Genomic DNA, 72,089 nt, shown 5'->3' with positions numbered 1-72,089 from the left:
AGGTCAAATTGATAAGATTAATAGGTTGGTAGGTTTCCAAGGCACTGAAAGCCACAACAATACCTAGGAGTCGGATAAATGATGATTGATTTGGGATGTTTGATATGTTTTGGGTTGATTAGGACTAAATCTGAGTGATTTTAGGTTAATTTGGGGTGATTCTGAGTTGATTTGATATGGTTTTGAGTTGATTTGATATGATTCTGAGTTGACATGAAATTGATGTGAAAGGGGATAGAAATGACAAAATATGGTCAATCTGGCCAAAAGATCTGAGTTAGTAAAATGAGAAAATGGGAAAAATTAGTATGAAGAAGTGATGAAACCATAGATGTGAACCATTTTTGAGCATCTACATTTTTCCCCTCTTTGATACAATGTGATTTAGAGCATTGTATCAAAGAATAACTGATGAGAAAGCCACAACATGCCCTAGTAGGGATGATATATATGGGTGCCCCCTTGAGAAATTGATTAAGATAAGAAAATGATAAGTCAATTTGTCGACAAAAAGAAGAAAAAACCATAGTAATTGATGGATTACAAATCAGAGCTAAGATGTGAAAGTTATGAGGTCTAGAGTGCAAAATAGGGTCAATCAGGAGCCCAAGAGTAATTTCATGGGTTACCACTCAAGAATAACACAAAAGGATGAAAATGATATTTCATGTTGTCCAAAATGAAGATAAAAATCCAACACAACTGACAGATTGCAAATCCAAGTTAAAATGCAAAAGTTATGGGCTCCGGAGTGCAACATAGGGGCTCTGGGACCAGTTCTAGGTATCCTAGGTCCCCAACTACACCCAAAACTCAACCAAGTGCATCATTGACGCACTTGGTAAGCCCAAGTGCATCATTGATGAACTTGGTAAGCCCAAGTGTGTCATGACAGTACCAAGTGCATCAATGACACACTTGGGAAGCCCAAGTGGTCTCAAAAAGTGTAAAATGTGCTCGAGAAGGCTCCAGGGGCCAAAATCAACATGATAAGGGACAAACAAGAGGCCAAGAGTAATCTCAAGGATTACCACTCCATATAGTGACAAAATAATGAAAATGATAGCTCATTTTTTTCACAAGAAAGATATGAGTCCAACACAACTGACGGTTTGTAAATTGGAGTTGAAACACAAAAGTTATGGCTTCCAGAGTGCAACCTAGGGGTTTCGAGAGCAGTTCTGGATAACCTAGGTCCCCAAGTGTGCCCAAACTCTACCAAGTGCATCAATGAAATAGTTGGAATTACCAAGTGCATCAATGACATAGGTGGGAGCCCCAACTACACCCAAATAGTGCAGATTGCGCCCTAAAAGGCTCCGAGGCCCAGAATCAGCCCGATTGGACTCAGAATGCCCCAAAACTTTGCATACATGCCCAAAATGATGGAAAGATGTCAAATCATGAGTGAATTCATCAAAAATGGTCACATTTGGTCAAATATGGTGAGACAAATGTTAGAATGAGGTTGAACCAGATGGAAAGCTTCAGAAAGTTGATTGACAGTGCAAGATGATGTAGGAATGCATGAATGCGAGATAAAGATGATTTGGTGAATTAGAAGTCATGATCATGGTGATGGAGAATGAGATGAAGAATAAAGATGAGATGAGGAGATGTTAGTATTATGGAAAGATTTTTTCTTCTAGAAAGTGCACTATATGTCAAATGGAGCTTTATTTTGATATGGCAAATGGAATGCAATGCATCATGGCATAAAGGGCCAGAGCGCAAATGCAAGCCTTTTGCATAAATAAGAACAATGCAGATAGAGAATGACCTTGTCCTTCCTAAGGCATATGTACATAGCCTAGACTCTCAAAGGTACATTGTAATAGAGAGAAATGGAAAAAGATGACCATGAACCATCTCGACTACTCTCATAGATCAATTTATATCACCGAGTAGCATAGGGACATGATAAAAAACCAAAGAAAAAATAAATCACTCAGTAAACAACATGAGCCAACAACTATTCTTGTCCATTATTACATTCTTTTTAATTTTTTAGGTGTGTAGATAGTGTTTGACATGTTGATGATGTGGTAGCTCTGTTCATGGATTCGGTTGATAGGTTGATAGTGATATGTTGGATTGATTGTTGGTTCACGTTGGTCAGATAGTGATATTGTCTTGAAAGTGTAGAGCTTTGAGTTTTAGGCTGCAAACTGCAAGTTTTTACACAAAAGGGATGGTTATCCACAGTGAATATGTACAAGGTTTATTGCAAAATTTTGACAGATTTTGTGATTTTTAGGTTTTTGAGGATATTTGATGTTTTTGCGTGACTAGTTTCTTTAGGACATTTTATGATTTTTAGGGTTTTTTTAGGACATTTTATGATTTTTAGCAATTTTTTCAAGATCGTATTTGAATTTTTAAGGTTTTTTTTAGGACATTATGCAATTTTTAGTGATTTTTTTCAAGATCGTATTTGAATGTTTAGGATTTTTCCAGGACATTATGTGATTTTTAGTGATTTTTTCAAGACATTTTATGATTTTTAGGAATTTTTTAGGATCGTATAAGCATATACAAGTGTTAGCTCCAATCCGTTATGCGATAGGTCTAATGGATAGAAAGCACTTAGGGATATGCCGCTAGGTCAAATTCAAACTCATGCACCATGTAGGTAATATGCCCCCAGAAAAGACGCAAATTATGTACAAAGGCCAATGACAGAGTGTGTGTGTAGACTAGTGATGCTTAGGCAAGGTAACAAAGGATATTAACCAGTTCGTGAGCCATGATAAGGGACCAAGGATGTCTTGCAATATGAAGGATATGATCGAGGAATGATGGAGGGGGAAAAGGCTAGATGGAATCCTGATAGATGGAGGAGCAACACTGATTACACATGGCACCTGTTTGCCAGGTTTTCACCATGGTACTTGCCCAAAGCGCCTGTTTGCCAAGTTTTCACTTTTGGACAGAGTTTTTCTCTTGACTAAAATTTTCGTGCCAAGATGCCTATTTGCTAGGTTTTCATCAAAGCATCCATTTTTTTGATGACTTTTTTCACTTTTTTCTTTTCTTTTTTTCATGACTTTTTACTATTTTTTTGATTTTTTTCAGGACTTTTAGATGAAATCAAGAATGTCACTGATAAATGCTGAGAATATATCTATTGTTGGTGCTACTAGCTGATGAGCTCTAGATCCATGACTGCCCATAACTATGGAGGATTTTTTTCGAGTCTATAACTAAAATGAAACCACTAGAAAGGCCTCAAGAGATACTATCATGTACCGTATGTAAGACAATGTCTATTTGTTGCGAATCAAGGCATCTACGGATAATTGGGTCAATATAAATGTCATGTGGGATGTCACTGATGATGACATATGCAAAGGCTTGTTGGATAAAGGACTGATTTTGGTTATAGGACAAATTAGGTAGCTGGATTGGGGGATAAACAAAGGGATATAAGGAAAGGTTGGGAGGGTTGAGACCAATGACCTTCCACATGAATGCTGATTGAGAGAGCTCCAAAAGAATTTGTGGCATGTTGAACACTAGAACACTGATATTCATGGCATCATATTTTTCATTTTGTATCATTGGGAGCTACTTAGCTTTTGATTTTTTATGGTCTAATAATGCCTTTCGATTTTCACCAAGAGACCTATGCTTGTTATTTCTTTCTCTTTTTTCTTTGTAACTAGAAGGTGGAGTGGACTTTCCAAAATATGCCAATGTGTTCTCTTTAGGAGAAACTGCTTCTTTATGATCTTCAGTCATAATGCCTTCAAATTCTATTATAAGAGTGTCATTGTCGAATCGATCAAAAACTGGTGGTCCACGTTGGTCCCAATCCAAAGGTTTAGGATAACTTGAGGAGATGTCATCATCAGTGTGGAATGGGCTTTAGTTAAAGCTATAGATATGGGCATTAGATTCTATTGTATCATTTGGGTTATGCTTAAAAGCTAGAGGATTGTTGGTTTTAGGTGGGATATCCTCAGATGCCTTTTCATCATTCAAAACATCCATAGTCTTACACGTAGGTACCATAGTACTAGGAGGACCTATTCATAATGGTTTAAATCCAAGCGCCAAACTAGGAGGTTGTCCTTCTATAGTGATAGGTTCAATAATTCCTTGTTTCTGAGATCCAAGACCACCATAGCCATCATAGCCTTGTTTCTACATGATGGTAAACTGAGGTCCATACTTGCTAGGAGATATCAAAGTGGGTTCTCGTTTTGCTTTTGCTTTCTCAATACATACGGATGTATTCTCATTGATAGAAGTATAATTCTTTGTACTTATGGGAGAAAGTGGTGACTCCCTAATGTGAGAGATGGGTGAACCCACAATAGTGGGTTACACTTTTTCAGAGGAAGAAATTCCTCCAAAAAAATTTGGACTCAAAAAATTATCCCTACAATTTCAATCGAAACTTATCATGAAAGTTTCGATCGAAATTTCTCACTTTCTATTGAAAGTAACTTGCAATCAAAAGTATGCACCAGTCAAAGTTTCGATCGAAACTTAAGTCAAGTTTTGATCGAAACAATGAAAGTAGGTTTGCCCGTAGGTTTCAAAGTTTTGATTGAAACTTGAATCAAGTTTCGATTGAAATGCTAAGCCACTAATATATATATGGGCGAAGCCGGTTCTCTCCTCATTATTTCGATCGAAAGTTTGAGAGAGACCAGCATCAACCTTATCGACCATCAAAAAGGGTATGAAATATGTTAGAATTCTTTAGAATAACTGAGAGGGGGGGTGAATCAGTTATTCAAGGTCCAAATGCCCTATTAATACCTTTTTACTACTTTTAATGAATCCATACACTTTTCATCCATCAAAACTTAAATCAATATGCAAAGATAAAACATGCAAGATAAACACATGACACAATGATTTACGTGGAAACCCAATTTGGGAAAAACCACTAGTAACATGCTACTTGATTCTCACTCTTCTGAAGTGATACCTTGTTAAAGGCCTGCCCTGTTAAAGGCTTACAACACACTGTTAAATGTGACCTTGTTAGAGGATTTCACCAAACTGTTAGGAATGGGCCTAGTTAAAGGTCTTTAGAAAATTCACTTGGAATGTCGCCCTGTTAAAGGATTTATCTTATGGCTATTAAACCAACCTAAGTCCATAGAATTTAAACTTACTATTACAATTGCTAGAAAGTAATGATAATGGTCTTTTGATCTGATATAACTTACAACATACTTTGCAGATTTCAGATCACACTTTCTATTCAATCCTTATGCTTGGCTTCAATCACTTTAGCTCTGACTGCTTGTCTTCCTCTCAAGCTTTGTCTCCTTGAGTCTTCTTACTCATTCTCCAATGCAATCATCCTTGTGGTCGTCTATCCAAACTAAGTTCCCGTGCTTTCTTCTCCTTAACACTTTCTTTAGTACTTCATGCTTTTATGCTTGACCACCTCTCTCTCTTCTTTTTTTATTAACTTATGTCTTCTTAAATAGAGATTTGATTTACCTTTGCCACTCAATTCTCCCTCTCAAATTTTAGGGTTTCAAAATGGATTAGGTAGCATACAATGTATCTACCCCATATCTTGTTCTCTTCTAGAAACTTTGCCAGTTGTATCCTTCAAAACATTCTACATGGTGTTCTGTGCCACCAGCTCATCATTCTTATCTTCCTTTTAATTTAAAAATTTCTAGATAACAACCTTGTTAGCTTAGATCTGGAGAATCTTTGATTTCCAAAATAATGCAGTAACTCGGCATTATTGAGTTACTTGGCACCTATACCTGCTCAGCACTTGGTTCTGCTTGGCACTTGATAAACTTTGTACCACTCGGCATCTAAACTTGCTTGGCATCTGAAGTTTACTCGGCATCTGAAGTGTACTCGGCATCTAAAGTTTACTCGACATCTGAAGTGTACTCGACATCTGAAGTTTACTCAGCATCTAAAGTTTACTTGACATCTGAAGTGTACTTGGCATTAACTAAGAATTTTCTCAGCTCTTACTAGCTTGCTCAGCTCCTTCCCTCTAATGAACTTAGTTGAGCTTTACAAAAGACTTAGCTAAAACCTTAAATCTTTGATATGTTTCAGTGTGCCCATTCTTTGTATTTTATAGTATGTCATCAAATACACTTTTTCATCAATGGCTTAGCTGATCCTTATACTTCATTACAACATCATAACTTCAACCTTTCTCTAGGTGTTCTAGTTACATCTTATTGATTTCCTCCTCCTTGACAATCAACTGATTGATAGTATTTGGATCACTAAAGCAATTGCCATTCCTGCAAGTAGCAAGTTTGACATCAATGACAAAACAATGATTGAGGACATTCTTTACCAGTTCCATATATTATTCCAACAACTTTTCTTATGATCATTTCAATCATTTCCAATAGAAATATTTTTTTTTTCCTTTTTCTATTTTTTTAGTTAAAATTTATATGTTTTTAGTATTTAAATATTTTGTTTTTTGTATATTTTATTTTATTGTTCATGCTTAAGCCTCTAATGTCATTGTGAATCTCTAAATACACAAATAAGATAATTTTTCATCCATATTAGATCTAAATATATAATATTATCTTTTAATTTATAGTTTATTTATGTTTATTTAGATATTTTGAAATGTGTTTAATTTATGTATTTATTACAATGTTGAATGATTAGATTAAATGTAAATTCATTGTTTAAACATGTAATTTTACAAATAAATATAACTTTGACCTAGAACCATATAACCTCGACCTAAATTCATTATTTAAAGTATAATCTCAACCTAACCATATAGTTATGTACAATAAAACTCTAAACATATATAACTAAGTACTTAATCACATAACAACTCGCCAAGGGATCCAAACAAAAAACTTCTATTATTTAAAGTGATTTTACTTAAATTGTATTGTACTTTGTTTCATGGATTGAAAATAGATGATGTAAACTATTTTATAAATGTATATTCTTTCAGCCTTTCATACCCTCTGACATGTACAATGGATGATTGTGCATTCCAAATTAATTTGCCAAGTGGCATTCAGAACAAATGTATATAAATTATTTAAATGGATTGAACTGAAGTAGTTAATATTCTTTCATGTGGATGAGTGATTTATTTTACTTTTAATTTTTATAATCATTTAAAAATGAAATGTAAATGTGCTCATTAAGGAATGCAATAACTTATGTTTTTTATAAATGTAAATTAAATTGTATGTATGTAATTGCTTGCTTAGTAAAACTTTTGATTAGTTCTTTGGATCCCTTGGCTGAGCATCATTTAGGATAAACTATAATGTCAATTTGTATTGAATTTAACTCTAATTATAACCCTTACTATCATCTTAACCTTAATCTTAATTTGCTAAAACCTACACCAGGTAATATATAAATAATTAAATAACTTTCATATCTTACCTTGAGTACTAATTTTATAAATTTCAAACCCTAAAATTGTAACCTTATTTATGATTTAAACTAAATTATCCTAGAGGAGCATCATATCTACATCTACATGTCATGTACATGTGAATCTAAAAACATTTGTACATATCTAATTACATCATTTATTACATAGGAAGGATTTAAAATTTTCATTATATATATATATATATATATATATATATATATATATATCAAAAGAATCATATAGAAATGTCATTTACGACATGTTCATCATATCAAAAAATGAGTGATATCAAAGCATTATATCTTAATATTTAACACTAAAATAAACTAACTCCTGGGTTAACCCTAATACAAATTGAATATATCAAACTAGATCGAAAGGTAACCCTGGCCCTTAACTAATTAATATTATACTTATAAACCAAATTGAATTAAACCATGATCATAAACCTAATTATATATCCCAACTTAATAGTAGAAACCTTGAATTTAATCTGAAATTCTTTCCCCAACCATTAACCAAATTGAACCGTTACCCTAAGATTTAACCAAGCTAAACGTTGACCTTAAGACTAAACCAAATCACCTAGGTAAACTAGAACTCAATAATATATTCAACACTTTATTAAAACAAAATTCAAACCTAACTTTTTTGAATTAACCTAAAAGCTCTAACTATAATTCTATATCTAAAACCAAATTTAGCACTTTAAAACTTAATTCAATTTATTAACTCTTGTCCTAATTGAAACCTAAGCATGTAAACCTAATCAAACAGTACAAACCAAATTGAAACCTAATCCTAAAACTAATTAAACATTGATATCAAGGTCTCAAAATGCTATAGTGTGCATTATATATATATATATATATATATATATATATATATATATATATATATATATATATATATATATATATATATATATATATATATATATATATATATATATATATATATATATATATATATATATATATATATATATATATATATATATATATATATATATATATATATATATATATATATATATATATATATGTACATAAATAGATCTATATACATGCATATGTGTCATGATATGTATATTTGCACATATCATGTGCACGTGTGTGTACATATATATATGCACATATATACACACATGCATGATAGATATATGTGAAAATATACATATCATGCACATATATGCATATATAGATATATATAGATATATATGTACACATATTTACTTCGTGGACCTAAATTGTACACTTGACAAGTTTATGTGCACACATGTATGTCTAAAACCTTTGAACATTCAATCTAAATTAGATAGAAATATAACTTGCACACATGTAGTTCTTAAAAGGTCCTTGAGTTACAAACATTATATATAACAACATGTGTGTTTTAAAATTTAGTTTTCTTTTAAGGTATATGTCCATTTATGTTTTAGGACTTTTATATATATGTAGACATGTATGTGCATGTTTAATTTTATTAAAACAATTTAGATATGTAAGTTTTTTAATTTTGTCAAATTGTACATACATATGTTAATATAAATTTCAAGTTTATTAAATGTCATACATTTTAATTTTAATTTTTAGGTTTACACATTATACACGCACCTACATACATTGAAATGGCTGATCAACAACCTTCTATCCCCCCGAGTAGCCAGTCCCCCTTCAGCAGCCTATACACAAGCCCCAAAAATCTATCCCAGGCCCTGAGCAGTAGCCCATACCCGAGCTCAAGCAGCCTATCCCAGGCCCTAAGCAGTAGGATGTCTCTCGTGATCAGCTACCTATCCCACCTGAGGAGCTCTATGATCACACTAACCAGGAGATTCATAGACTTCAGGAATCCCTGACTAGTGGCACATGCTCCAATGTTTATAGTGTTACATACCAGAGTATCTTATGTAGCTTGACATTTATTTGAGATGATATTCATGGTGCTGCCCCATATTTTGTACATACTATACAAACTGTCCTTAACAGTAAGAGACGAGAGGTCTCCTCTGGTCTTTCACTCTAGGAGGTGCAGGTCTTGGTGCCCAAAGATGTCTTGAAGAGGGAATATTTCCCTCATTATCTTTCACAAAAGTATGTGAAGGGGTATTCTCCCCTTAAGTGTACAGATCCACAGATGGCTGGATTGATATACCCACAATTCCTTGCTGCCCATGGTCATTATCCAAATAACAACCAAATTCCACTCTATTTTGCCTGACAACTTTATGCAGAGGTTCTCTTACGCAGGGCGGTGAACTACACAGATTTACCAGGACATTTAGGACAAGGGTGTGGTAGATTGGCTGATAAGCAACCAGGTTGTCTCCCACTGGCACATAGATTTATTGTCAGAGAGAGGGCACCTGCTATTTCCCCTGTGTTAGGTCCATCAGTTGATGAGGCCATGTGTAGCACTCAATTACGTGGGGTCCTTCAAGGAGTTGGAGAGATTGCAACAATTGTTAGATCTATTTTAAGTGATGAGGTTGGTCAATATTTGATGTCTTGTCAGCGTTCCAGATCATCATCCTATACTTCATCTTTAGGAGACTTGTACAGTGCAGCAGGTATCCCTTCAGTGGCTATCTTAGAGGGTCTCACTAGAGTGTTGGCATGAGATACTATGATTGGTCTGGCTGAGGATCTATTAGATACATATAGATTTGTATCAGAGCATCTTAGCATACCTATATCAGATGTTCGAGGTCGTGTCCATGGTAGTACTAGGACACATCCTCAGCCATATTCCTCTCATCAATCAAGTAGTGGTCATGGTGGTAGTGCACGTGATGATCCATCTACTAACCACTCTTTTGCTCCAGAGAGACATATACATACCACAGACCCTTCAGCCAGTGTTATAGTGCAGGCTCAGAGTTCAGGTGTGGGCCTTGATGATGTTGATTTGAGCTTGTCGACCACAGGATGAATGGACTTGTTAACACGTAATGAGTCTACTTCTATGCCATCTCATCTACATAGTCCACTTGGCTCATCATTATTAGGACATGTGCCAGTCACCAATCATGGGGCCCGCGTAGATCCAGAGATTGACCTTGATGCGACGCAGCGAAATCTAGATGCATTAGTGGACATGATCGATGCTAGGCAGTCCAAGTATTATCAGATGCCACCATCTACACCAGTAATTTTGTTTTTGTTCATGTTAAAATTTCAATCATTTCAAACTAATTTAATTTAGACATGTGCATGTGTGCACGTGTATGTATATCATGCACGTAGATTCAAATGTAATCACATGTAGACAAATTTTAATTTGATGTGTTGCACGTGCACATGTACAATGTAGGGGGACATGCCTCTTTTTACTCCAGGTTTGATGCTAGATCATGTACATCGTCGAGACTCATTGGATGATGTCAGTAGTGGATAGGTAATGTTTATTTATGTTTTGATTATGTGTACATGCAAATTTCAATATCACTTTCTCTTGATTAAATGTATGTATGTATTGATATCACTTTCTCTTGAATTTATATATAGGGGTCAGCACATCCTAGTGAGCACCTTGATACTAGTCAATCTTCAGAGTGCATTTTGAGGAGGCGTGGTGATGATAGTCCTGCACTTGATGATCTATAGTTTTTTTTATCTAGATGATTTGTTGTAGACTTTCATCCAGAGAGACATTCATATATATTAGATAGACACTTTATATACACACATGATGCATGCTATATTTATATTTGATTTGATATAAATGTACCTGGATTTACATGTCTACATGTGTGCACGCTATTTATATTTGATATTATCTTCTGATAGATCTCTAGATAGATACATGTTTTTGTTATTTGTTCTCGAGATGATTAATACATGTTACATTATGTTGTGGAATCTAATGTACATAAATTCTAGATCTAGATCTAGTATATTATAAATTGTTTCTATCTAAGATATGTAATTAATTTATTTAGATATGTACATGCATAATTTAATATATTGATTAAATTTAGATATATATATATATATAGTTCATGTAATTTAAATGTCTGGTAATATATTGTGCATGTATTAAATGTTCAAGTATCAGGTAATTAGTTGTACATAATTCCTAACTCGAGTAAATCTATAGAACTCATTCCTTTTATTTGTACACATATCCTAGAATTTTGTCCCCTTAAGCTCAATGTTCTAAAATTCAAGTCCAACTTAAAACATGTGTACATGTTGAAAATTTAGCTTAAACAAATTGCAATTTGAACTTGAAAGCTCACATGTCAAGTAATTAGTTAAATCGAAAGCTCACATGTCCTGATTTAATTGAAAGCACATGTCCTAATTAGTTAAATTGAAAGTGTACATTTGTTCTAAAATTGACTTGAGTTAAATGAAATAGAAAGTTCAAAATGAAAGAGTAAAATTTCAATTTAGAAAATTAGTTATTCCACCAAATTTCAAATTGTTCTTGAGTTACATTTCAAATTTTAATCATAGTGAAATTTTAATTCAAGTACACATGTATCCTAGAATTTTATCCCCTTAAGCCCAATGTTCTAATTCAAGTCCAACTTAAAACATGTACATGTTCAAAATTCAGTTAAACAAATCGCAATTTGAACTTGAAAGCTCACATGTCCTAATTAGTTAAATTGAAAGCATACATGTGTTCTAAAATTGACAAGTGAAATAGAAAGTTCAATATAATATAATTAATTTTACAAACTCCTAATTTCATCCCCTTAAGACAAGTGGTGTTCGAATTTCTTTCCCTCAAGGTGCACATGTTAGGGAATTAGTGTACACACATACATATAAGTTCATAATTTCTATAAGTAGTTACTTTAGAAAATTCAAAATGAAAGAGTAAAAGTTCAATTTAGAAAATTAGTTATTCCACCAAATTTCAAATTGATCAAATGATTGTTCAACCAAATTTCAAATTGTTCTTGAGTTACATTTCAAATTAGGAGTTGTTTCTATCTCATATCAAGTGGATCAGATTGTTCTTGGATAACATCTAATATTTTCTCATGATCATCAATATGGAGCCTCCACTTACGTATTCCAGGTCCTTTGACCGGATGAAGAGTTAGACCAGTGGCAATAACATGGTTACTATATTGATATACCTTATTGTTAGGTTGATAATCAGTGAAATGAATCCCATTTTAAAGTACTTTTATTTGCTTCAAATATGTTCCTTGTACAACAACAGAACCTGCACATGTACACATTTAAAAAATACATCAATCTTGAATTTAAGTCAAAGAATTTGAATTCATTAAAAACATGTAGATACTTGACATACATATATACATAATTCAACTATATACTAACCTGTGGGAAAAATAATTTCATCACTTATTTCAGTCTTTGTTAGCTTCTCTCTTTCCATGGTGCAACATAATAAATAATAGCTAACACCTTCTACATTTTCCGATTCTGCAATGACTACAAAACATTTCCTACAAAAACTTATATATGTCAAAATTCTAGATACACGTCATTTACATAAGTACATATATATAATAAAAATTAACCAAAATTATGAAAAATGTATACATGTACATGATCCAGGTATATATATAGTTCATACATACCAACTCTAATCAATCCTGAAATATGGTTATAATCACTAGAAATTAATGGAATATCATCATAGTTTTCATCCTCAAACTCATTCGTATTAATAACATCTAGTGGCACCAAAGTCCATTCACCCACATATCCACGTTCTTGATTAATGCAACCACCATAGTCTTCATCAATACAATTAGGACAAAAACATGAGTATTCTCTTGTGTACAATGACCACACATTACTATTTGTACTCATAACTGAATGCAAAGATCGTGTCTTCTCTACCCTATTGCATGCATGCATTGATCTTCTATCAACACCTGAATGTACACAAGGTCCATAATTTAGTTAGAGATCATCTAAGGTAACATATTAAATATAAATTTAAGATTCAATTTAAAAATATGAACAAATTAATTTATATATACCTGATACCTCCCAAAACACTCTAAATGGTATGACTCGATCTGCTTGTGATGATGTGTTATCTATATTTGTTGGCATCGAAAAATGTGTTTTGCACCACTCAACCACATCATGAGCATTATTAATGTGATATCCTTTATAGTCCATTTGATACTTTCTTAAAGCACATTTGATACAAGCCCCTGCACCATCATGCTCACCCTTTCCATGTCCACTCTCAAAAAAACTCCAAATGTGTGGTACATTAAGGTATTGATGAAATCTACATAATGCATAAAATGGTCTAGCTGATTTAACTTGTGTTGCACATCCATCTGACCATACAAAATGTTTTTCTATTTTAATGTTTTTGTTTTTCAAATATTCAAAAAATGTCTTAAAACAATGTTCCACAAAATGTGTGTCATGTTCTTTGTCATCACTAATATAAAAGTGATACTCTTTTTTAATGACTTGTGCTTGATCTGTACTTTCCACACCATCCAGATCAATTTGTGCATGTCGATAAGACACTTGAACCATAATAGTAACTTGCTCTGTATAGTAGTATTCTGCTTGAAGTTGTTTTTGAGATATGAAAGAGTAATTCTCTACAAAGTCAATAACAGATAGAATTGTTCCGAGTGGGAAAGTTTCTCTTAGTGTTTGAAATTGTTCTGCTCACCACTTAGCAAAAAATGCATGGGGTATATATGGTTGAATAAATTTACAAAAATTTGACATAAATTCTCCAGCTGATATCTCATCCTCTACATATTCTAACCTTGTTGATTCTTTTCCAATTTTTGTTTCTGACTTTATGTACTTATATCTCTTATATTTTACCATCCTTGTCGTATTAGTATATTCTTCCCTCAAAGGAAATTTAGTCAAGTTACCACATGTTTCACAAGTTCCTCTTATGCAATCTATTTCACCTATTCCACAATCATTTGGTTTGTCACAAAAGATTGATGTTATGAATTGACTCGATCATTTAGGAAAAGTATTTTGAGAAGTTCCACCACTTTCTTCTATCATCTTTCGAAACCCTTCATACTACAGATCAAATTCAACATGATATCGACAACAACATGTTTAAAAAGATTTATTTATCTTCACAAAATAGGGCTTCAATCTTTCAAACATTGTTTGTCCAATCTTTATGTTAGGATTTAAATTACAAAATGAGAGATACAATTCATGTTGAGTGACATCCAACCAATGTTTTATGTGTTGAATATATTCCTTAGGCCTAATCCTCTACTTGATGATATCTCTTCTATTTGGTGAAGGACAAGTATTATCAATCTAAAATTGAATAACTAAGTTCTTAACTATTTCCTCAATCATGTCAGATCGAGGAGCTCTACACATTAGTGCCCAATTGTCTTCTAATTTACTATCATTCAAATTGTTTCTTTTTTCAGATAATGTAGTATTGTCTTTCAACTATACCTGAAATGAGATGATAATGAAGAGATCTATCTATTTGGGGATTTTTTTAATTTAAAATAGATCTTAGTATCACTCTTCATGCAATGGATTTATCTGTAGATCTAGCTTTTTTCCCAATGGAATGTAACCCTTCCTTAACACTTTCAATAATATCTTTTTCTAGTTGAGAAGTCCTCCTCTTTTTTATACTTGTATCTATACCCAATAGTCTTAGTGGCTCTTTTAATTCATCTTTAAGAAGTGAAATTGACAATAGTTGAGTTTTCTCCACTATTGATAGATTCTCAAATTGTGCAATTATGTCTTTAGACTTTTTATTTAATTTCCTCTTCGTAGTATGTGTAGGTTGATTAGCATATTCTCTCAATTTTTCCACATCCATTTTAGTTAAATGATCTATGTTTCTATGATTAATTTTTCTCTTCAATCTTTGAGCTAAATTAACATTCTCATTTGTTGTTTGATCTCGAGCTGCACAAGAAAAAATGAAACAAAGTCTTAAGATACAATCTCTTTAGGGGACATATATGTACATACATATATACATGTTTAACTTGAGTGAAATACTATGTACTTGATTAAATTATCTAACCTTCAAATATCCATTGCTTCAACTTCAATTTCCTCATGTCCAACATTTTCATCATCTACTAGAGTTGCATGTGCATGATATAACAAATAAAATCAAGTAAGTTTATAAGGGGAAATATGGCTCACTAAATTTAAAAATTAAAGATATAAAGTTTGACAGAGACCTAGAATTCTAGAGAGATCTATATTATATACTTGCAAGAGATGCACATGTACCAGTTTGAACTTGGGATAAACCTTCTCCAATGTCGGTAGGTTGTCCTGGTTGACTATGTCCTAAATGAATCCATTTATTTAAATTTAATCATAATCTAATAAACCTTAATGGACTATAAATTATTAACATAATTGAATAAACAAGGTAATTCCCATGTACTAAATAAATTCATAATTTAAATTTATTCATAATATAATATTTACCCTAAGGACTAATATGGACATAATTGAATAAACCCTAATGGCTTAAATGTGAACATAATTTCAAACAATCTCTTAATATTAAGTTAATCTATTAATACTAATTTAAGATAAATATCATATTCCTAATTGGATTTAAACCCTAATCCTAGCTAAATAAACTAATTAAATACATTGGAAAAAATATTGTGCATCTGTACCTAATCTAAGATAGTATCTTGCTAGTGTTGTTTGACGATTTTCATCTTCTTGTTCCTTAGTTCTTCTTTGTGCATATTTTCTTGCTCTTTTATCTTTATTGCCCATGTTGTAAATTCTTCCTCCAAAATTCGAAAATAGGTTGAAGTTTGTCAAATATTTCTTTCTTCCCAATTCAAAAGCCAATAATTTGATTTCAAATAAATGTAAATTGTAAAAAATGAAACTCATATTTATATACAAATTTTTTTTTAAAAAAAAACCTCCTTACTAGCTGACTAGGGAAAAAACCTAAGGAGCCGACTAGAGAAACACCCCTATGATCCGAATAGGGGTTATCCTGCTTTCTTACTTTTGATCGAAACTATCTTCATAGTTTCGATTAAAACTAGGAAGGCGGTTTGCTAGCCGTGGCTATAAACCGCTAACAATTTTGATAGAAACTATGTATTTTAGTTTTGATCGAAAGTTTCCTAAATAGTTTTGATAGAAACTAAATTTCTATTGAAACTAGCTAAATAGAATAGTTTCAAGTTTTTTTCAATGATTTCCTCTCTTCGAAGCTGAATTACCATGTTCAAATGGAGCACTGAAGACCTAACATTGTACATGATTGAAGTACTCTGAACTAGCTTTTTAATGACTATGAATTTGGTGCTTTTTGAAATTTTTAGGTATATATTTTTTAACATGAATTAAATATAGGTTTATTATAAAAAATAAACTGAGATATTCGACACTCATGGAAAAATAGTAAATATAAAAATATTTTTTTTGAAAAATAAGTACGGTCTCCGTATTTGAGTCACCTTTCAATCAAATTTTTCTTTTTAAAAATTGGGTAAATATATAATAAGTTACATGTGTCAAAAGCCACGTATGTCTAGATTAACGTTATGCCAACTTTAAACTACAATAATATATGAAATACTAACGATAAAGATATAAGACCAACTGTATAGTTTTAGGTATGGATGTTAACAAACTAAATTCGAAAGAATCGCATTGATATCTATTGTAGAAAAAAGGTTATGTGTGTCAAAAATAGTGTCACTCTTTAAAAATCAGGTTTTTGATATCATACCAATTTTTGTAGGGAAAAAATAATTCAATAAAATCAATTTTTAAAAAAATTAAAAAACTAGATTTAGAATCTAGACACAAAATCCTAAAAGACTCTAGTTTACTTTGTCTTCAAAGTCCTAACCATTAAATGGGAATTTGCATTTGAAAGTGAACATTTTCTTAAAAATTCAGAGTTTAGTGTCAGTTTAGGCAAAAAAGTGTAACCCACTATTGTGGGTTCACCTAGTCTACTTGAGACATAAAGTACTCTCCACACCTATTGTCTTCAATCTTCATCTTTTCCTTGGCTTTATTGAGCATCCACATACTTAGAGGGATTTGTGGGTTGTGCTTCATTGTTTGTTGGAATTTGGAATGCAGTAGCATCTCTCAGATTAGCACAAAATTGAAAAGGATTTGGATCGCCAGGGATAGTAGCCTCCATGTTATTATAGGAAAACTTCAAACATTGATGATATGTATAAGGGAATACTTTCATAGCATGAAGCCAAGGGCATCCTACTATCATGTTGCAATTCATTTCTATATCTAGGACTTGGAATAAAGTGTTCTTAGTAGCTCGACCAACTCTGATAGGTAAGATGATAACTCTTGTAGAGAAACACTCACCATCATGATAGGCTTTGATTGTGATCCTTCGAGAGGGATCCACATCATTTTAAGAATAAACCAAACCTTTGACTACTTTAAGTGTATAGATATTCAGCCCTGCTCCTCCATCTATCAAGACACATCTGACTTTAACATCATGGAAAAAGACTTCAAGGTGGAGGGGATCATTGTGGTTGGGTTTATCTTTAGGAATATCTCTTGGTGAAAAAGTAATATGTTGTGATGCAAATAGGTTCCCAACCATGGATTGGAACTGGGCAACATCAATGTTATCTGGGACAACTGACTCTTTAAGGGCTTGATCCAAGATCTTATGATGTTGGGGAGATGCACACAGTAGGTCCAAAATGGATATTTGTGCAGGGGTTTTTTTGAGTTGTTCAACAAGGCTATAATCAGATGAAGTAGGAGTAGTAGGTCTACTTGGGGGTGCAAGTCTAGTAGAAGTAGTAGGTTTAGATGGGGCTCCAAGTAGGGTGATCTTGCTATGGCATGTAGTGACAGCACAACAAGGGTCTTCATCCTTCAATGTGAATGTGGATATGCAGAAGTAAGACTCATTAAAGCAATTGATGGTGTAGTCATAGCCGATGCGTGTGTAATTCATATTACCTTGTGAGTTTGAGTTTGAACTTGAGTGTTTCTCTTTATCATGATTACCAAAAGGATCTTTGAAAATAGTATGATCAGAGTTGGATGCTAATAGTGATGGATCAACTGTGATTACACCATCATCAATAAGGTCTTGTATTGCATATTTCAATTGGAAGCACGATGAAGTCTTGTGTCCTTTGGTGCGATGGTAATCACAATACTTTTTATCATCCTACAATTCTGCTTTAGTTACTAGTTCATCTTTGATTGGGGGTAATTGTAGGAAGTTATTACTCAGTAATTGTTGTAATGCAGTCTCAAGAGGTATCCCCAATGGTGTGAATTTTCTATCCTTGGTTCTAGGATGTCTTTTATCTTGCGTGGAAGTCTCAGTTTTCTATTGTTGAGGTGTTGTTTGATTAGGAGTTTGTGAATTTGTAGGGTTTACACCTTTCAAAGTTAGTTGAGGTTGTGCTATGCTAATTATGTAGGCATCCACAATGCCATCATTAGTCACATTCTTGTTTTTGGAGAAAATTTTTGCCTTGTCATTAGATGAGTTAGTGTTTGTGATTCTTTATTTATCTTGAGGATTCCCTTATGGATAAGAGAATCTTCAATACTAGCCCCTTTTTTCATCAGTTTAGAAATGGTACTTGGACTCTTGGTTTTGAGTTCATACATTAATTTTGGGACAAAGTTTTCAATGCACAGGTTTATTTGTTGTTCTTTAGGAATGTCTAGTGAACATTGACTAACTAGGCTTCTCCAATGTAGTAAGAATGTGATGAATGATTCTCCCATCTTCTATTTAGTTGAACACAAATCAGAAAGTGTCACCTAATTTGTAATGTTAAAGAAAAAGTGGGAGATAAACTTGTCTACTAGCTCTGACCAAGATTTGATATTACCAAGAAGTTTGGAGTACCATTCAATTGCAGGCCCACCTAGAGAATGAGGGAACAATCTCATAAGGTAAGTGGGCTCATCACTGAGTTTGGTACATGAAGCAAAAAATTCTTGGATGTGATCAATAGGGTTTCCTTTTCCTCAATATTTTTCAAACCTTGCAGCCTCAAAGTGTCTTGGGAATGCAGGCATATATAGACTTTTATCGAATGAGTTAGGACGTAGGTCCCTTTCTGTATATAGAGCCTATTTCTTTTGGATTCCCAATGCCTCAACTTGTTTGGAAAGGTTTTGGAATTTTTGTAATAGTTCTTCATTGGGGTTTTGCATGATGGTCTTTCCTTCAAGTCTTTTGTGTCTATGAGTAGACCGTTTGCTATGGTGAGAACTATGTCTACTTGGTTCTGACATTTCTATGTCTGATGGGTCTGATGAAGTGTCACTAGGTGGTGGAGGTATGTTGGCACCTTGAAGATAGAAAGGTCCTTGTTGTTGGGTAACTTGTTGTGGTATTTGATGTGGCACTTGTTGTGGGATTGACTACAATTTTTGTACCATGTATTGTTGTTGTGCCATGTGTTGTGGTTGTTGTTGGGATACCTCTATTGGTTGTATGTGAGACCATGTATGTGCTTGTTATTGTGGAGGTATTTTTTGAGGTTGTTGTGGCACATGTTGTTGTTGTAACAAATGTTTCTGGTATACGATTTGTTGTTCAAGGCATCTTTGGCATTCCAACTATTACTTGAGTTGCTCTTGTTGTTTAGCAAACATTTCTTTTTGTTGTTGGAGTTTCTGCTGAAATTGTTGTTGATAAATTGTGTGTAAGTCAAGTGGGTTCACATGGGACTACATATTAGGAATGTTGGATGTTTGCCCCACTTGAGGTTGTTGTCATTGCGGTTGATGTTGTTGTTGATATGTGGGATGTGTGTTAAGTGGATGTATACTTGGCTGCGCCTTGGAAGTGTTGAGTCCTTGTACAACTATAGGTTGTTGTTGTCATAGGGGTTGACTAAGTCCCTGAGAATTGAACATCATGTTTGGATTGTGGTTTTGGAATCTTTGTATGTTAGATGTTCCTATTTGTGACATCATATTGACTTGACTATGAGATGTGTCCCTATTGAGAATGGGCATAATGTCAATAAGACTTTTCCTTTGTGTGTCCATAGGGATGGTTGCACTTGATGTTTCACATGTTGTATTTATGAGAGGCTCCATAGCATTTGATGTCATATCACTTGGTAAAGTTAGGAGCAAAGGTGTACTTTGTTGATTTTCCTCCAAAGGAGGTATGTTTGGCATCCCTAGAGCACAAGTCCCTTTAGGTGCATCTTGTTGTTGCATCATGTGACTAAAATCAAGTCTTAATGTCCCTTTTGGGGTGTTTAGTAATTGGTGATATTTCATTGAACAAGGGATTAACATTGATGTGTTCAAATGTAATTTGGAGGTTTTCAATTGTGGGTTCTTGATGGGACCTTATAGGTGCCATTATTGCATTTGAAAACTCCAAAGGTGTTTTTCCCTTGTCTAAGTCCAAATTGATCATGGGTTGTATGTTTTCAATAGTTGTGTTGGTTTCACGTTTGGACTTGGGTCCTTCCACATTTGGGTTGAATTTGACAATTTCTTGTGCTACCAAAAGTTTGAAGTTCTTGTGAAAATTTTTGTCTTGACATGCCCTAGCGATTTCTTCATCAGTGATGCCATAGTCAATGTCAGAGTCATCACTAAGTTGTACAATACCTTGTTGTATGTTTGATGTGTTATAGTTGAAGGTACTTGTGTTAGGTTGGCTAAATTCAAAGGAGTGTGATTGTTCATCTTTAGGTGTGGTTGGTACACTTCCTCCTCTTGGTGGTATTGGCACAAATATAGGTTCAAAGTTAGGACTCCATTGAACCATCCCATGTGTGGGGGAAGTTTTTAGAGGAAATCTCATGGTAGGTGCATTGTTCAAGGTTTGTTGTGCCATAGTTTGATTATGAGGATCTTGCGGATACATGTTCAAGGGGTCTGCTAGTAATGGTTGTGATGCCTCAATTTGTTCTTTATCAAAGGTTTGTTGGGTTTTCTTGCTCTTTCTCTATCTTGGATGAGGTTTTGGTTGTGCTTGTGGCTTAGAAAATAAAGGTTGATAGAGTTCTTTGGGTCTCTGAGCTGATTGTGTCCTAGTAAGTGCTAGCATGATACCTAAGAATGGAGATACAATGGAAATTTTGAGTGTTTTGAGTGATTTGAGTGATTTAGAGTGCTGGGTATGCAAGATATAAGTGTTTTTGGGATTTTTAAGTGTTTAGGAATGTTATGCAATGTGAGGAAATGAAAAATGAATTAGTGTTTTGATGTGCAAAGTGTAAATTTCCTAGGGATGTTATGCAAATGCAAAATGCAAGGTGATGTTTTGAGGATGTGCAAAATGAAGGTTAGGGTTATGTTTTGGACTTGGTAATGACACTAAAGGTAGGTTTATGCTAGGTAGCCTATGAAAAGGATGGTTTCCAAGGGTTGATAATGACATTTAGGATATGCAAAATGAGGGTAAATGATCAAGAAGGCAATTTGGTTGATGGATAATCTAATAGGGTTTGGTAGTGGGAATGATGCTAAGGTTTGGACCATGTAAGAAGAAAGGGATATGATTATGCTAGGGATATGATTATGCTATGACAAGGGTAAAGGGAAAGTTTTGAATTTAGGTAAAACCTTTAGAAAGTATTTTGACTAGGAGTTTAACCTTGTGATAAAGGACTTTGGATCTTGACCAAAAATTGATAAAAGATGAAAAGATCAAATTGATAAAAGATTAAAAGGTCAAATCTATCAAGACATAGATAGATTTTGACCCAAGAAAATGATAAGAAAAGATAAAAAGACTAGTCAAGATCCATTATTTGTCAACACGAGGAGATACTCTAAGTCTCATACTTTGTCTAGATTTTTGACTAAATTCAAGGGTTTTGGGGGTTCAAAATGATGTTTTGGGGGCTCAAAATGGTGGTGATACTGATCAAATGTGTGATATGGAAAATTCCTATAATGAAAAAGGGGATTTTGGGTGCAAGATGCGGTTTTGGGTCAAGTGAAAAATAGGGAGGTGTGGAGGCTCCTGGATGCAGTTTTGAGGTTCTAAAGTGCAGCTTGGAGGCCCAAAATGGTCATGCAGGTACCAAAGTGTGCCCTAATAGTACCAAATACGTCATTGATGCACTTGGAGAAAATTTGGGTGCAGTTGGTAGTTTCTGGGCATAGTTGGTAAGCTAGGAAGAATGTTTGCTGATTCTGGGAGGTATGGTTGCCAAACTGATCTACCAGGAAGCTAAGATGCTGGGGTTGATTTTAGGATGGGTTGGGAGATGAAAAAAAAAGTTATGACCTATAGAATGATGTCTTAAATGAAGGTGATGAAGACTAGGTGATGTAGAATGTAGATCTAGGCAAGCTAGTGCAGGGGGAGCTAACCAGGTACCTAAGGAAACTGTTGAAGCCCCAAAATGTTATCTGGAACCCAAAACTGGATCTCAAGACCACCAAGTGTGCCCAAATAGTGTAGACTATGTCAATGAGATAGTTGGGGCCCAATTGGGCATAGTTGGTAGTTTTTGGGCGCAGTTGGTAAACTGGGCTGAAACTGAGGCAATTCTGGAAGCTATGATTTTAGGATTGATGTTACAGAGAGGTCAATAGTAGGGGACAATGTTAGGGTTAATATGAATGCTCAAAATTATGGTTATGAAACCTATAATGATGGTTAAATTATTCAAGATGATGGATAGGTATGCAAATATGCAAGGTGGTGAATGCAAAGTGCTGATTGTGAGATGGGAATGCAAAAACTAAGGGAGGTAAACTAAACCTAAAAGGATGCAATATGAAAAGTAATAGATACTAAATGAGGAATAAAAGGTGCAATATGAAATCTATATGATGTATGAATGAGGCCTATACTAGGGTGAATGCACATGAAATCTATGCGAGTGTGAGATCTACGTTTTGCCAAGCACGTTTAAGAGCACAAGTCGCCATGTTTTTCAAGGTTTGAGTGTGTTGAACCAAAGTTTGCAAAGTTTGATAAAGGTTGAAATGTTTTGGCCATGTGTGATTTTTTGAAAAGTACAAATGATATCAAAGGTGTAAATTTAAAAGTTTGGCTTTTATCTTGATTATGTTTTACACACACGCAAGACACATTAAGACAAGAATAGATGTTGTTAAAAGTTTACAAACACACCACAACCTAGGCTTTTAGGACTATATCCACTGAATTCCTACTTGAATCAAAGGTCAGCCGTGCTTATCCAAAGCAACAACCTAGGATCTTGGCAACACAGGCTCCCCCTTATAGTGCACTCACTTCTTGAAGCTACCAAGATCCACTTCCCAACGGGCATGACTTCCCAAGGGACTGTTGTCTCTACTAAAGACTGCGAGAATGTAGGATTTCTTCATGGGCATGGGTGACCCATTGAGCTAGTGGATAGAAAGGATTTTGGCCACTAAAACACAATTTTTAGTAAGGGCATTCCATTCGACAAGTGAATGATAAACTTTCGCAGAAGGTCTCCCGGCCTCGAGAATCGGGGTTTGATGCACCACAAGGGTACTGGAGGAGAGCTATCACACAACAATACCACCAACATGGCTTTCATTGTAATCAAATTTTATATAGTGGCTGGAACGTTGACCTAGCTTTTGGACCATTACCGCTCTGAGGTCATCCCCTAGCATACTCAATATCGAGTATCTTGGTCCAAGGCAAGCCTCCTATAGAAGTTACACAAATTTCTCTTACACGCAAGATCCATGAATGGCGAGGGGAGAGGATATGTACAATACAACTCCTAGGGATTTAACACTATAGACTTGCCAAGCACAAAAGAAAAATTTTCATTTTAAGCACTAAACGAAATGTTATCTAATCTAGGAAATCCACACACATAGTTTGGAAAGACACACAAAGTCTTCGACAATGTATTGCAAAGCACATATTAGTAATTTCTTATGATCACGTCTTCATCCAATGATCACCACATGCTACAAATAGACCATCAATAACACAAAATCACCTAGTCTATGTCCTAGAGAGTGATAGGAACCTTAGATGTAGATTCTGATTGATGCATATGCTTACTGTGAACCCGGGTGTGCTTTGACAGAGCAGATTGCTCCCCAGAAGGCCGAAATGGCTCAGAACACTCCCAAGTACAACCAAATAGTGTAGACTACATCAATGAAATATTTTTGTAATAGTTGGTTGTAGTTGGTAGTTTTTGGGCGTAGTTGGGACGTCAGGTGCAAAGTGTGGGGAAATGGTGCCTAGACAAGACCCAAAAATTGAAAAATTGAAAGCTACACTCCCAAGTGCGCCCAAACAGTACAGATTGCATCAATGACATATTTGGGGCCTAGTTGGGTGTAGTTGGTAAGTTAGAAACAAAAAAGAGAGGTTTTGGTGGCTTTGGACTCCTAAAACTTCTCCTAGGGGTCCCAAGTGTGCCTTGACAGAGTAGAGTGCACCCTAGGACAACAAGCTAATATAATGCATGAAATAAGAGCATACATGCATTTTAATGAACCCCCTAATTAATCAAGGTGTGAAAAAGAATAGTAGATAGTTGTTATACCCTTCCAAGTGAGCTCCTTCCTTGCACCTACAAGCACAAAACATGAAAACGCAAGTTAGATATGGATGTTCATGTCAGGTTCACCAAATGTAGGACCAAAAAATTGGCTAAATGCATAACATACTATGAGAAAATCACAAAACTCAATAATCATATATTAGCACCCACTAGTCTACCATGAAAGCCAAACTAATAGAGAAATTAATAGAAGCCCCCTTTTTCGTTTGTAGCTCCCATGTCCTTCTTTCTTCTCCAAATGATTGTAGCTCCAATTTGCCTATAGTGCACACAAGATTGAAGCCAAAAGCCTATGATATGGATCATGCCATGAGAATACTAGAAGTGTGATTTTAGTGTGAGAGAAAGAAGTGTAAATGCAAAGAAGTGGGGATTCAAAGACTCAATAATTTGGATTTTCAAGACTTAAGCATTAAGGATTCAAGGACTCAAGGGTTGAAGGACTGGAACTGAGAGAAAGAGAATCCAATTTATAATCAACACTCAAAGTGAGGGAATTGGATTTGTCACCCATAGATATGCGATTTGGCAAGAGATTCCTTTGAGAATCCATGACGCATATGAAAAAATATGCCAATTATGAGATTCTATGACACATGAAAGCCAAACTTGGCTAAACGTGGAAGAGAATCTATGACATGTCATAAGACACCTCAACCCACTTAAAGCCAAGAATCTATGATGAATAAGCCAAATAGGGATGTGCATAAGAGATAAGAATATTTGATTATGACAAGTCTTAGCCAAGTGTCAAAGGAGAATCCACGAGTTGTCATATCCAAGCGTCATGATGATGCAATATTGTATGGAATATTTGAATTTAAAATCCTCTTATTCCACAAAATAAGAATTAGTAGAAAATGGAATTAATGATGGAAAATGGAACTTGGGAAATTAATAATTTCCATGGTTTGTAGATAATGAATCAATTAATTAATAAAATTAATTAATTGAGGATGATAATTAGGAAGAATAATTAGAAAAAATAGGATTAAATTATGGGTTATTTAATCCTATAGAGAAAATTAGTAAATGATTGGCCAAATTGATTAAATGAATGCGACTGTACCCTTTGATAAAAATGTAACGATGATGAATATGGAATAAGATGATGAAAGGGATACCAAAGCCATGGTCAAATTGATTGATAGATCAAAATTGATAACATGCCAAGGACACATGACATGAATTGGTTGATATGTAACATTTTACTGACATTGTAAATGCTATAGGATTGAAATTGATTGATACGATTTGATCATAATAACATTGACAGACATTGTCAATGTTATTAAAATGGTTGATGATGTCATGATATGACATTGAAAGCCTCAACAATGTCAAAGATTGGATGACATGAATGATAGTTTGACCTAGCACTGAGAGCTACGACAGTACTGAGGTCAAATTGATAAGATTGATAGGTTGATAGGTTTCCAAGGCACTGAAAGCCACAACAATACCTAGGAGTCAGATAAATGATGATTGATTTGGGATGTTTGATATGTTTTGGGTTGATTAGGACTGATTCTGAGTGATTCATTGTTGATTTGGGGTGATTCTAAGTTGATTTGATATGGTTTTGAGTTGATTTGATATGATTTTGAGTTGACATGAAATTGATGTGAAAGGGGATACAAATGACGAAATATGGTCAATCTGGCCAAAAGATCAGAGTTAGTAAAATGAGAAAATGGGACAAATTAGTATGAAGAAGTGATCAAACCGTAGATGTGAACCATTTTTGAGCATCTACACTTAGGATTAAAATTAGCTTTGGCTAGGATTAAGAATATAATTATATTTATGATTAAATTATGGTTATAGTTCAAATGGTGATAAAGTTATAGTTCAATAAGGGTAAGAATTAAGGTTAAATTAGTGTTGAGTTCCAATGAGAGGGAAATATTTAAACTATGATTAGGGTCAGACTTGATTATAATCAAGTTTTGATTATATATATAGTTTTATGATTGTGAGGGTTCAATTATAGTTAGGGTTGGGACTATAGTTCAATTGGGGATCAAAAATTAGGGTTGTCACTTAATTATATGAGAGTTAACATTTAATTAAGATGAATATTTAATTAGGGTTACATTTTTACTTGGGATTCAAATAGTATTATGGTTTAATTAGTCTAAGGGTTAAGTGTAGGGTTAAATTCAATACTAGTTAAATTGGGCTTTAATTTTGAGTTAGAGTTTAAATAGGGTTAGGGATAATTTTAGGTTTAGATTCCAAGTCAAAGTAGATTAAGAAAAAGAATTAAACTTAATGATATCATTTAGGCTAGGTCCATATATATATGTATGTATGTATGTATGTATGTATGTATGTAGATATGTATATATGTATATACATACATACATACATACACACACACACACACACATATATATACATATACATATATACATATATATACATATACATATACATATATACATACATGTGTGTGTGTGTGTGAAAATATAAGAGGAGTAACTAAGAGGAGAAGGGTGAAATAGTTACCACTAAAATAAATTCTAGATCCATTACATGTCAATATAAATCAAAATTGAACTCTTGTAACTTTAAATATACAAGAGAAATGTTGTCACTCGGTAAACACTGAAATAGCTTGACAAATGCTTAACATAAAAATCTTACGATAATATTTGTGATTGATATTACTTTAACTTAGTTGTAAACACATAAAGAAATGACATTAACATAAGATTTTAATGTGGAAACCCAATTTGGGAAAAACCACCAATTGCAACTAGTTACTAGTTTTCACTCTTTTGAAGTGAGCCCTATTAGGAGCCAACCCTATTAAAGGTTACAAAACAAAATATTAAGTGTGACCCTGTTAGAGGATTTAGTCACCCTATTAGGAGTGGCCTTGTTAGAGGTCTTTAGAAAATTCAATATAAATGCCACCTTGTTAGAGGATTTACAAATAGCTATTGAGCCAACTTTGTTAAGAGAATTAGATCATTGCTAGAATGGTTAGAGAGTAACAATCATATGACCTGATCTCTGATGCAATTGAATTGCTAATTAAAAATCTCAATTGTAGCTTGTATAATTGATCCTTCTTGATAAAATGTATCTTTTCATCTCAACATGGATATTTTTCTTATCCTTTTAATTTTCTTCCTCTCAACATCATCAAATCTTCAATTTTGTTTCACAAATTCAATCCTTAACTTGACCTTATATTTATATCTTACTCATTGTCAAGTCACCTTCAATAGAACTAACAAACAATTCAATTGAACTCAATATGCCAAAATAAAAAGATCCTTTTTTATCCAATCTTGCTTGGTAGATACTAACTCAAAGCGATTTTCCTATGTTAACCAAGTGAACTTGACTAATATTGCATATTCACAAAGTTCCTTTGGTAACTAAGTGAGATCAATTAACATTGATTTCGTCCAACATTTAGTTCATTAACTAAGTGAGCTTTTTTAACACTCAACTTTTGTAAACTTTCCTACATCACTCGAGTGAACTCGACAGACACTATCTTCCAAACTACACAAACTCTAGAATACTTGACAGACATAGGAAACTATATTGAATGCCTAAGTGAGCTTGACATACATAGACTAGCAATGATATGACATTTTGTATAACATCAAAAAAAATACACGATTAATCAATTATTTCCAACTATATATATATATATATATATATATATATATATATATATATATATATATATATATATATATATATATATATATATATATATATATATATATATATATATATATATATATATATACAATGTAAGATTTGGGTCAATTTGACATAAATCTTATGATTAGGTTTAAGGTCTCATTTAGCATGACCTTAATTTTGTTTAACATCATTGGTGTAAATACATATTTACTATTTACACTTACTTAAGTTTAGTTAGGTTAATGCATTATTTGATTATTTTGGATTATTTTATTATTTATTTTGTGAGGCACTTAGGAGTTTTCATTCCTTTATGAGTTGTCATGTTGACAACACAAAAGTATGCAACTCTAATTCAGCACATGGTGTCTACAGCACTAGAGTTTGTATCATTCACTAAGTTGTAATGTAGACAACATAGTTATTCACACTCCTAATTTAGCACATGGTGTCTAAAACATAAATTTTCATGCTACACCATTGCATGCTTATCCTCTCATCATCACACTTACTTTTGTGCTTAATGGAGGATAACCCATACCTAGTGGACATCTGCCTAGTTGTATGACTTATCATGATGCTGATTTCCAGGCATTCTAGATGCATCTCAGAGGCCTTTATATATAGGCACTCCTAGTGTACTTTCATTTATATTGAATCAAATACATATCGGTATTCTGATCATACTCTTTTTGGTCTACAATTGTGCTTGTGTTTGAGTTCTTAGTTCTTGGGTGAACTTTTACCTAAGGAAAATTCTGACATGGTACCAAAGCTTGGAGAATATCTCTTCACATAGCCATTAAATGCCATTGTTTCTTCAACACCTTAGCCCAAATTTGGAGTACTATAGAAGTTGGGAGTGTCTAGAGCCAAAATGGACCTCACCATTGCATTCAGATTGTCAATTTGGTGCAAAATAGTTATAAATTTGGCTACCTTAATCCAAATTCAATCATGAAGCATTTTTTTTTGCAAATCGGCACCCAAAGGCCCCGATTTACAACTCAAATATGGTCATTTTGTAGATCTAATTAATTATTTTTTGTATCTATAATTCTATTATATCTGCATTTTTTTGGATTGTAATTTCAATTTTTTAAGGCTAGGTGACCTTGCAGAGAAATTTTTTTTTGTACAGGTATTGGGCAATCACATCTTGGCCCTACACATGCATGGAATATTCCTCCTACTTCACATAATATTCCCTTCACAACAACTCAACACTATTTCATCGGCTCAGACTTACTAGCCAAACACACTACAAACTGACGGATGACAATTAAATCCAGGCAACAACTACCTGTGGGCATAGCTTGTTTAGCTTTGTTGCATCAAGTTTTCTTTTCAACAACCTTGTGGAGGTTCTTCCCACGGCATGTGGGATAATACCTACCCAAACCCAACAAAGTTTTATTAAAACAACGAGCACTGTGAAAGATTTCTTAGCTGCTTCCGAGTATCTACAATATGTAGTTCAAGTTTACCAGCTATGATGCTCCCTACCAGTGGCATGGATAAAGCCAACAAGTCTTTAGCCTCCATCCACTCATTTGGCACCATATCTCTAAAACTTTTGGTGCTCCATTCTCTTGTGCTCCCGACATTGTGAACAAGTTTCCCAACAACTATCCTTTCTTGGCACCCATTCACACTACTAACATGCGACAAATTATAAGATCACCACATGGAGACTATTTCCTACAAATAGGAATTTACCTGCACAATCAACATGTGAATTAACATTGAGGCATGTCAGTAGAAGACCCACATGGCACTGCCACCTTTGTAAGTCCAAAACCTCCACGTCAAAGTTGAGTCATCCAACATGTTAGCAACACATGTATAGCCATACACTTACCACATCAAACTATACCTTGACATGTTTCACCATTCGTACACTGCACAGTGCAGTCAGCCTCCCACGTTAGCAAGGGAGGCTAATTTTTTGCCATGTCAACTAGACACAAGGTTAAATTTGATGATCGTCTGACCATCATTTCTAGGCATTTTTTAACTTTTTCAATGGCTATTTGACCATCAAATTTAAGCATGTAGTTTTTTTCCTAGACCCCTCTTCAAATGCATTTTTGATTTGGCAGCCTAACTTTGCGATGTCGTAACTCGATCATCTGCACTCCGAATCAGGTGCAATTTTTTATGATTTTGTGTAGAATTTCTTGAACTTTTCAATGGTGGTGTTATTTTCTAGTTTTGGTTCAAGGATATTTCAAAATTTACATTTTTTGGTGACTAAACCTATTCAATCCTGTATTTTGCAACTTCAAATGCTCTGTGGAAGCTCATTTGGTCACTTTTTTGAGTTCTATTTTTTTTGAAAGTGCATTATTTCTTGCCTACTTTCTAGATCTATAGTTAGATTCTAGGGTTGTGTGTACAAAAATCTCACTTTTAAAACTAGGACTTTTTCTACAATGTATTGCTTTGATTACTTTTCAAAATTGTTGTACATCTAAGCTACAGTGCTTAATGAAAAATTTGGACCTCAAAAGGTAGTTGTAAAAAGTAAAATTAGAAGTTCACTTTTTTCATTTTGACAAGTGGCCTATTGTACATGCACTACATATAAAGTGCCAAAAGCATCTTTTTTGGGGGGTCTTTTGATTGAGTGAAAAGGGAGGGTGTGTATTGTGTTTTGTGTCTTCCTTGTGTGCTTTTTTCATTTTTTGCATCATGGGTTCACCTAAAGGTCCACTTCTAATTTCATGCAATTATTTTACATGGAAAGATATTGTATGGAGTAGATTAATGGAAAAAATTCTAAATCTTTATGTTGATGGTACAATTCCAAAACCCACTGATGCTGAAGAACTCATTGATTGGAAAATTATAGACAATCATGCTTTAGGAATTATCAAGAATTGTGTACATATAGATCTCTTCTTCCACATTGCCAATTTCATGGAAGCCAAACCTGCTCGGGACAAACTTGAATCATTGTATGGTAAGGTGGATGAAGAAAAGGGATTTCAGATTGAGGATGATTTGCTTCTCTTGGATCCAAAGAACTTTGACACAATTCAAGATTTCATCAACAAAGCCAATGAGTATAGGTCACTACTTAAAGATTGTGGTAATCACATGAAGGATGAAAAGTTAATCCATCACATCCTGAAGAGGCTACCTTTATAGTATGCTTGATTTGTTTTGAGTTATAATACTCACAAGTTGACCATGGGAAGCACTTTCCAGAAGCCTAAATTTAATGCATTTGTAGAGATGTCGATTGTTGAACAATCTCACTTGATAGATTTGGGACCTCTCATGACATCAAAGTCCAAAGCATTGGTGGCAAGTGATGAGAAGCAATCAAGTCAAGGAGGGAAAAGTTCTAGCAACAAGAAGAAGCAGTGGAAGTAGAAATCACAATCTAAGACAATAATCATCCTCATAGCAAGGTAATTCTTCTTCTAACAAGAAAGGAAGTAATGAAAAGAAAGAAAATTTTTCTTGTGCATATTGCAAGAAACCGAATCATGATGAGCATCATTGTAAGACTAAGAGAATCGATGAGTTGGAAAACCTACATTCAAGTGCCAGGTACTTCCAAGGATTCAAAACCAACCTTTTCAAAAGGAAATGGGCAAGCACTTTTGGCAAACACAGAATGGATTCTTGACTCAGATGCCTCCTATCACATGGGTTCTTCAAAGGGAGACTTTTCTTCATTGAAGCAGTCATAGGTACTGCACATATTTGTGGGAGATGATACTAAAATAGAAGTTGAAGGGAAAGGACATGTAGAAATGGAAAATGGGCAATTCAAATATGTTCTCTATGTTCCAAATCTTAGCTTTAATCTCCTATCAATTTACCAAATCACTCACCTTGGAGATGGAAACAAAGTTGAGTTCCTTCTAGATTCAGTGATGTTGTGTAGTCTTAGAGATGATTCATTGGTTGCAGTGGGGAAAGTCAATCATGACAAGAGGCTTTATTCCTTCTCTCACTTTGTGCCTAAGTCTCCTTCACAAGTATTTTTAACTCACTCACATTCACTAATTAAACTATGGCATAAGCGGTTTGGTCATCTTACCTTCCACTCTCTTTAGCAAATTTGCTCAAAAAACATCTTCTAAGGTCTACCTAACATCAAATTTTCTAAAAGTGAGTGTTTGTCCTGTTCAATGGATATGCATCTCGAGGAGAAGTATGATAAAGGGAAGTCATCAAGAGCACTAGTGGTTCTTTAGCTAGTTCACATGGTTTTAGCAAGACCTTTTGTTGTGACATCAATTAGCCAAGGTCACTACATCCTTCTTTTTGTTGATAAATTTTCACGCTTTACATGGATCTACTTTTTTCATCATCAAAATGAAGTGATTAATAAGCTTTAAGCCTTTAAGATTTCTATTGAACAAAAATCAAGGAAAGCCATCAAGGCTCTTTGGGTGGACAATGAAAGTAGATATATGGATAGAAGACATAAAAACTTTTGAAAACTTGAGGGGATTTATCTTCAGAATTCACTTGCATTCAGTCCACATAAGATAGATGTTACAACACTGAGGATTAGAACTCTTAAGTCCATGGAAAATTACATGATTAAAGCCAAGTATCTTGATCCAACACTTGAAGTTGAAGCCATTAGCAGTGCCACTCAGATACTTAATAGGTCTACTCATAATGCCCTAGATGGGAAGACTCTCTTTGAGGCATGGTGTGGTAGAAAACTAGTTGTGAGTCAATTCAGAGTCTTCAGTTGTCCAGCATGGGAAAACATATCATCCAAGGGATACAAGGCACTAGCACCTAGGTCTTGTACTTTCATTGGGCATGAAGACAATGTGAAGGCATATAGACTTATGGATCTAGAGACACACAAGATTGTTGTGGAGAAGGATGAACATTTTGAGGAAAGTTCACCAAGCTTATCCTCTAATCCTCTCTGCACTTCATACACTATGGAAATTGATAGTGACATTAGCAATAGTTCTTCAACTGATTCAGACACATGGGGTTCTATCGATAGTTTTAGTGAGAGGTCATGACATCATTATAGTCCACATGCATACACTACCATAGTGGTGGGTCCAACAAAGCAAGGTACAACTTGTCTTCTAGCTTCAACAACAATAGATGAGTTCATGGCAGACATTGCAGGATTGTTGGTGGAGTCACACACCACAAATTTAGGAGACAACCTTGATGATTTACATCTTCTCTTTGATGAAGATGGTCCTTGTATAGTTGCTGCGAGGGCTCACTCTGACCCTCATGTCCATTCTCTACATGATTGATCTTTACAGGTTGACGTGATTGTGGATCCTTATGAAAAAATAGTTGTCAGAGGTCTCTTTATTAATTGAGGAGACAGTTGGCTCATTGGGACAGATTGTAAAGACATTCTTTCCAGATCTACATTCATTCATTTTAGTAGCATTGTAAGGGGTGAACATCAGCATTGACACAAGGACAATTGAGTAGGTTTTAGGGCCACCATACATCTTCGAGATTGTACCTTTGCCTTTGTATCTTCCAAAGGGGAAGAACATCATTCAACACTCATGGACTAGCTTCTTCCTTGGAGCAACAATCATTAGTCAACATTCTTCATTAGGGGGGGGACTACCTTGCCTATCTTTCTCTTCTTTCTTATAGGGGGAACTTTTTCCTCTTAAGAGGTCTTGTTCTTCTCATTATTTATTATTGTATATACTTGATGTATGTTGTAATGGGGGGGTCTTGCTCACTCCATCCATCTATGCATCTAGTCCTTTCATCTCTCTTTTTGGGGGATGGTTTTACCCATGAGGTTTTCCCTCTTTCTCTTCTTTATGAGAAATTTAATTTCATTATGTACATGAGTACCTAACATGGCCTAGTAGTTGAGACCCATTCTACTTTTCATCCTAGTTTTCGTAAGCTTAAGGGCATTCCCCTAAGTTGCACTTACGGGTGGGTGTTGGTGTAAATACATATTTACTATTTACACTTACTTAAGTTTACTTAGGTTAATGCATTATTTTATTATTTTTTATTATTTATTATTTATTTTGTGAGACACTTAGGAGTTTGCATACTTTTATGAGTTGTCATGTTGACAACATAGAAGTATGCAACTCTAATTCAACACATGGTATCTACAACATTGGAGTTTGCATCATTCACTAAGTTGTCATGTAGACAACATAGTTATTTGCACTCCTAATTTAGCACATGGTGTCTACAACATAAATTTTCATGTTACACCATTGTAGGCTTATCCTCTCATCATCACACTTACTTTTGTGCTTAATGGAGGATACCTCATATCTAGTGGACATGTGTCTGGTTGTATGACTTATCATGATGCTGATTTCTAGACATTCTATATGAATCTTAGAGGCCCTTATATATAGGCACTCCTAGTGTAATTTCTTTCATATTGAGTTGAATACATATCAATATTTTGATCATACTCTTTCTAGTCTACAGTTGTGCTTGTGTTTGAGTTCTTAGTTCTTGGGTGAATTTTGCCCTAAGGAAAATTCTTATAAACATAAATGTTAGGTTTAGGTTTAAAGTTTCATTTTTCAAGTGACCTTAAATTTTCATCCTATATGGAAGAATATTTTGGAAGGTGTTAAAAGCTTAATTATTGTTAGGTTTAGGTTTTGAGGTTAGCATTAAGGTTAGAAATACAAGATTTGAGACAGGATTAGTATTAGAGTTAGCTTAGGTTTTAAACTATAATTCTGGTTATAACTATCCTTTTTGTCTTGATTAATATTAGTATTAGAATTACTAAATTTAAGGTTAGAAATATATTTGTGTTCCTTGAATTAAGCATGATGCTGGAGCATCTTGGGTCTTTGAGCAATCTTGCATCGGCCAAAAATATTTCTTATTTTTTGTACCACCTACTATTCACAAAGTAGTTATTGTTTCTTTTGGTTTCATGTTATGTAAAGTTGATATCATGTCAAGGAACTATCCTAGATCCTTGTCCTAAGTGTGTGTATTTTGATATTTCATTTTCTTTGAGTTATGTGTCATTCTTCATGGTCTTTATTTCCTATAGTTTTCATCCAATGAGGCATGTTGTTTCTTTTGGAATAGTTTCCCATGCTGATGTGGTGTCTTCCATAGTTGGGAGTTGATTTCTAACTTATGTGTGGACATATTCATATTTTTCAAGTTTTGTGTCATTCTTTTTGTTCTCTATTTTCTACAATTTTCATCTAGTGAGGCATGTTGCTTCTTTTGGCATAATTTCCCATGCTAACGTGGTGTCTTCCAGAGTTGGGAGCTAATTCCTTACTTGTGTGTCAACATATTCCTAAGAGTGCATTATCTTTTCTTGTCTTTGGATTAGGTTTTAGTTTATGCTATTGTTAGTAAAATTCTACGCATGTTGGAATTTTACCATAATAGTAACATTGCAGAAGAAAACATCCAAATCATTCATTATTCATTTTCTATTGATCTAAATTTCATATTTTTGCAATCATATAGAAATCATGAGAAAAAGGAAGAATAATGTTCATCATGTGAATCATCAACTGATATGTACAATTTTCAATTTTACAAATATGGAAGGAATAGAAAAGTGCTGGAAATTAAAAATCTCACACAAACTGTGAGTCTAACTATTGCTTTTATACATATTGAGAATGAAAGAAAATATGGCATAGGAAGGAAGAGTCAGATGTAACTAGTCATTTCCTTTCAGCCTTTGACTAGTTAAATGTTCTTTATTGCTGCTCCTGGTCTAGCCCTCAATCTATTAGATCTTGGTCTTCATTCTCTTGCATAAGAAAGAGTGGGGTTAGATATTTAAAGCTCTAAGAAATGACCAAACACCTACAACTACGTACCCACACATGCCATATTTTTCCTATTCTGAATACATATAAAATAGTAAAGTGTATTCAAAGTTTCACAAGCCCATGCTTGAACATTATGAAATACTATTTCAAATATCATGAAACAATAGTGATAGTGAGTAACAAAGGAAGGGAAATGTATATGGTTGGGGATATGGAAAATAGAACTAATTTGGTAGAAATATTGGATAAGCAGGTTTTGAAACCAAAGATGAAGGCCAAAATGCCAAAAATAAAGGTCTTTTTAATGAAAATCTAAGCAAAAAGGGCTAAAGTGGTTCATAAAGAAACATCTAGCTCAGTAAATTCTAATACTTAGAGAACATAGGAAAATGCATTTGAAGTTGTTTTAGACTTTTCTTCCCATGATTTCACAAAGCAGATTAACATATACAAATTGGAAAATATAAGTAAAGATACAGAAAGTACTAGTTCAGAATTCTTTTACCATAATAAGGATGGAAAAGGGTCAATAGAAGAGTCATTTGAAATAAATTCAAAGGTAAATTGGGGAATGCTTCTATATTAGCTATCAATTGAGTATGGGAAACAATGACTTTTATATGGTAGGTGTTGGTAATATAGGAGCTATAGACCCAATTGAGAATTGTAAAGAGGGATTTTAGTCATGTACTGGCACAATGAAGGATAGTTTTGAAGAAGAATCACTATCAGATTCACTTGATGGCCCAATGTATGTGAAAAATGAATGCATAAACTATACTATAGGAAATTCCAAAGTAGGAAATGATAATGTATTGTTACATAATAGCATGAGAGGGACTGTAGAACAACATATGGATATAAAGAGCAAGAAGCTAGCAAAGGAAGGTGCAACTTTGTTAATGCTGTAGTTTCCATCTCTCTGTCAAGATTTTGTATCGTGTAGAAGTTGATGAAAGCCAACTTTATAGCTTGCCAAGATCACCTACATGTAAATATCTTGCTAATTGGAACCAAAGGAGCAAGAGCTTTAAGGAAACAAAGCAAGAGAAACTATTTCACAATAAGAAAATGAAATTGCAATGTGAGTGAATGAATTTACAATGAGAGAACCAAATATAAAGGCCTCAAGGAAGCTTGTAGAACAAGCTAGAAAGTGGTAGAAGATAAGGTTGACAACTAAGCATACATCCACAAAAAGGTGGAATATGCTACAAGGCAACAAACTCCCATGTTGTTAATAACTAATAAACTACAATTATTAACTAAATGCATTAACCTAAGTAAACTTAAGTAAAAGAATAAATAATTATTTACTCTAACACCACCACCCCCGCCCCCCCCCTTAAATGCAACTTAGGGGAATCCCTTAAGCTCACAAAAAACTAAGAGAAAATGAAAAATGGGTGTTGACAACAAGGCCATGTTAGGTACCCATGTACAATGCAAAGAAATGCAACCTCTAAAAATGGGTAAAGAGAGAAAACCTCATGGAAAAAACCCTCCCTCATGAGAGATAGAAAAGATTCCAAAGCCTCCCCATGAGAGATAGAAAAGTTGCCAAAGCTCCCCAAGAATAATAGAGCCCCTAGAGAAGGAATGTAACCAATGAAACTCCAATGTAGAGTAAACAAGGGAACAAAACAAGGAAACCCTTGAATGAGAGGGAAAACTAGAAGGCCTAGCTGATGCTCAAAGGAGAAAATATGAGGATCTTGAAAGGGAATCCCCAAGGCAGGTGTGATGATACTATCATGAATGTCCACTGGCCATAGGTGAACTTGGAGACTTGATGAATGGAGCTAGAAGATCGGGAAAAGTAGAAGAAGAATCTTGTTAAAGAGAGAAGACCTCAACTAGATGTGTTGTGGTAGTCAAAATAGGGATCTCAAGAACAATAGAGAGGTTCAAGTATCCTGACTACACCACATGATGCTGCTACAAAAGAGAAGTAGTGGCTCCAAAAATGGAGATGGTGGGAAAAAGTGTGAGAAGGTGTAGAGACTTCCTATTGCACGATCTCGAATGAAGACTGAATCAGTAGTGAACTCAACTATCTTCCTTGATCTACTGCATGTAATTTGAGAAATCGAGAGAAGGTTTGCAGAAAAAGATGGAACATACAATACATCATTAAATATACCATTCTAGATGTGAACTAAACCTTTCCCATAGACTAGTAGGGTAGTGTTGTTCCCCATGAGAATATGAGGAATGAGAGAATGCTCAATAGTGGAGAAGACACCTTGAGAAGACATCATATGGTGAGAAGCACCTAAATCTAGTATCCAAGGAACTAGTGAAGGAGATGCAATGGAAGCATGTAATGCATGACCCTTTCCAAGATCTGGTGTAGATGTCAAAGATGTGGAAGAAGACTGAAAGGTAGACCCCTGTGAGGTAGAAGAGGATGGAGAGGAAACAATTCTCTTTTGAACAAGAGCTTGCAAAACTTCAATTTTTTTCTCATAACCATCAAATCTATTTTAAAAACAATGTGCCTCATCATGAGATCCTTTTAACAATAGGAACAAGTAGGAGTTTAAATCTTCTTTTTCTCCTTCTTCTTAGAAAAATATGATGAACTAGTAGAAGGGGAATCTAATATCTGCTTTAGCTTCTACTCCTATGTATCCTTGGCAAGCAATTCTTGTGACTATGAACCTAAAAGTGAATCCATCTAAGTGATCTTGGACTATTCACAAGTTAACTAATCACAAAATATGTTAAATGAAGGCATCCTATGTTTGTCAGCCAAGTCATACATAGTAGAGTAGAAAGTGGAAGAGAAGATCTTATACTATCCTCTCAACTTTGAGAGTATCAAAAGATACACTCATCATCTATCTTAGTTTTCCCACATCCCTACAAAAGTGTAAGTAGAGATTTGAACTTCATCAAAAATTCATCAATGGTGAGAAAGCTATCAGGTGGCAAAGAAGTCAACTCTACATGTAGGCACTTCATTATGCCAAACAAAGTCAAAAATTTGAGCCAATAAGCTTGTGGAGTGGTCAAACTATCCAAGTGAAATAGTAGACTATATAAAATGTTTAGGGCAATCAATCCCATGGCCTCATCCATTTTATTCCTATGTTGAAGAACCTCAAAAGGGTGCATTAGAGTAGGTAGGTTATCATCAAGACATGACCATAAGCCTCTTGGAATGAGAAGCCTTGTCATTTGTGCCTTCTAGGTGTGATAGTTGTGTGGTGTTAGCCAGTCATAGAAGGATCTAACATTGAGAGAAGAAGATGGAAGTAGAAGGATCTATTCTGAGGTAAATTGCAGAAAACAAAATGCTTCCCCTCTACAATGCAAAAGAGACCAATTAACCCCCCCCAATGTATGATTTGGGCACTCTATTCGACTACAATAGCCAATTTAGGGCCTATTTTTGAAAGCAGTATTTCTATCCATAGAACCTATAATCTAATTGTAGATCTGGAAAGTAGACAAAAAAAAATGGAACTTATTTATGTGTGCAAATGAGCCCATACAAAGCATTTAAAGTGAAAATTTTGGGATTTGTGAGTTGTAGAAAAATTCAAGAACAAAGATCTCAAACCACCTACACCAATGTGTAGATCACGAAATTCTATCTCAAAACAAAAAAATATTGCTCGAAAAAATGAGTCTGTATGAGGGAGGTATCGTTGTTTGAAAATCACCTCTATAGTTATTTTTTCTAAATCACCATCGTTGCACCCCCAAAAAAATAAAGAAAAAAGCCTAAAAAATGTCAAATCTGTTATGTCAAACCCTCTTTCTCCTTTTTCTCCAAATACTAAAAAAAATATTCTTCCTCCCAATTGAAGAAAAAATCACAAACAAACTAGGGTTTGTGTCTCCAAATTGTGGCTTCAAAATCCTTCAGACCAAGAAGTAGCGGAGAGGTTCTAATACCATGTAGAAGTTGATGAAAGCCAACTTCATAGCTCACCAAGATCACCTACATGAAAATAGCTTGCTGAAGAGAAATTGAAGGAGCAAGAGCTTGAAGGAAACAAAGCAAGAGAAAATATTTCACAATAGGAAAATGAAATTGCTATGTGAATGAATGAATTTACAATGAGATTGATTGAATATAAAGGCCTCAAGGAAGCTTGTAGAACACGTTGGAAAGTGGTAGAAGATATGGTTGACAACTAAGCATACGTCCATAGAAAGGTGGAATATCCTAGAAGGAAACTAACTCCCATGTTGTCAATAACTCATTAATTACAACTATTAACTAAATGCATTAACCTAAGTAAACTTAAGTAAAAGAATAAATAATTATTTACTCTAACATATCTCTTATTCAAGATCATAATCTTAAGCAACAACTTATCTCAAGGGTCAGTTATTTCCATTCAATGCAAGTTTGTCATCGAGATCTAAAGCTAGAAAACCCACTTTTCAATGGAAGTCCTATTCCACGGATGAAAATGTATGATTTTGGCTATTCAAAAGTCTTCCTTGCTTCACTCACAACCCAAGTCAACTATTGGTACACCTTCTTATATTGCTCTCGAAGTGTTATCAAAGAAAGAATATGAAGAAAAATCATATAAGGATCTAGTGTAGGGAAATCATGACATAAAAAACATACATGGGACTTTGAGACCCCTGTTTTGTAGAGGGAAGAGAAAAATAGGATTATAGATACAATGACTTGCTTCAACTTGCAACTAGTGTGTGTGCTAGAAAAAGGGATGCAGTAACTACTACATGCCATAAAACATTTGAGAAGTTCCTAAAATTAAGCAAGTGGTTGTGCTTTATGGACCATAGAGATTCTTTTATCTCCACAAAATATTATAGAAGAACATCATTGCTATTTGGTTAGTTGGTTGAACCTGCAAATACGATGTCATTGATCCAAATAAGATCATAACTAAAGATTGGTTAGAGGAGAACTATTCTAAGAAAGTGTAAAGCAAAAATAAAAGAATGAAACTAGAACATGCACATAAACAAGAAAAACTTTAAGCTATGGAGATGAAAGTTGTAACACTATTTGAAGAGGAGCAATGAATAATTTAATACAATGAATAACATAGAAACCCAGTTCAAAAACTTTACATTTTTAGCTCTCAAAAGGAAAAACTCACCAGTTTGGTTATTTTTCAGCTTCATTGCCGTGAATTGTAGATCATCGACCCTCCAGATACCAGTGACCAAAAAAAAAATGGTGGCCATTAAAAAACTAACTGTCAAAGACTAGCAAATATGCATACCAGCACGCAGAGAACCAATGAACCCCTTGACATTTCCAAATTCTTTGAATGCAAATGGGAAAATGAAAACCTTTTAGGGTATTGAAACAATATATCATGCCCGTTTCTTTTTTCCATAAATTTTGAAGTCTATGTGTTTTTCCATGGGATTTTAATCCCTTTTGAAAATATTTACATTTGTGTTGTGAAGCGGGGAGGGGGGTGTTTCTTTGTTATGCCTTAGGTTCTATGTAGGGATTTTGTTTAGTTATTTTCTTTTTGCATAATTATCATTGTAAAGAAAATGTTAAATGATGTAGTTATAAATCATTTAATATTTCTTCTATTCTTAATGCAAAAAAGGAGGTGATTGAGTTAATTCCATGTGTCATGGTCTTCAAGGAAAGAGTCAGTTTGAAAACATTAGGAGCCTTTTTAGGACGAAGTTTGGGGGTCAAATTTGACTTTATCATGGTAGTTGAGGGGTCTTTATTGATTGTTGGAGACTTTTTTGGGTAGTTTTATGTGAGTCACGCAGTTCATAATGAGTTAGTGGAGCTTTTTCAGGGCTAATACTTAATTTCATGAGTCATTAAGTCCTCATTCCTAGTCTATTTTTCTGCATTCAACCCAAGAGTTGGGCATTGTATTTAGTGAGTTTTTGAACTCATTTTAGGGAGTTCTAATTATGTAGAGAATGTTTTTGTGACTTCTTTTAAGTCATTAGCTTTATTTGTAGAAGCTTGTAATTCATTTTGGAAGTTTAATACAAGTGACATCAATTGAATTTAAGTTATTCTATGTCCATTTTTTAACCTTCTTTCTTTCTACAATTCTATGTGTAGTGTTAGAATGATTTGGTAAAACAATTTGTGTACTATTATTGTTCCTTGTTATTTTGTCTCATTCAAGTACCTAGTTGTAGAGGAGTAAGTCTATATGTAGGCTGTAATATGTGTTCTTAAAGGTGAAATTGATAAGAGAGAGATATCTAGATTTCTCCTTTTGTAAATTCATTTTTCAAACCTTATTACAAATTACTTATGCAAATCTTTATAGAAAAGAAGAGTTTTGTTTGTATTTAGAGTACTTAAATAATCCTTCTCTATCATTTGTACCTAAACTTTCATATCACTTTTGGTGTATCACACATCTCTTAGTTTAATTTATAGGTGTTAGGTTTATTTTTAGTAATTTCTCTCCATTTCCCCACAAGTTTAGATTAGGTTTATAGAAATGTCACTAAATATTCAATAGGAGTTGGCCTAGAAACCACAGGTTTCACTTTAACTACTTGTCCCACCAAGAAGTGATTCCCATGTTATGCTAGAGTTACTGAACTTCTTTAGTTTAGTACTGGGTGCAAATTCTAGTACTTAACAACTACCAAGACTAGACCTATAATGTAATTAAATTCCTAACTAGTTGACTTGTGACTTAGATGGCTATAAATGGAGCTTGGTTAGATGTAGGTAGGATGAGAGGGAGAGATCATAAAGAGAAGATAAGATAGAAGTTATGAGTTTGGGCTCTAATTTTATAATTTATCTTGTATATGGCCACAACCTGGAAGGCCTCACAGCTAGGCATATTGTTCCTTTACATGTGAAGTGAAATAATTACACTATTAACCTTTTGCATATGGATTTTGTGTTCTCTATTGATCTTTATTAGTAAAGCTTCCATGTGTAAATCTTAGAAATGGTTTTAGTAGGTTTAAGTTGGGTTTATTCCATCATACAACTAGCATAGCCCTACGTGAGGTTGTATCAAAGTAAGGTTATCCCTGCTTGTGATTTGGGATTGTACAGAACCTTATTGGATTAGTTGTATGGTCAAAGATCTGAAATATGACCTACAACTTATAAAAGGTTGTTAACCTCATAATGGTTTTTGACATTTGAGTGCCAACACACTTAATCACATTTCACATTGGAAGCTAAGTTCATCATGCATGCCGAGTGATCTTCATGTTCCGAGTAGTTTTTAGATATCGAGTGAAGATCAGATACTGAGTAAAGATTAGGTACTGAGTAAAGATCAGATATCGAGTGAAGATTAGATATCGAGTGATGTATAAGTGCCAAGAAACACAAGTGTCGAGTGTTAACAGGTGTCGAGCTACTTAAGGTGCTGAGTGATACAGTTTTGTTAAGGTGTCGAGCTATCCAGGAAATAGCATGTGCCGAGTATCAGCAATACTTTAGGATCCGAATAACTCAGTAGATCAACATAAGAGTTTGAAATTGCACAAACTATGATGCAAATAGTTTTTACAACCGACATAAGGTAAATCTCCAAGGATTTAATGATGAGATTGAATCTTTTATTTTTCCTATGCAATTTACATGCAGCCAATAAGAAAAATGATGAAGGCATGCAACCAATCAACAAAAGATAAGTATTGAGTGGAAAATGAAGTTAGAATGTGGATTGTAAATCCATACCTAACCCTAAATTCTAAAATGTCTTTATAAGGAAGACAAAATTTCATGTTAAAGGAGACGAGAGGTGTGAGAAGACATACAAGGGTTCACAAGGAATTCTATTTTCAGAAGCGAGGACTATCAGATCACAAAAAGGATTCAAATCAGAGAAAGGAGAACAAGTGCCTGCATTCAACAATCAAGGATTGTAATCAGTCAGGTTTATTGTACCTAATACTCTCTAGCAATTGTATTAGAATGAAAATCCTATGGTGATAGGTTAGCTTAACAGCTATTTCGATAAATCCTTAATTAGGTGATTAAATCCTTTAACAGGGTAACACTTCATGTTAAGTGTTTGAAATCCTCTAACCAGGTCACTATTGACATAGTGTAAAGCCTTTAACAGGGCAGGCCTTGAATAGTGGTTGAATAATATTGCTGCAATAATTCTTGTGGGTATCATCCCCACCCCAGTTTTACCTTCTTATTCCTGGAGGGTTTCTGGGTTACCAAACTCCAGTGTTATGATTTATTGATGCATGTGTTTAGTTTTAAGTTTATTTGATGTATTTACATGCATGCAATTTACTTTCAGTTAAAATTTTTATTGGATAAAATGGGATACTTATGATTCACCTCCCCCTCTCATAAGTACTCTTTCCATATTTGAATATTCCAACAATTGGTATTAGAGAAAATCTAGGTTCTCACAAGGAAAAGCCTAACAACTTGGAGGAAAAGATCTAAAGATGGAAGCTTTCAAACTTAGAAAGATCATTGAAAATTAGGTGATAGATGTGCAACTTGCTTTGCATAGCTTGGAGGAATTTAGAAACAAGTTGAGAAACTCATTAAAAAAAAGGAAGGATCTAGCCATAGCTAAAAATGATATACACTACAAGGAGATTGATATCACCAACATATTTTCCAGTGGAGACACTAAAGAGTTTGATGCAACAATAGTAGAACTGATGGAGAAAAACAAAATTCAAGCAGAGGAGATAAGATCTCTTAAGATGGAACATGAATCATAGGCCATAATGATATGTGAAATTACTGAGCAAAAGAAAAGAGTAGTTGATGATAAGGTCATGATGGAAAATGACAAAAGAAATCTTGCAAACAGACTTGAAGAAAAATGTACTGAACTGACAAGGATCTCAAACATGCAGATGGATACACTTGCCCAAATGATGAACCTTCATCATGAACTCAATGTAAAAGATATTGAGATCTCTACTTTGAAGATGCAAAATGAACAAATGCAGAATGAATTAAACAGAGAAAAAGAGGTAGCAGAGAATCTCAATAAATCAAGTGAAGCCATCAAGTATTTTGAACAGTTTTTGAAATCCCCAAAATCTTCCCATGATACATCAGGACTAGGATACAATAGCACTAAAGTTGGAGAATCATCAAAAAGTGCTAAACAAAGAAGTCATAAAGGTAAGAATTCAAAACCAATTTTTCATTATTGTAATAAGAAGGGGCATACAGCTAATGTGTGTAGGAGTAGAAGATTCAATCAATCGAACATACCCAAAAGTTTTTGTCACAAGTGCAACATGCAATAACATATGACACAAAATTGCAGATCCAATGTCACAAGGACTCAGAGATTTGATGGACATTGTTATAATTGCAAAAAGTATGGACATAGGGCATTTGAATGAAAATCAAAACCTATGTGGACATCAAATCATACAGCAAAAATAGAAGGTAATGAAAGTCATTATCATTGGGATTACAACACCAGGTACAGTTGTCACTATTGCCAAGAATATGGACATATACCACAAAATTGTATAAGAACACATTTCAAAGGGAACTAAAAAAGATGGTTGAATCAAACTACATGCTTTAGTTGTTTGAAAACTAGTCATATCAGCAGAAACTGTCCTACAAGATCAAAGACACCCAAGACTAAAGCTAACAAAGGAAAACAAAAGATTGACATTGAAAAGATAAGGGGGGAAATGAATAAGACTTGGAAAATGAAAGATGAGTGCAACACATCAAGTGGAGGGATCACTTCTCCCAATGGGTCAAGTGATCACACCTCATCAAACTAAGCATGATAAGTACATAGGACTTATAAACAAAGCTATATCACACATTAGTCCCAAGACAAAGAAGCTAAGCAAAGTATAAATCTACATGAAACAAGATGTGAAGACAAAAACTAAATGTTGATGCCGAGCTATCTTTGGATGTCGAGTTAAAATAGATGTCGAGCTCCCAATAGAGATAATTTCAATGGAAGCCAAGTAAGGTGAAATATAGTGGAAGCCAAGTTAGGTTAAAATTTCTTCAGAAGCTGAGTTGGTAGTTGAGCGTTTAATGCGATGAAATTAGGGTATATTATTTCGATTTCAATCAGTTTTTCTCATCGAGATCAAGAAGCAAAGGAGAAGAAAGAGAGCTAAGCGACTTCATAGCAAGAATCCAATGTTTCAAGCATATTGCAACCTCATTCAACATAGTTTTCATCAATCAAAAGGTATTTTCATTTGTGCCGAGCTATGTAGTTTCATACCCATTTGTTGTATAAAACCTAGTTCGCAAAAATGACATCAAGTTTAAAGAAAGCCAAGGAAAAAGAGTCATTTGAAGTTCAGATAGTTTCAAATGAAGTCAAGCAACCTAATTTCCATCCTATTCTCAAATTTGACTACAAAAATGACCCAACTAGAGCTCTCTCCCACATTCCCCCAAAAGTTGTAATGGTTCAAGATGTGAGGAAATGTTACAATTGCAAGATAGGAGATCTAGGAGACATGGAAATTAGACAAGCATATGATAAACTATATGTAGATGGAGTACTGAAAGAAGAATTCAAAATCATAGAAAGAAAGGGTTTGACCCAAGTTTTAAGTTTTCCTACAGTATTCAAAACTGAATGGATTAGACTTGTACTGAGTAGAATTCATGGAGGAAACTTGTGGTTAGAAGATATGCCCATCAAATTGACAAAGAAAATTATACATAGAGTAACAGGGTACCCAACCCTAGATCGGCACAAAACCCTAAGAAGTGAATCAAAGGAGGTCATTGAAAAGAATACTGGTGCATAGTAGAACAAAAGAGGAATGACAATTCATACCATACAAGATCCTCTAGTTGAATTTGCTGTTAGAGTCATTGCTCACAAATTCTATCAATCCAGTAGAGTCAATAGTGTACCATGCATTGTAGTAGATGTAGGTTACAAATTGGTGAAAAAGGATCATACTTATGATCTTGCAGAACTACAATTGCAACAGATCAATGAAAACCTAGTTGCTATAAGAAGGACAAAAGGCACTGAATGCAAATTTGGAGCAATCCTAGTTTGCATATTCTTTTATGTACATAATGAATTTCCTTCTTTTGGTAAAGTAGCATGGAGGAATGACAGAACCATCATTGCACAAATTAATGAATATATAGAGCAAATGGGAGAAAATTTTGATACCTTGATGACAAGCTATTTTGAGGATTTCAAGAAATCCATGAAGCAAAGATCAAGGATACCAGCTTCTTTAGTGGAAAAAAACACTAATGATATATGTTTCTTAGTTGACATAGATTTTACCTATATTCAAGCAGTAATACCAAGGGTAAGATGGCTAAGGCCATTTGGATACGAAATCAATATTGATGAGGCATCTGCAGCAATAACTGCATTATTGGCAAAAGAAGTAGATAAAAGTGCACCACATTTTGGAACTTATGATGTGGTAAGATAAAAGATAAACATGGAATTAAAAATTTCTTCTATGTTGAAGAAGAAAGAGAAATTAATCAAGAAGATTAAGAAGAAGTTTGGCAAAGAAATTGAGGCTGAGGCAGAAGAAGAAGAAGATGACAGTGATGATGGAGATGAGCAAGAACAAGGGCCAATGAAACTAACTCAAGGTCTTGGAGAAGACAAGAGGAAGGTGCAGAGGAAGAAGAAGCCAAGGAAGCACCAACTGAAGCTAAGCCAAAGAAGAGAAAGACAACAGAATAGCCTTCAGCTAAGCCCAGATCAAAGAAAGCTACCACTCCATCACCTCAAAAGCCAACAACATGAGCATCAACAAGAGCCTCTACTCAAAAGGTTAAAGAGGAAGTTACCAAGAAGAAACAAGTCAAAAAATCATAGGAAGAGCTGAGGAAAAGAAGAAGGTATGTGGCTCAACCTGACACTGATGAAGAAGATTAATTAGAAAAGGCAAGCAATTCATCAGTTGATATCTTATGTAAAAAGATTGCAAGTGGTGACTTGAATAATTTAAATAAAGTTGATTTTAGTAAATTTACTAAAGAAGAACAAAATAAAATAGAAGAAACAATTTATGAAATGATGGCACAGTTCAAGTACACTCCACTTGATCTAGATGGTCAATTGCCAAAGGAGCTGTCGAAAATTGTAGAAGACAGATGACATTTTTGTTTGAAAATAGAGAAGGAGATGAGGGAATCAACCCTAGCCAGTGTATTGCTAGATTTGACTAGAGAACAAGTTAGCAAAGTAGTCAAAAGGCATAATAATAGGTTTACACCTAAGTACAAGGCATTCTTCATACTCCAAAATAGAATGGAAGAGATTGTTCAAAGAACAATGAAATCATGGAAGAATTTGTACAAAAGGATTGAAGATTTTCTTAAGGAAGAATACAAGGAAGAAGCGGTTGTACCAATAGAAGAGAGGAGAAAAAGGAAAGAAGAAGAAGAAAAGAAAAGAGAAGAAGAGAAGAAGGATGAAGAAAAGAAAGATGAAGAGGAGGAAGAGACACAAAAATAGGACAAAATGGCAACAGCTGAGCAAGAGAAGCAACCAGATCAGAGTGTGCAAGACACACAATTGCCACCTCCTAGCCCTCCACAAGCATCCATCTCACCTGCAGACACCGTGATGATTACTGATGTTCCTAATACTTCTGGTCAGAATGTCAATCCATTAACTACAGAAGATCTGAAAAGAATTCTTGACCAATCTACACAACAAGCAATATTGTGTACAGATCTAGTATTGGTCAATATATATGAGTTACAGAAACTATTAGAAAATACAATCAAAAGTAAGGTGAATCCACAAGAACCACCTTCTATCACAACTACTAGTAGTCAATTTGAAATACCAACAATCATAATTGATGTTGCAAGACAAAAGCAAAGTGTAGCTGTAGAAAAAGAAACAAAACAAATAGGATAGACTATTACATCTGATCCTACAACACAAACACAAGGTGCACTTCCATAGATTACATCAATTGATCATGGTAGACAGAAGGAGGAGGAAAAAATAAAAACCCCTAAAGAATAGAAGGCAATACAAACATTAATAAATTTTCCTACCTCGGGAACTCCTTCACACCAGCCATTGCAAATTGTTGTACCATCATCTAGTACTACCAGAGTTGCAAGGGTACTTCATTATGGAGACCCTGAATTAGATGAGGAGATAGTAATACCGAGCTATGACTCAAAATCAATAACCATTGATCAAATCAATGAGGTGCAGGATGCACTGAATAAAAGGAAAAGATAGGAGATACTCAGGAAGGAGTATAAACATAAGCAAACACTTTATGAGATAAAGGACATCTTTATGGATTCCTTTAGTTTGCAATCATCGGATGAGTCAAAGCATATCTAGAGCAATTAATAGATATTGTTGACCAAGTGACAAATGAAGACCTAGAAACCAATGCAAAACTTATGGAATGGTCAAAAAGAAAATTTTTGGGGAAAGTGAATGATAAAATATCAAGACAAATTACACTTTCACAAGTTGAATTGGCAAAGCTTATTGATAAAGTGAAGAAGGTACTTGAGAATATATTCTCACTATACAAAAAGTTGTGTGATTTTTTATACTTCACACAAGAAATAAGCCAAAAGATACTGAGCTTGGAAAGAAATTTAAACATTTCAAGCATGCAACTACCAAGTGATCCAGCTCAAAGTGAGAAGCATTTTTCTCAATCACTTCACACTCATAAAGAAATAGATGTCTTAACAATAGATGAGGCTAATATCAAGGCCAAATTAATACAGCTCTAGTCCTCCATTACCCCACATTTAGAGATACTCCATAAAGAATAAGTCTATGCTAAAACTATTCTCAAGAAAGACTCAAATCTTTCTACATTAGATGGACTTATTCATCTTGCTGCCAAGACTGCTATCTAGAATAAGTCACTGGAAATTGCTTTGAACAATTGGGATGCAGCTCTCAGAATGATTATGGAGGTAAATAGAACATTTTTGGCTAAATATGGTCTTAACCCTTAAAAATTCTTTGACATAAGTGTCAAAAAGGGGGAGATATAGATTAAAAGGGGAGAGATACAGATTAAAAGGGGGAGATACAAATTAAAAGGGGAGTGATACAGATTAAAAGGGGGAGATACAGATATGAGATAAATTAATGGGGGAGTTATAAAATTAAAAAAAAATACAAAGGAGGAGCTTGTTATATATATAAGGCACAATCAACTCAGGGGGAGTTACAAATTTTTTTGAGGTATATATTGTAAGATTGTACGTTACAAATTTTGATCAAGTTCTCTTCAAAATCTGTACATCCCAATCAGATTAGTAAATATACTTATAAGGTTAGTTAAGTGTTTTTGTCACTCATGTTAAAGGGGGAGATTGTTAACCTCATAATGGTTTTTGACATTTGAGTGCCAACACACTTAATCGCATTTTACATTGGAAGCCGAGTACATCATGCATGCTGAGTGATCTTCATGTGCCGAGTAGTTTTCAAATACCGAGTGAAGATTAGATACAAAGTGAAGTATAAGTGTCAAGCAACACAAGTACCAAGTGTTAATAGGTGCCAAGCTACTTAAGGTGCCAAGTGATACAATTTTTTTAAGGTGTTGAGCTATCCAGGAAATAGCATGTGCCGAGTATTAGCAATACTTCAAGAGCCGAGTAACTCAGTACATCAGCATAAGAGTTTGAAATTGCACAAACTATGATGCAAACAATTTTTACAACCGGCATAAGGTAAATCTCGAAGGATTTAATGATGAGATCGAATCTTTTATTTTTCCTATGCAATTTACATGCAGCCAATAAGAAAAATGATGAAGGCATGCAACCAATCAACAAAAGATAAGTATTGAGTGGAAAATGAAGATTGAATGTGGATTGTAGACCCATACCTAACCCTAAATTATCAAATATCTTTATAAGGAAGATGAAATTTCATTGTAAAGGAGACAAGAGGTGTGAGAAGACATACAAGGGTTCACAAGGAATTCTTTTTTCAGAATTGAGGACTATCAGATCACAAAAAGGATTCAAATCAGAGAAAGCAGAACAAGTGTCTGCATTCAACAATCAAGAATTGTAATCAGTCAGGTTTATTGTACCTAATACTATCTAGCAATTGTATTAGAATGAAAATGCTATGGTGATAGGTTAGCTTAATAGCTATTTCGATAAATCCTTAATTAGGTGATTAAATCCTTTAATAGGGTAACACTTCATGTTAAGTGTTTGAAATCCTCTAACCAGGTCACTATTGACACAGTGTAAAGCCTTTAACAAGGCAGACCTTTAATAGGGCAGACCATTAGAAGTGGTTGAATAATATTGTTATAGTAATTTTTGTGGGTATCATCCCCACCCTAGTTTTACCTTCTTATTCTTGGAGGGTTTCTGGGTTACCAAATTCCAGTGTTATGAGTTATTGATGCATGTGTTTAGTTTCAAGTTTATTTGATGTATTTACATGCATGCAATTTACTTTCAGTTAAAAGTTTTATTGGATAAAATGGGATACTTATGATTCACCTCCCCCTCTCATAATTAATCTTTCCATATTTGAATATTCCAAAAAAGGTTACAATCTTGGAGGAACTATTTTCAAAATGTTTTATGGTAGAACAAATGTAGATTATGCAATAATGAACATGTTGAGGCAGATTACAATGAGACATGAATCTATTTAGACAACTTAGAGAAGAGGTGTACAGTTTGATGATATTAGTGATGATGAAGAAGCAAGACATAATCCTAATCCTGAACCTAAGGTAAAATAAGATGAAGAAATACTTTTGTAATTCTTGTCTAGGGAAAATGCTAGACCTATTGTTTAAGTTTCTTTCTATAATGGAAGACTTGAGACTAAGATGAAGAAATACTTTTGTAAGTCTTGTTTAGGGGAAATGCTAGACCTATTGTTTAAGTTTCTTTCTATATTGGATTGGATCTCTAAGATGGAGAAGTACTTTGAGTATTGAAGAACTTCTGATAAAAAGAAGGTGAACATAGGAGTCAAAAAGTTGAAAGTTCATGCTTCGCTTTGGAGGAATCATTTGTAGACTAAGAGAGAAAATAGAAGAAAAGAAAATATCAAGATATGGGCGAAATAATTGGAAAGGTGAAGAAGAAATCTCTATCTGGTCAAATTTTTTAGGAAGATGCAAAATTTGAGGCAAAGGACATGGGTGTGAAAATATATACCAAGGAATTCTACAAGTTGGATATCAGATTAGGAAATGTGGACAATGAAGTTGAGAAAGTGGCTAGGTATCTAAATGGTTTCAGGACACAAATTCAAGATGAGATCAACTATGTTAAGATGGATAGTAAAGAAGAAGCATACCTGTACAACTTGAACTTGAAGAAAGGTTAGCAAAGAAACATGATCAAAGACAAAGAGGTAGAGGTGGCATATTCCAAAGAAGAAGAGGACTAACCTATGGATAAATTAGTAGATTTGATAATGCAATGCAAGATAAAGGAAAGATAGAATGGAAAGAAGAACCTACTAGAAAAGGAGGTAATTGCACAAGAGGTAACTATACTAGTTACTCTTGGAATAATAATTGTGGTAATAGAGAAGAAAAATATTGGTTAGCTATACTAGTTACTCTTGGAATAATAATGGTGGTAATAAAAAAAATCCTTTGTTAGCTGAACTTTCTCAATAGATACTAACTCAAATTGATTTTCCTATGTTAACCAAGTGAACTTGGCTAACATTACATATTCAAAAACTTCCTTTGGTAATTGAGTGAGATCAGTTAACACTAATTCCATCCAACATTTCCTTCATTAACTGAATGAGCTTGGTTAACACTCAAATTTTGCAAACTCTCCTTTGTCACCCGAGTATACTTGACAGACACTATCTTCTGAACTACACAAACTCTACAGTGCTCAATAGACATAGGAAACTATCTTTAATGCTTGAGTGAGCTCAACATACATAGACTAACAATGATATGATATTTTGTGTAACATCAAATAAAATACACAATTAATCAATTATTTCCAACTATGTATAATACAATGTAAGATTGGGGTCAATTTGGTTAAGATTGAATTGGGTTTGACATAAATCTTATGATTAGGTTTAAGGTCTCATTTCTCATGACCTTAATTTTGTTTATATTTTATGTAGATTCAGATTGAATTTGGTTTAACATAAATGTTAGGGTTAGGTTTAAAGTTTAATTTTAAAGTGATCTTAAATTTTCATCCTATATAGAAGAATATTTTTGAAGGTGTTGAAAGCATAATTATTGTTAGGATTAGGTTTTGAGGTTGGCATTAGGGTTAGAAATACAAGATTAGTACTAGAGTTAGGCTATGTTTTAAACTATAATTCTAGTTATAACCATCAATTTTGTTTTGATTAATATTAGCATTAGTATTACTAAATTTAAGGTTAGAAATATGTTTGTGTGCCTTGAATTGAGCATGATGCTGAAGCATCTTGGGTCTTTGAGAAATCTTGCATCAGCGAAAAATATTTCTTATTTTTTATACCACTTATATATTCATGAAGTAGTAATTGTTTCTTTTGGCTTCATGTTATGTAAAGTTGATATCATGTCAAGGAACTATCCTAGATCCTTGTCCTAAGTGTGTGTATTTTGATGTTTCATACTCTTTGAGTTATGTGTCATTCTTCATGGTCTCTATTTCCTGTAGTTTTCACCCAATGAGGCATGTTGTTTCTTTTGGAATAGTTTCCCATGCTGATGTGGTGTCTTCCATAGTTGGGGTTTTATTTCTAACTTATCTATGGACATATTCATTTTCTTCAAGTTTTGTTTCATACTTTGTGTTCTCTATTTTCTACAATTTTTATCCAGTGAGGCATGTTGTTTCTTTTGGCATAGTATCCCATGTTGACGTGGTGTCTTCCATAGTTGTGAGCTAATTCCTTGCTAGTGTTTCAACATATTCCTAAGAGTGCATTATCTTTTCTTGTCTTTGGCTTAGGTTTTAGTTTATGCTACCAAGAATGGACCTAAAATATAATTAAATTCTTGACTAGCTGACTTGTGACTTAGTTGGCTATATATGAAGCTTGGTTAGATGTAGATAGGATGAGAGGGAGAGATCATAAAGAGAAGATAATATAGAAGTTGCGAGTTTGGGATCTAATTTTATAATATTTCTTGTATATGGGCACAACCTGGAAGGCCTCACAACTAGGCATATTGTTCCTTTACATGTGAAGTGAAATAATTACACTATTAACCTTTTGCATATGGATTTTGTGTTCTCCATTGATCTTTATGAGTAAAACTTCCATGTGTAAATCTTAGAAATGGTTTTAGTAGGTTTTAGTTGGGTTTATTCCATCATACTCCTACCATAGCCCTACGCTAGGTGCTATCAGAGAAAGGTTATCCCTCCTTGTGATTTGGGATTGTGGAGAACCTTATTGGATTAGCTATATGGTCAAAGATCTGAAATATGACCTACAACTTGTAAAAGATTACAATCTTGGAGGAACTATTTTCAAAATGGTTTGTAGTAGAAAAAATGTAGATAATGGCATAATGAACATGTTGAGATAGATTACAATGAGACATGAAGCTATTGAGACAACTTAGAGAAGAGGTGTACATTTTGAAGATATTAGTGATAATGAAGAAGCAACACATAATCCTAATCTTGAACCTAAGGTTGAACAAGATGAAGAAATAATTTTGTAAGTATTGTCTAGGGAAAATGCTAGACCTATTGTTGAAGTTTCTTTATATAATGGAAGAATTGAGACTAATGAAATATTAGATTGGATCTCTAAGATGGAAAATTACTTTGATTATGAAAGAACTCCTGATAAAAAAAGGTGAAGATAGCTGTCAAAAAGTTGAAGGGTCATGCTTCACTTTGGTGGAATCATTTGCAGATTGAGAGACAAAATAAAAGGAAAGAAAATATCAAGACGTGAGAAAAAATAATTTGAAAGATGAAAAATAAATCTGTATCAAGTCAAATTTTTGAGGAAGATGCAAAAATTGAGGCAAAGGATATGTGTGTGAAAATATATACTAAGGAATCTACAAGTTGGATATCAAATCAGGACATGTGGATCATGAAGTAGAGAAAGTGGCTAGGTATCTAAATGATTTGAGGACACAAATTCAAGATGAGATCAACTATTTTAAGATGGATAGTAAAGAAGAAGCATACCTATACATATTGAACCTTAATAAAGGTTAGCAAAGAAAGATGATCAAAGACAAAGAGGTAGAGGTGGCATATTTCAAAGAAGAAAAGGATGAACATATGGAGAAAGTAGTAGATTTAACAATGCAATGCAAGATAAAGGAAAGACATAATGGAAAGAAGAACCTACTAGAAAAAGAGGTAATTACACAAGAGGTAGCTATACTAGTTACTCTTGGAATAATAATGGTGGTAATAGAGAAGAAAAATATTGTATTAATGGAACTTATTTCAAGTATGGAGAAGAAGGAAAAAGAGATTTTGAATGCAATAATTTTGGCAAGAAGATTAGAGGTAGTAATAGAAATACCTTTGCTTGTGAAGGAGTTGCTAAAACACCTAATGATAAGTCTTTTTTTTTTGGAATGAAGAAGTTGATGAAGAACCTATGTTGTGAAGAAGTTTTTTTGAGGCCAGATGCAAGATCGCTGCAAAATGTTACAAAGTAATCATTGATAATGGAAGTTCTAATAATTTGGCATTTCAGGAGTTTGTTAAGAAGTTGTAGTTGAAGAGTTTGAGATATCCTAAAACGTACCACATTTCTTGGATTCAAAAGGAGCATAATTTACTTGTAAGTGAGAAATACCTTATTAAATTCAAATTTATAAATCATCATGATGAAGTCTTGTGTTATATTATTCCTATGGATTGTTGTCATATTCTATTGGGTAGATCTTGGCAGTATGATAGAAAGGATTTTCTTGATGGTAGATTGAATCAGTATACTATTTGGGTTGATAGAAAAAATCAATTTGTTTAACCTTTTGTAGAAAAGCCTATGAGAACTAGAGTACCAAAGTTGGAGTATGTTTGATTGAAGGAAAACAATTTGCTAAGGATATGAAGGAACATAATGTTTTTTTTTCTTTGGTTCATCGAAAGAAAGTGAAATAGATGAACTAGAACTTGCACTTGAGATTGAATCTTTGTCAGTAGAGTTTCAAGACATTATTTATGATAATGTACCTGATGATTTATGTCCTATAAGAATCTTAATTCGTTTTATGGAATTAATTCCTAGAGCTAGTTTTCCTAACAAAGAAACACATATGCTTACACCCATTGAAAATTATTAATTGAATAGACAAGTACAATAAATACTTGATTAGGTTCCAATTAGAGGAAGTTTGAATCCTTGTGTAGTACCTATAGTATTAACACCTAAGAAGAATGGAGAAAAAATAATGTGGACTGATTCTAGAGCTATAAACAAGATAACAACGAATTATAGATTTCCTTTTCCTAAGATGGATGACATGATGGATTGTTTGAATGGAGAAAAGTATTTTGCAAAGATTGATTTGAAAAGTGGCTATCATTAGATCATAATTAGAGAAGGGGATGAATGGAAAACTACTATTAAGACTAATGAAGGTTGTATGAATGGTTCGTTATGCCTTTTGGTTTAACTAACAAACCTAGTACTTTTGTAAGGTTGATGAATGAAGCTGTGAAGAAAGTATTGACTAAGTTTGTGATTGTGTATCTAGATGACATTTTGATAGTTAATAAAACTAAAGAAGATCATCTTGAACATATGAAACATGTATTGTAGAGATTAAAGGAGGAGAAGTTACAAATTAAATTGAAGAAATGTTCATTCATGAAGGAAGAGATTGTGTATCTTGGTTTTCTAATTTCAACTGATGGTTTCAATGTGGATCCTAAAAAGGTCAAATATTTTCTTGATTGAACTACACTTATGAATGTTAAAGAAGTAAGATCATTTTATGGATTGACAATTTTCTAGAGGAAGTTTATCATAAATTTTAGTTTATTATGTAATGCTATGACTAAAAAAATGAGGGGTGACAAAAAGAATTTCAAGTGGACACATGGAGCACATAAAAGTTTTAAAACATTAAAATAGAAAGTAAAACAATTACCTACACTTTATTTTCTTTATTTTAGTAAAGTATTTCAAGTTGAATGTCATGCTAGTGGAAGTGCTATTAGAGTTGTTATGATTCAAGAGGGAAGACTTGTACCTTTCATTAGTGAAAATTTGAATGATTCTAAGAGGAAATATTCAATTTATGATCAAGAATTCTATGCTATTGTTCAAGCTTTGAAGAAATGGAGACATTATTTGATGCCTAAGAATTTTTTGTTGTACACTAACCATATAGCTTTGAAGTATTTCGGAAGTTAGAAAAAATTGAATCAGTGGCACATAAAGTGGGTTGAGTATTTGCATAAATTTTATTTTCATTGAAGCATAAGAATGGACAATCAAATAAAGTTGCTAATGCTTTGTGCTAAAGAGAGAATTCGCTGACATAAATGAGAGTTGAGGTACTTGGTTTTGATGATTTGAACTACTTGTATGAAATTGATCTTGATTTTTTCATAACCTTGGATAGCTTGTAAATATCAGATGGTTTGGGATGAGTGGATTGATTATTTCATTTAGGAAGATATGTTGTTTAAGAGACTTCAACTGTGCATACCTAGAGCATCTATGAGAGAAGACATCATGAAGGAGAAACATACCGGTGCACTTGTTGGACATTTTGGAATTAATAAGAGAATGAAGTGTTTTTTGATAGATACTCTTGGCCAAAGATTTATAAGGATTTGTAGACATTGGGTAGGAGTTGTAAACTTTGTCAAGAATCAAAAGGAACTAGTTATAATTTTGGATTATACTCACCATTGCCTATACCTAACAAGCCTTGGAAAGATATCACTATGGACTTTATTCTTTGGTTGCTTAGAACTTAGAGAGGTAATAATTTTATTTTTGTAGTGGTTTGTAGACTATTAGAGATGGCTCATTTCATACCTTGTAAAAAGACATCTGATGCAGTACATTTGGCTCAGTTATTCTTCATGGAGACAATAAGATTTCATTGTTTTCCAAAGATTATTATTTCAGACAGAGATACCAAGTTTACTGATTATTTTTGGAGGTCACTTTGGAAGAAGCTAAATATAGATTTGATATTTAGTTCTACATTTTATCCACAAATAGATGGACAAATGGAGGTTGAGAACATAAGTTTGAGCAACTTGTTGGGATGCTTGATTTGAGATAATCTTGCTAATTGAAATTTGATTCTAGCATAGGTAGATTTCGCATATACAATTTTGCGAATAGAATAATTTAGAAGAGGCCTTTTGAGATTTCTATTGGAATTAATCCTAAGGGAACTACTTAATTAAGGGATCTAAATAGTGATATTAAAAGAAGTGTTGAAGCTAAGGAATTTGCGTATGTCATGAAGACTTTGCATGATGAAGTAAGAAATAATATTGAGAATAGTAATCTTGGATATAAATAGAGAAAAGATAAGCGAAGAAGACATAAATATTTTGAGGTAAGAGATAAATTGATCATTCATTTCAAGAAGAAAAGATTTCTTGTTGGTACATAGGTTGACCCTAAATGTAATCATAGTATTGTCAATCAGTGCAAAATACTTAATCATTGACTAGGAAGTTTTGGTCGACCATCAATATCACCAAGTCATCATATAGACTGAATTATTAGGTAAAGACAAAAACACAAATTTTAGTATGTGCCAAGGTGGTTATAGTTGGTGAGTGAAAATAAGTGTCACTGAGCATTTTTAGTAGTTACTGAGTGATTTAGGAGACAACAAGATCCAAGCAATCTAGGAAGAAAAATTAGTTATGAGTCAAGTTCATTCCAATGAGTTATTAGGTAAAGACAAAAACACAAATTTTAGTATGTGCCAAGGTGGTTATAGTTGGTGAGTGAACATAAGTGTCACCGATCATTTTTAGTAGTTATTGAGTGATTTAGGAGACAACAAGATCCAAGAAATCTAGGAAGAAAAATTAGTTATGAGTAAAGTTCATTCCAAAGGATGACATGACAAAAAAATAGAACCGAGTGCAAGAAGCTATATGAGCTGAGTAACATAGTTTATTTAATTTGAGTTTGGAATGGCACAAAATCATAGGTAAACCATTTTGCCAAGTTGGAAGCATGTTTATATGATTGAAGAGTTAATTATGGAGGTAATTTTTGACACAAAAATTTTCACCGTTGCTTGAGATAAGACCCTCAAGAGATTTCAAGTAACATGGAAATGACCTCCAAGTATGGGACTTGTGCTCTAAGGTCAAATATCTAGAGAAATCCAACTTCCTTACAATCAGGATGCACCTAACTACAATTTGGAGGAAAAGGGGGAAGGAGATGTAGGAAAACAAACTACCCAATCTAATCTAAAGGGGGTGATGCACCTAGATTGAATGGTCAAAACTCAATCTACTACTAATGTAAATAATTAATTATTTTTTACACTTTACTTAAGTTTATTTAGGTTAAATGCATTATTATATTAGTTTTTAGGTAGACACCTAGGAGTATGTGTACTCATATGAGTTGTCTTATTAACAACACAAGAGTTAGCAACTCTATTTTAGCACATGGTATCTATAACACTAGAGTTTGCATAATCAACTGAGTTGTCATGTAGACAACATAGTTTTTCACACTCTAATTAAGCACATGGTGTCTACAAAATTATTTTATGTGACACAGCTATGTAAGCTTATCCTCTCATTATAGCACTACTATGCTCAGTGGAGGATAATGCACTCTTGGTGGACATGTGCTTAGTTGTGAGGCTTATCATATTGATAACTCCTAGTCATTCTAGAGGCCTTTTATATACAGGCACTTCTAGTGTACTTACACATTGATACAACATTAATTATCAATTATTGAATAATATGATATCCATAGATAATCAGTTATTCATTCTCATATTATTATGATCACACATTATTTGGTCCATATTGTGCTAGTCTTGTGCTTTTTGATCTTGGCAGTATTTTTGCCTAAGGAAAATTCTTCAAGGTATCATTGCTATGCCAAATTATTACTTGGTATTAGAGACATAGGAGCATTATTTCATATCCACTGGAGACCATTTTTGCTTCACCTCTCTAAGGACCTCGATTTTGATCTAGAGTATCTACAACTATTGGGAGCACCTAGAGCCAAAGCATACCTCACCATTACATCTAGAGCATCAAATCAATGAATTTTGACTATAAGTTTTCTTACCCAAGGCCATAATAATATTTGAGGCAAATTCTCTTTGCAAATCAGAACTCAAAAGGCCAATTCAGAAAATTGGTATGATCTCTTCAGATATGCTCAATTGATTTTCAAATTTGGAATCAGATATTGGTATCACATTTAGAAGGTTAACAAACCCCCAAATTCACTTTTGTTTCATCAAAATCAAACATTTGAGGTGAAATTTAGAGTCATTTGATTTTTGGAGGCATAACGACAGTGATTCAGGAAAAATAATTATAGAGGTGATTTCTCAAACAATGATATCTCCTTAATAAGGACTCCTTTTTTCGAGATTTTTTTTTTGTTTTGGGATAGAATTTTGTGATCTACACATTGGTTTAGGATTTTTGAGATCTCTATTCATGAATTTTTCTACAAATTGGAAATCCCAATTTTTGCAACCTCAAAGGCTTAGTTCTGGCTCATCTAGACACATAATCATGTTCCAAGTGCATATATTTTGTCTACTTTCCAGATCTACAATCAGATTATAGGCTTCTATGGATAGAAATACCACTTTCATAAATAGGTCCTTTTTTGCATTGTATTTCTTTAGATTTGTTGTATATCTAAGCTATATTACTAAGTACTAGATTTGAACACCAAGAGGAGGTTGTAAAAAAAATCAAAAGTCCACTTTTGTCAATTTTAACAAGTGTCTATTTTAATCACACTAAGTATAAAGTGCCAAATCATACATTAGGAGGGAGGGGTTGATTTCTTATTTTTGCATTCTGGGGGGTGCATATATTTATTGATTTCATGGAGTTTTATTTCACATGTTAGTTTGGTGTTGGACTAAGGTTGACAAAAAGGAACTATCAGAAATGGAGTGCCTTGATAATTGATCATCTAAGAAGAGAGCATAAGGAAGTATTTCCTTATCTATGTTCTAAAGAACTACCCTCTGATGATTTAATACCTATCAAAATAATTATGTCAGTCATTTATTTCAATGTGAATGCTTATTGCTTTGATGTCATTGAAAATTTCAGTGATCCTTATGCCATTTGGATGACTCCTTGGGAAGCATATGGAGATCCTTCAGTTCCTCAGTTTCTAGAGGACATTATACCTCTAGTCACTCTAGTTATGGTATCTTCAACTTCAATGAGTGACGCAGGCAAAGGGGTGAATAACTAGGGCCAAAGGCTCACCCAGCTATCCAAACCACCCTACAAGAGTTAACACAATGGAAGCAAACACAAGTGGACAACAACCAAAGGATGAGAAGACAGAAATACTTTTATTGATTCATCAAAATATCTTCATACATGCCTAGCTGTGAGGCCTTCTAGGTTATGACCAATTACAATACATTCACCTTCAAAGATCCAATAGCAAATTCACACTTTCAGTTTTGCTCCCTCAAAAATTTTCCTTCAAAAAACTTACTTAGCTCTAAGCCTAAAATCTCTATTTATACTTGCCAAAATGGCTTACAAAACATTCTAGAACATTACATAAGAGGAAGGTTGACCCAACAATAGTCTGTACTCATCCCAAGAAAAGATCTTAACATAAATGTCACGAATGAAATAAATCTCACAAGTTAGCTCACAGAAATCACATCCAAATACTGGCGCTCGACACATGGAGGAATGCTATAGTAACTCAGCACATGAAGAGTGCTCCAATAAGTCAACACATGAAGGAATAATATAGTAACTCGGTACATGAAGAGTGCTATAGTAGCTTGGCACATGAAGGGTGCTATAGGAACTCGACACATGAAGGGTGCTATAGGAACTTGGCACATGAAGGGTCCTATAGGAACTTGACACATGAAGAGTGCTATAGGAACTCAACACACATAGAGTGCTACAGTAACTCGACACATGAAGAGCGCTACATTAACTTAGCACATGAAGGGTGCTACATGAACTCAACACATGAAGAGTGCTATAGTAACTCAGCACATGAAGAGTGCTACAGTAGCTCAGCATGTGAAGAGTGCTACAGTAACTCGGCACATGAAGAGTGCTACAGTAACTCAGCACATGAAGGGTTCCATAGTAACTCGGCACCACCTGCAAAATGAGCAAAAATGAGTAGGATAACAAGGCAACCCAAGATGCTCCTGCATCAATGAGATCCTACCTCTTGATTCTCCTATTGCTTCTACTGATCAAGTTCCAACCATAGATGGTCCTAATTCAATGCAGTAGGAATTATCATATCTTCCTAATTCAACTTAATGGGATAACTTCCTTCTAGACATTATAGGGTTGTTTGCAGAGTCTTACATTGAAGATGTGGGAGACATCATTGATGACATCAATCTTCTCTTTGTTGAGGAGACTTCTTCACTTGTTGTGAGGGCACACTCTAACCCTCAACCACTTGAGCTTTCTTTCAAGACTAACTTGATTGTGGACACTTATTTATAGTAGTTGGAGAAGGACTATTTCACTTCAAAGGAGACATCTCAATCTTTGGAGATTGTATTCTAGTTTCCTTAGACATCATATCTTCTAAGGATTCATCCTACTAGTTGGGGAGCATTCTCTACTACACCTATGGAACTATTTCTTCCTACAAGGAGGACCATCATTCAAATTTCATGGTGTAGCTTCTTTCATCACCAAGGATCTTCTTTCATGGGTGTGCATTCATTATTGAGGGAAGCCAACATTTCTTCTCTTCCCATATCTTCCTATCAAGATGCTTCATCGTCTTTGGAGGTTGATTTAGCATCATACATGGACATGTTACCTTGTTTGCCACCTTCTTTTGGGCATCCACCAGATTGATTCATGGCATCTATATCCATCAAGGACTTGTCAACATATGAGTAGACTTCAAAGGAAGCATCCACAACATACTACATATGGATCCCTCTTCCATCGTCCTATCCATAGGGGGAAGCATACTTGTACCTATACTTAGTGTATCTTCTTCCTAAAGGAAGAAATGTTGTTTTTCGACATTGAATTTTCTTTTGTCTTCAAGTATTTATCATTACGAGATCCTTCACTAAGGAGGGGATATCATGGAGGGATTTTCTATTATATGCACCTAATGTATGTCATAATGGGGGGGTCTTGATTACTCCATCCATACATGCATCTTCCTTATTGTACATATCTCTCTTTTTGGGGGAGGGCTTTTCCCATGAGGTTTTACCTGTTTCTCTATTTTTAGAGAGATTGCATTGCATCACATTATATGTACAACATTTCATTTGTACATGGGTACCAAACATGGCCTAGTAGCCAAGACCCATTATGCATTTTCATCGTAGCTTTTGTGAGCTTAAGTGCTTTCCCATAAGTTGCACTTAAGTGGGGCTATTAGTGTAAATAATTAATTACTATTTACACTTTACTTAAGTTTACTTAGGTTAAATGCATTATTTTATTAGTTTTTAGGTAGAAACCGAGGAGTATGTGTACTCATATGAGTTATCATGTTGACAACACAAGAGTTAGCAACTCTATTTAAGCACATGGTGTCTACAAAATAATTTTATGTGACACCTATGTAAGCTTATCTACTCTTCATAGCACTAAATTTTGTGCTCAATGGAGGATAATCTAGTCCTGGTGGACATGTGCTTAGTTGTGAGGCTTATCATATTGATAACTCCTAGTCAATCTAGAGGTCTTTATATACATGCACTTCTAGTGTACTTACACATCAATACAACATCAATTATCAATAATTGAATAATCCGATATCCAAAGATAATTAGTTATTCATTCTCATGTTGTGCCAGTCTTGTGCTTTTTGATCTTGGCATTATTTTTCCCTAAGGAAAACTCTTCATGGTATCATAGCTATACCAAATTCTTATGTCCACAACTACAAAAAACATTAATGACAACCCAAAATACACTAGACTTAACATCAATCTATCTCCCAAAGTGACATGTAGTTTTAAAACTAATAAAACATTGAAAAGAAGGATAATATTCACTTATGAAATTATTGCTAATAGATTAAACACAACATGTAGACTTAAGAAAATAGAAATAAAACATTCACCACAAGGCATATACATGCACTAGACAAAAAAATGGAAAAGAAAGGTAAGGAACAATTATTTCATTGATGGAGGGAAAAAGTTGCAAAGCATAATGCTACTGCAAAATATAGACAAGGAAGAACCACCAAGTGGAGTGAGGTTGCAAAAGAGCAATAACTATTGAGTAGGGGAAATCATGATCAGATACACATCTCCATATAGAAGATCCAATCTTTTACATGCAAATCTGATTTGAATAGATAGAAGCGGTGATCATATTTGCATGGATGGGAATATGGATAAGAAATATGGAAATGGAGTATCCTTTGCATTTATCAAGTTTGGAGAACACCAAAATTCATTTCTAGATGATCAAATAGATCTAATTTCCATTAACAAGTTGTTGGTTTCGTGTTCTTGACCATGGCAAATCAACCGTGTCACCAAGTTAGAAGGAGTCAACCATTTGAACTTGCCACATGGCCCAATTTCCTTGAAGTATCCTACCATCTCATCCAACTATTTATCTTTATGTTGACTTGTACCTTTTCTTGTTTGTAGCTTCATAACTAATTTTATTCACTAATTGCATGTCCTTGCAAAATCGTGACCTGCCTTTTTTATGCTTATTACTACTTCACAAATTTTTATCTCTTTAGACCTTCAAATGTTGTGACCATGAAAAAATCAATGTAAAATTGGAATTTTTACACTCTTGCCATAGTTTGGACTTAACCATCCTCTAACCATGCGAAAGAATGAAACTTGTATCTTTGATCATTTGGCCCCATTGGAACTGCCAACCAAGAAGACAATTTAAGACATGCATTGTTGAACCAATAGCTAACTTAACTATTTCATACCTTTGACTATGACTCATTTGACTATTTCATTTTCACAAATTCAAAAATTGAAGCATTATCAATTAAGTGATATCAATTCAAATGGTCCTCTTTCATTTGATGAATAACTCCTTAATTTTTTGACCCTTGTGATGATGTGATGAAGAGAAATCAAATACCCTTGGCCCACCATGACATATGTAAACTTATTGCTCCTTCGCAACATAAACTTGAGTTTTAGTATTTAACCCTATAGTGGAGAAACCAAAGGCATTCACAACTTCTCCAACTTGACTCCAAGTTAGCCTTGACTACCTGCCAAGCTGTGAAAGTAGACAAATTTAAACTACCGTGGTTAGCTTTCACATGGTCACAACTTTAATCTATTTAAACTTGAAGCTTCTTGTAACTATGTGAAAAACAAACAATTGAATCATCATAGCTTGAATTCTTCATCTAACATCAAAATTTATAAGGCTTTAGGGGTGTATAAGGAAAATACAAAGTATCTTGTATCCCTATTAGCTTGCATGGAAATAAATGAATAATACAATGGATGCAGCCATGGCTACCATCCTAGTTTTCATGAGATTGGAAATATTTTGGAAAACAAAAGCGGGGGGGGTTGTGCAAAATGGTCAACAATAATTACACCTCTAATTGTGGATCATTAATCACTCTATTATGTGATCAACCAATCAAAAAATGGAAAGGTCAAGTGGTAAAAAAATGAGTCCTAATCATTGATCAGGATCTAGAAGCTTCATTAGATGTCTATTTAAGAAGGATTTAAGACCTAATTTTGCATTTTTGAAGTTGTTAGAGTGAGAATTGTACAATTTAAAGTGAATCAGAGGTTGAAGGACCAAGGTGACCAAGTAGTATAGAGAGGAGATAAAGTATATTTGTCACATTGAAGTTATTTAATTTTGGGAAGACAAGATCTCTCATCAACAATCAAGTGTAAACCAAAGGATAGTGGTATTGATTACATTCTAACCATTGTATTAGGTGAATATCTTAATAGAATGGTCCTAACAAGACTATTATAAATATCCTAATAGAGTGATCACTTTATTGTGATGTAAAAATTCTTAAGTCAAGGTAGACTTAAAAGTCTTGTGATATCTTAATAGGACAAACCCCTCGCATGATAGATCATTACAAGTGATTATAATTTGTAGCCCTAATAGGCACACTTTATTGTTGTAAAAGTGAAGATTTTATGGGTGTCATCTCCACCATAGCTTTACCTATTACCATATCTAGCATCATGCATTGATCTATCATTTATACATGTTATTCATGTTATTAGATTTTAGATATGATATTACATGTTGATATATGATGTTACATATTAAGGTTTAAGGTTAAGATTGAGATGTGTGGTGAATCAAGTGTGAATTTCATTCAAGTTTGAAGTAAATTTTTATAGATCCTGATTCACCCCCTCTCAATATCTCACTTTCCCTATCAGATTTTCAACAATTGTTATTAGAGCAATGTTCTCTAAGCAAGAGGTCTAACTACTTGAGAATCATAGATCTTGGAGATGGAGTCCTACAAATTGGGAAAGGTGATTGAGAATCAAAAGATTGATTTTTAGCTTGCATTTGAGAAAATCAAGGTTGCAAAGGAAGATTTGAAGAAATCCTTGAAGAAAAGAAATGAGATGTCAATTCAACAAAATGACACACAAATAAAGGAAGAGAGCATTGAGGACTTATGTGATGAAATTAGATCTAGTAAAACTGATGTAATAATAGAAGATCTATTAGAGACAAACAATATTCTAAATGAATATATAAGATCATTAAAAAGAGAACATGAAATACAATTAGTAAGGCTATGTGAAATGACTGAACAAAATAAAAATGTTGAACAAGACAAGGTAATGAATGATGAAGATAAAAGGCAAATGGATACAAATTTAGATGAGAGGATCAATGAAATAAAAAGGTTGACTCACAAGCAATTTGACATGATCAATTAGTTATTAAGTGTTAATCATGAGATTACTAGGAAGGTGGAAGAGATTGAAAATATGAGATCTGATAACAATCAACTAAAAGTTGAGTTGAGAGCTAAAAAAGAAATCATGGAAAGAATGAACATATTTGGAGAGGCTATGAGACAGCTTGATGAAAAACTAAGAGCACAAATAAGACCTCATGACACTATTGGGATAGGCTATATCGAGTTCATATCATCTACCAAGAAAGGAAAGTCATCAAATCATGGAGAAAAAAGGAATGCCAAGAACAAGAAGCCTACATGCTATTATTGTGGAAAACTAGGTCATACAACAAATATTTGTAGGAGAAAAATTGGTATGTCAAATCCTAACCCTAAATTCAATGGTAATTATTTCAATTGTAACAAGCATGGACATCAAGCACATGAATATAGATCAAAGACTAGTAAGACACAAGCTACATCTAGATTTGAAGGTTAATATTATACATGTGAGAAGTATGGTCATAAGGTACATAATTGCAGATCTAATGCAAAGAATATTTGGACACCTTGTAAGGAAACTTGGGAATAAAGAATATAACTGTTTCCATATAACTGATGACGGGCCACACCACCCGTACCAACTCACAACCAAAAATGCAATAATATGGAGACAAGAGAGATGACAAAATGCTTCATAAAAATTCCATTAATACTTGAAATTCATTAGAAGAGATTACATTTGAAGAGCTTACAATTCAAAAACTTGATTACAAATGATTATAAGCCTTGCTTAAATAGGCACTTCTAACCCAAGACATTACAAACACAAGCAATGTGGGATAAAAGGTAAATACAACTACCTTTAAATAAATATTAAATTCCCACCCAAATACAACTAAGCACCCAACAAATATTAAATGCATGATTTAAGAAACTTTCCACAAACTTCTAAAAGATGCCACCTACACACCTCGATTAATGGAATGACAACTATTTTTATTATTTTCTATTTATGCCACCCATGCACCTTGAAAATAGAGATTCCTTTTTTTTCCATTTTCCCTTATTTTATTTTTTAATTATTTTTCCTTCTATTTTCGTCACTTTCTCTCTCCTCCACAATTTTTTTTTTTTTTTTTTTTTTCCTTTTTTCTAATAATTTAATTTTCCCATGCAAGATGCTCCTGCATCAGACTCCCCCGGTAAATAGAAAAGTGTGTCCCACACTTTGATGTCAAAAGAGAGATATAGAACCATCTTCATCTTCACCACAAGCTTCCACCTCAATAGGGACAAGAAAACCAACATGCAAATCTTCCACATTTTTTTTTTTTTTTGCTGATGCATGATGCTCCTGCATCTGACTCCCATGGTAGGAAAAATTTTGTGAATATGGATTCACAAAATGAAGTAGCCACCATTGACAGATTTTTTTCCTCTTCCTCCAACACATAGCTGGAACAAGTATTCGGTGCCGATATATTTCCTTCTTTCTTCTTTTCCAACACCTGGCTGGAACAACTATTTGCTGCTGAAAATACTCCTTTGCAATGAACTCTATCCAAGTATAACTCTCATCCTCATCCAATCTTGTTGAATTAATCACACCTGTAATAAACCCAGCAACACCATACCAATCTTCCTTTGCATACCATACATCACGAACAAGATCCTCATGCAAACCATCATTAGTATCTTTCAAAATCACCTCAAATTCAGCATCATATAATTCATAAGAATTTACCTCTTTGACATATTCATCTTTTCTTGCCTCTTTCATGCATGTAACTACTTCACTTGTTGGATCTCCAACTAAGGCACCATACTTCTCCTCCATTGCTGCAATCTTCAAATCATCTTGATCTACTTCAAGTTCGTAAATCTTGTCATCTTTATGCTCTTCCTCTTCTCGTTCATCTTCTTCAACTTTAGGTTCGCAAATAATTTTCTCTTCATCCGCTTACTCTTCCACTGGATCATCTTTCTTTTCCACATCCAAGGAATTATCAACATCTCTTTTCTGGTGACATGCTCTTTGTTTCCGCAACTCAGCTTTTAATTCATTCACTTGCTTCTGCAAATCAACTAGCAATGATTGTTGATTTCTTGCTCTAAATTTCTCAATTCGAGGAATCCTCAGAATCCATCCAATCACAAAAGTCATCTTCTTCTTTCTCTTCTCCATAATCAAGTCTTTAGAAGACAAATCTCATCCAAAACAAAAACCTCGTGCAAACTGCCTCACAGTCGGCGTTCTGTCTACACAATCAAGAACTTCTTCACAAACTTCACCCAACTCAAGGTCCTAGTGCAAACTGCCTCACATTCGGCGATCTATCCGCACACTCAGGAACTCCCGCTCTGATACCACTGATGACGGGCCACACCACCCGTACCAACTCACAACCAAAAATGCAATAATATGGAGACAAGAGAGATGACAAAATGCTTCATAAAAATTCCATTAATACTTGAAATTCATTAGAAGAGATTACATTTGAAGAGCTTACAATTCAAAAACTTGATTACAAATGATTATAAGCCTTTCTTAAATAGGCACTTCTAACCCAAGACATTACAAACATAAGCAATGTGGGATAAAAGGTAAATACAACTACCTTTAAATAAATATTAAATTCCCACCCAAATACAACTAAGCACCCAACAAATATTAAATGCATGATTTAAGAAACTTTCCACAAACTTCTAAAAGATGCCACCTACACAACTCGATTAATGGAATGACAACTATTTTTATTATTTTCTATTTATGCCACCCATGCACCTTGAAAATAGAGATTCCTTTTTTTTCCATTTTCCCTTATTTTATTTTTTAATTATTTTTCCTTCTATTTTCGTCACTTTCTCTCTCCTCCACAATTTTTTTTTTTTTTTCCTTTTTTCTAATAATTTAATTTTCCCATGCAAGATGCTCCTGCATCAGAGCATCATGCATCAATAACCCATAATAGATCTGAAATAAATACAGAATTAAAATCCACATGCAAGAGAATAGACAACATACCCACAAAATTGTGACACAAGATATACCCTGGGACACCCTCATTGAGGGAAAAACCCAGCCTCCAAAAACATCCATCACTATGTATTATTCAACAAAAAATACCATTGCAATACAACCATGGAAACCTTCATGGCCATAGCTACAACTGAACAAACTATGTGAACAAGCATGAATCCACACATCCCATGTCATGCTTTCAAGCTTCATAAATGCTCCCTTGGCGAACCTGTCAAGCCTTGTCCCACTCAACTCTTGCCTTTCTCACTCTTACTCTACAACAACTACCCTTGTGGTTGCTTATATAGTAGCAAGTCCCACAAAACCACTAAGTGGTATTACATAAACCATGTGCTACCTAACCCACTGACCCTACATTTAATATTAGGCAATTAATTCTTTTACCCAATATTAAATAATTACATGAAATATTATCATAATGTTACAATACAACTCATCAAGAATATTCCATGGGAATCTTTACATGTTGCACATCCATCTAGATGCAACATTACATAATAAAACTAATAATAAAATATAACAATATTATGCAATGTGTGCAACACCCATTATCTCAACAATCTCTCACTTGTTGTATACATTGCATAGGGTCAATCCGTAGCCACACAAATGAACAAGGGAACAATCCCTCCTAGCACATCCACCATCATGGATCAAACTACACCAACTGCTCCATCCTGGTACCTGTAACAAAATCAAAGTATCCAACATCTCAAACATGAATGATCTCACCTCCTATTATGCCATTGCCATTGGACATACATAGAAGCCATGCAAAGAGAAAGTCACCCAACCTATCGCATTAGAAGACCATAAAATCTTATAGCAACTAAAATTCCAAGAACAAAAACCTAATCCAAAGGTAATCACATGTATCCATAGTTGTCAAAATATCCATAGCTGAAATAGCACCCACTGCAAGTGCCAAACCCATCCAACTATCCATACCTCAAAGTTATAACAAGTGAATCTCATATCATCGACATATCCAATCTATAACCTACAATCACAAGCCTCAAGAGCAATACCTACCACATATATACCAAGAAGCTCCCACTACAAAAGATAATATCAAATCTATAACCAATCCACTCACAACATCTCAAAGAAGTGAATCCATGTAGTATCAAGGAAATCCACAATACATAAACTAATATTCTACAAGAACAACTCTCATAACAAGTCTTCAATGCTCTCCCAAGTTCTCCACAACCAACAGAGGAAAGAGATAAAAGAATAACCATGTCATCTCTCACATGACATACATGAACACAAACTAGTGATCACAATCTCTAACCAATCTCAAATCTAATGTAGGAAAAACTGAACATCCAAGAAGATAACCAAGACTAGAGAAACCATGCAAATCATAACCTATATCATGTCCTTCTACACACACCTCTAGATGCAAACTATGCAAGTATGATCTCCTCCATAAAACCATAACAAGAAGCCTTAACAACACCCAAATCATACAATATAACTAATCATGGATGTAAGCCTATCACAAGAAAATCAAACTCATAAAACCATTCCTAAATCAAGGAATAACCATTCCTAATCCAAGGAATATGTTCAATATAAAACAATCTCCCAAACTCAACCAGCATAACAACATATGCAAATAGAGATAACCAATGCTAAACCATCTCTCAAATGAACCCTCCAGAACTAACTCGTGTACCATAGCTCAAGATTCATATCCATGAAAGACAAGCATAAATATAATGCAATTGAGAGAATCAATGGGCTATACCTCTCAAGTAGCAAACTGCTAAGTAGACCAAGAGTGGGGAATGAGAATGCTCATCAAGATACCCATGTCTCCAACCAAGACTCA

This window comes from Cupressus sempervirens, chromosome 11, assembly GCF_028749045.1.
Source record: "Cupressus sempervirens isolate cs-2001-9-10 chromosome 11, ASM2874904v1, whole genome shotgun sequence".
Taxonomy (NCBI): Eukaryota; Viridiplantae; Streptophyta; class Pinopsida; order Cupressales; family Cupressaceae; genus Cupressus; species Cupressus sempervirens.
This window is presented reverse-complemented; position numbering follows the sequence as displayed.